Raw genomic sequence first — 72,089 nt, 5'->3', positions numbered from 1 at the left:
AAATTTTCTTATTTAGGCATACTATTGCCCAATTATTTCTTTACCATCTTATAACAGACTGGAAGTGGGTTTTGGGTCTATGAAGTGCTTTGATTATGGCCAAAGTGCTTGTCTACTAGCCATAACTCCAAAAGCAATCCCCCAAATGCTTTATCCATTTCCTTTTCTCTTTTTTCATACATGTAATTTCGCCATTTTAGTCATGTATAATATATTATACATTGAATTAAAGTCCAAGTACTCGTTGATGAGTCACTATTTCCTCTATTATTCTACCTTTTTTGTGCTTATCTCGATGGATGTTTAGTGTTTAATTGTCTATCTTTAGTGCATTTTCATCTATTGGGCTTTGTTGGACCATTATTCCAAATTTTGATTAATTTGAGATTATTTGGTATAATTTTCGTTTGTAATTATTTTTAGGTATTTTTTGTGAAGTATCTTTGGAGCTTAGACACTATTCTTAAGATGAAGAGAGAGTTGTCACTTCATTCCCACATCATTTCCACGTCTACGCCATGTCAATTAGCTTGTTCACGTCATTGGGTAAACATTTTGGGCCTAGAATGGCATTTTTGTAATTCTGCTAACCAGAATAACATTTTTGTAAATATGCACATGTGTAGTGATGTGACCATGAGGTTTAAGGGTTTTAGGTTTTAGAACTTGGGGATTCTTGTTTTGGGACTTGGATTTTACGTTTTTAGAGCCTTTATTGGAGATCCATAGAAGGGAACCACCATTGTTCACGTTTTTCTTCATTGCGGAGCATTACCTAGCTTAGGGTTTGATTTTCTAGTTTCAATATTCTCATTTATAACTTTGTTTGTTACTTTCCATGGAGCCTTTTCGTTTTTCATTGTTTTGTAACTCCATTTCTATGCCTTGCTAATTTATGAGTATTGACTTCTTGAGGATTTTGTTTTGTAATAGCTAATTTCATTTCTATTCTATATTCATCACTAAATTTGTTTATTGTTGATACGTTTGTGTTATTTATGCTTAATAATCAAATTGGGTGTATGTGTTCTAGTTGTGTTGATGCTTAATGAATGTAGCTGGGTTGTCACAAATTAATTTATGTATGCATTACTAAATTGCATATTGAAACTGGTTGTAATCTTTGCTTAGTGGGTAATGTTCGAGTGGATTAAGATTGGAATAGATTGAATTATTTTTGTGACCTATGATAAGTGGATTGTATTTGATTCAAGAAGTAAATGCATTTTGATATATTGAGTTTCTAAATTTGATGAGAGCCTAACCAATAGAAAGGTGGTGCCGAGTGAGAGCGACACGTCTTGAAAACTTCACATATGTTATTTTGTGTTTTCTTTAATTAAGGGTTTCATTTAGAAGTTAATTCATGTTTACTTTGACATATTTTTAGGGTAACTTACTCTTAGACTATAAATAGAGTTGCCTTCATTGTAAATACAAATTTGATGAATTGAGAGTTTCTCTATCTTGGGTGCTCCACCCAAGTGGTGACAATGGTCTTATCATGGTTTGACAAAAAAATGTGAACACAAGGGAGTGATTGTATGCATCGATGAACAAAAAAAGAAAATAACAAAGATATTAAAATGCAAAATTGATTCGGTCTGAGGCAAGGCAATTGTGTTCATTCTTTGTAGACCAGTTTCCTTTCAGCTTTACAAGTTCCTATTTGATTGTTCACATTTAATTTGAGTAAGCCTTCCATAGAGAGTCTTCAATGTGCTTTACTTGTCTTGTTGAAACTATTTGGTCCAAAACTAAAGCCAAATCTATTCTTGGCGTAGCTTTCTTCATTTAGATCTTTTATTGCTTGTCTTTTGAAACTTCTGTTGGTTTGGTTAACCAATAGATTGGAGTGGGAGTTGCTCCTCCTTCATTTGAGTTGTTAGCTCAAGAAATGGACCAAGTTGAGAAATGACATTTTGGTTTAAAAGAAAATTGCGTGAACCCACGTATATTTCAGTTGTGGATCGTGATTGATGTTTTGGGCATTCCATTCTACCTCTGTGCTTAATTTTCAATCAGTAAATGGTACGTGAGCTTGAGTCGTTGTTCAGAAATTTGAGTTTCTATTATGAGGTTCCATTCGTGTTCACGTGATTGTCATTTTCCTTATTTGGTTAGTTTTACCCATTGTGTGATTTTGTTCAATGTTGCTTTATTTGTCCCATTGTGTGATTTTGTTATGTGTGGTTCCACATGTGTTTTGTATTTTCATTATGTGTGTTTAATTTGTAAATAAATTTGTAGTTTTCATGCAATAATAATTTATTATAGAAAATTACTTTAGGATCTTAAGATTCATGATTCCCACACATTCACGCCATATAAAACATAATCAGATACTAACCTTGATCCATGAGAGATCCAACAAGAGTGTTCTTCAACATCCTTTTTCCAATCTATCTCTTTGCCTTCGTTTCTCCTCTCACACTTTCTCTCTTTGATGACTTATTGTGAGAGAACCTTATGACCAGAGACAAAACCCTAATACCTTTTATAAGTCAACATCTACCAAGTTGGATCGAAGTTTATTTTATCTTTATTTTATTTTATTACTACTTCCCATAATAATAATCAATAAGTCCTTATATTTTATTAAATTACAAGAACTCATTATAATATTTTAAAAAAGTCACATAATAGAATTAATTTGTCAATTAATTCTAACATTCCTATCATGTGTGTTCAATTGCATATTTGTGTGATTGTGTTCAATATGATTCTTCTCAATATGATTCTTCTCAATGTGATTCTGCTCAGTATGATTCTTCTCATCGTGATTCTGCTCAGTATGATTCTTCTCATTGTGATTCTGCTAACCATTATTCTGGATTCCGGTTAATTTGTGCAGATGAAGTGTTTGCGTATTTGTGTCACAGTGTCACACGTGCAGTAGTTCTAGGATAGGTGTTGTCTTGCGGCTTGCTACAACTTAAAGTGAATGCTCTAAACGGAAAATGCTAAATTGGGAGTTGATTCAGGTTTCAACAATAGAATGCAAGCATTCATGTTTAAGATTGAATCAAATTTAGGAGAAAAGTTTTTAAGTTTGCCATCATGGTTTGAAAAAAATGTGAACACGAGGATGTGATTGTATGTATCGATAAACAACAATAGAAAATAAAAATAATATTAAATGCAGAATTGACTCTGTCTGTGGCAAGGAAAATTGTGTTCATTCTTTTTAGACTTTTTAGACCAGTTTTCTTTCAGCTTTACAAGTTCCTATTTGATTGTTCACATTTAATTTGAGCAAGCCTTCCATAGAGAGTCTTCAATATGCTTTACTTGTCATGTTGAAAATGTTTGGTTCAGAACTAAACCCAAATCTGTTCATGACGTAGCTTTCTTCATTTAGATATTTTATTGCTTGTCTTCTAAAGCTTCCGTGGTTTGGTTAACCAAGAGATTGGAGTGGGAGTTGCTACTCCTTCATTTAAGTTGTTATAGCAGCAGTAGCTGGGACGATTTTTGCGTGAACATGTTGATCATTGGTGGCAGTAGCTGGGACGATTTTTGGTTCATGCTATGGCAGCAGCCAACTCATCTTTGTTGCAACAACTTCATTGGTGCAGGACGTCTTCAGTGGTTGTGATTCGGTGGTGAGGACTTCCGTTCAGCTTGAAGATGTGCCAAGAGGAAATGGCAGCAGGCAGGCCTTTTCCTTTTGATAGCAAGTGTCCTGGTCCAAGCAGTGGACAAGTCTTGCCACTTTATTTTAGTGAATTTGGTGCATCAGATTTTTTAGTTCCTGCGGTGGCATCATTCTAGTTTCTTTGGGTCAGTATGGTAGTCAGCAAGGTAATTGGAATTTAAGCGGTGCAGAATTAATGAGTAGGAGTCATTTCTGGACTAGTTGAACAAGTAGGACCGTAACCAGTTTTTGATTCGTTTTGTGGCAGCAGACTTCCTGATCCATTCTGAGCACAATTCAGATTGAATTCAAGGGGTGCAGATTTTCAGCTTTATTCCAATAGTAGTGAGCAAATTAGTGGAAGCTCTACTGCAGAATTGATTAGGCCACCTTGAGTACACGCTTTGTGGGGTCTGCAAGTAGTTTGGTTCGACCAATCAAACCACACCTACATATCCAGTTGAAGTGGTGGCTAGCGGTGCAGTAGTCATCTATTGTGGCCTTGTTTAATGTGAAGGGGTGCAGCAGTTTGGGTACATTCATGGTTCGTTAGTGGTGTGAGCTGAAGCGGTGCGGTGCTGGTGGATAATTTTTAATTTTCTAGATAATCTTTAGATTATGAAATTGCTTTTATTTAGTAAAGTGATAAGGTATTTTATGTTTGATGAATTACATTTAAGTTAGTTGTTAATTTAGTCGGTTAGAGTATCTAAGATTTAGTTTATTAATATGATCTATTAGATTAGACTAAGATTTAGTTTGATTTGTGTATATAATAGCACATTCTCCATCAATAAAAAACACCACATTGAGTTACATTACATATCTTTTTAGTGTGTGAGTTTTTTCCAACAAAGTGGTATCTGAGCTTTATGCTTTGGGTATCGATTGGAAAAAAGAGAGAAAGTGAAACAGTGTGAGAAAGGAAGAAAGGAGTGTACCTGAGTGAGAGATGACTAAAGTTATGAATGGTATGACGGTACCGCAATTGACGAAGAAAACCAATTATGATAATTGGTGTCTGCAAATGAAGACCCTTCTAGGATCCCAAGATATTTGGGGATATAGTGGAGACCAAGTACGAAGAACCCGTAGAGGACGCAAATCAGACAGTGGCCTAGATTACCACGTTGAAGAAGACGCAATTGAAAGACAAGTCAGCTTTGTATTTTTTTGTATAATGTTGTAGACGAGTTAGGCTTCAAGAATATTACAAACGTTGTATCTTCAAAGGAAGCAGTGATATTCTAGAGGTTGCATACAGAGGGAACAATCAGGTCAGACAAGTTCGTCTTCAAGCTCTCGCAGGAGAGTTTGAAGGGCTGAAGATGGAAGACAAGGAGCAGGTAACCGAGTACATAACTAGAGTAGAGAAGGTGGCCAACCAACTCGGCAGGAATGGAGAGCCAATGCCAACAAGCCAAATTGTGGAGAAAATCTTGAGATCACGAACAAATGGTTTCGAGAGCATCGTATGCGCTATCGAGGAGTCGAAGGACATATTATTTTTCTCAATGGAGGAACTTGTCGGGTCATTGGAGGCCCAGGAACAAAGGAGAGGGAAGAAGCACGAACCGTGCAATCAAGTACTACAGGAACAACTTGATTTGAATGAAACTCGGAATACTCAGAGTCGAGGTCATAGAACTAGAGGATGAGGTGGTTGAGGTCGAGGTAGACAAGGTCGAGGTGGACGTGACAAAGATCATTTTGAAGAGAGCACAGATCAAACCAGGCAGTAGAATTGGCATGGTCGAGGTCAAGTAAGGGGCCAAGGATATTGGTCCAAGTCAGAAGTGGAATTCTTTAGTTGTGGCAAGTACGACCACTATGCAACAGATCAGTAAGTTGTTACAACTATGGCAAGGTTGGTCATATAGCGAAGTTTTGTCGAACTGCAAAAAAAGAGGAGAAAAATCTTCTCATAGAGGAAGACGACGGGGAGGAGATGGGGATTTTAATGATAATGCAAAACTCAGATGCCGAACTTAAGAGCGGTAAATCAGAAGCTGAATGGCGTTCGGGCTCTATGAAGGAAAGGAGATCAGGTGACGATGTTAGTCCATGCTGTTTAAACAGCTTGGTATCGTATTTGGACACTGGAGCGAGCAATCATATGTGTGGAGATGAGAGTTTCTTCAACGAACTCACCAGGATGGAGGCCAGATTAGTGTCATGTGGAGATGATTCCAAGATGGTGATAAAAAGGTGTGGAACAATTCAACACATGTAGAAGGATGGACGGGTTGGAGAAATCAAAAATGTCTACTATGTTCTAGAGCTGAAGAGTAATATTTTAAGCATAGGTCAAATAACGGAGAAAAAGGAAACTTGATTTTAATAAATAATCGGGTATTGTACTTGAAGGACAAACATAGTCGGCTAGCAACCCAGGTAGAAAAGAAGAAAAATTGGATGTACAAATTGGAGTTAAGTATCTTGTAGAAAAGGTGTTTGAAATGTGTGGACAGCGAAGGCGGTGCAAGATCCGTTTAGAACGGCGTGGTGAAGAAAGAGACCAATAAGCAAATTAAAGTAGTGCAATCTGAAAGAGGAAAAACAACTAATCTTGCCGAAGAAGTTGAAGAAGAATCAGTGTTGTTGATGATGAGATGTAGCTCGAAAGACGAGCACAAACAAATGGATAAGTCGACAAGAAGGTTGAGTGTCATAAATCAGTCCAATAACACAGAGAGGTCATCAAGACGTGTGGATAATTCGGAAAGCTTGGCAGAGAATGTGGAAATCTCAGGCAGCCCGAAAAGGGAGGTAGAAAGCTCGGTAGAGCATGTGGAGAGCTCGGTGGAGCATGAAGCCATCTTAGTTTGCTTGGTGGGAAGTCTGAATTGCTTGATTAAGACGGTGGAGCAAGTGGAGTGGCTAGATTGTTCGGGGGAGTAAGTGAACATCTAAGAAATCTTAGCAGGGAACCTTGGTAGCTTAGATAGCTCGTGGAGTGTGGATAGCTCAGATCTTGAACAAGAAGTGTTAAGTTTGCAAGAGCATTTGTGTGCTGAGAAGGATCTGAAAGTTGTACTAGAGGTGCAAGGTGAGAAGTGGCGACTCGAAATGGATGATGAGTTTGGTGTGAAGAAGGCATGGAAATTGTTCGATCTCTTAAATAGTGCTCGACCTATTCAAAGGAACCCAGTTAACAAGTCGGCCACAAAGAGAATAAAGAACCCGGTAAGTCAGCCAAGGTTAAGATGAAGTGGGTCAAATGGAAGATGAAGTCATTCAAAGAGAAGATCAAGTCGGGAAAAGAGAAGATCAACTCGGTCAAAGAGAAAAGCAAATCGGCTATGGAGATAGAAGATTGTTCAGAATGAGAAAAGGAAAATTTTAAAGCTTCTGGGGGAGTTTGGTTGGATAATCTTTAATTTTTTTAGATAATCTTTAGATTATGTTTTAGATTACGAAGTAGTTTTTATTTAGTAAAGTGATAGAGTATTTTATATTTGATGAATTAGATTTAAGGGTTAAATATGTTATTAGTTTAATCAGTTGGAGTATCTAAGATTTATTTAGTTTATTAATATGTCATATTAGATTAAGATTTAGTTTGATTTGTTAATATTTGATTTGTAAGTGGCTATATAATAGCTCATTCTCTATCAATGAAAAACACCATAGTGAGTTACATTACATATCTTTTTAGTGTGTGTGAGTTTTTTCCAACACAGGATAACAGCATCCCTCGCTCAAGCGATCAAAATCAAGTGCAAACTGGTTTCCAGTAGGGTCTTCAAGCGGACAACAAAGTGAACTTATCATAAGCCTCTTTTTGGTGAAAAAATCTCCTCGCTTAAGCGGTGTAGTCTTAACACATTCATTGAAGTGGAATTCAGATACAAAGGGGGGCATATAATTTTGTTCAAGCAGTGCGAGGAGTTATTATTGATCCATTAGGTGGCTTGGATAATTACCAATTCTAGTTGCGTCATGCACTACAAGAAAACTGGTTATTACCGATAGATAATTTTGGACGGATATAAATTCGTTGGTAATTTCTGCTTTCCAACGAATTTATCGATGAATATTCATTGAAAACATTACTGACAGATTATTCATCGGTAACTTTCCCATATAGTGTTAACTAATTTACCGATGGAACTTACTTCTTTACCCACGGATTATGTCCTTCAGTAATTTCCTCGATGAAATCAAAATCGAATTTCACTGATTTTCTTCCCCCAAATCAGTTTCGGTGCAAAATCGAAAAAGAAGGCAGAATGTTGTGGTGCAGAGCGGTGGTGCGACAACAACCAATCCAACCCCGTTTCTGATTCGACGGTTTTGTTTGCCTACGTGACACTGCCACCATGAGAGTGTTATGGCCTTGCCGTGACGTTGGTGGGTGCGGCAAAATAAAAACCAGGGAGCTCCTTCTGCATTCTCCGTCGAAGTCAACGGCGTAGTGAAGTGGTGTGGTGCAGGGCAGTGGTATGATAACCAATCCAACCCCCTTTCCAATTCGACGGTTTTGCTGTGTCGGCGCAACGTTGCCACTGTGAGTATGCCCTACCCGTCCGTGACGTTCGTTGGTGCAAAGAAATCGAATTCAGTGATCTCCGTCAACGTTCTCCATCAAAGTCACCGACGTAGTGGTAATTGGCACTCTGCATTTGATTTCTTTATCCCTCTGCCTATTCTCACTTTCATTTTGTAATTGGTAAGGATATTTTAGGGCAACCACTATCGTTGAAGTGTTGAATTGGGGAGCCAGTAGTTGTCAATTTTTTGGGGCGCTTACACGAGTCTAAGCCATTGCTAAGTATGAGCTTTTTCCCTTTCTCTCTGAAGCGATAATTGATTGATGTTCTATTTTGTTTGTAAGTTGGTTTGATTACGTGTTTGAGCTGGTAGGTAGAGACGTGGTGGGGAGAAGAGTGTAAAATCACAATCACTCTACACCAAAAATTGTTAAGTGTGATACGTGCAATGAATATGCGTTGATTGTTTATGATTGTTTAAATAAGTTGTAATGCATATGTTTATGATTGTTTAAATAAGAATGTAATGCATATGTGTATGTTTATTCATTGAAATGAAGAATTCGAGTGAAAGGTTAAATGTGCGTTTGGATTTTGGAATTTGGTTTAGGGTGCCCCCTCCCTATGGAATTGTTTTTGTTTGCAACATCTTGCAAGTAGGCTTTGGCCTCATGAGTGTAGTATATTTGGTGTTGTTTTACTAAAAATTCCCCTCCATCACTCGATGCTCCTTATTTGCTATTTTATTATGTTGGTTTGCTCTTGATGGGATGATTCTTGGACAACAGTTTTTGGCACGTTGCAGTCCATTTTCTTGGTGCATCTGCCACTTTCCAGATTGGCAAAAGCTTCATTTGATTTAGTGTAGAAAAGTGTTATGGTGCAATTTTTCAAGCAACTACTCGCGTGTCTCAAAATTAAATATTCTAAGTTGTTGCCTCAAGAGGTAAAGTGCCTGAAACGATGGACATTGGTGCAAACTAGAAGCTTCATCTTGAAGAGTTGTTGCTTGGAGTGGTGGAACAAGTCTTCACAACAACGGTTCGAATAGCGGTGCAATAATTTTTTGTTTAAATCTGTGGCTTTAGGATAAGTAATTCAATGCTTGGATTCATTCCAAAGGTTGGTCCAAGAAAAAGAAAGCTTGAAGGTGTTGTGAATAAGGCGGCTGGTGGAGTTTGGAAAAGGCACAAAAGTGGTTGTTCTCCTTTATTGCAAGTTGTTGGTAGGGTGAAATTGATGGAATAGGTGCAAAATTGTGATTCATTCGGTCTACACTAGGAGCTCTAAGCATGAGTTTGGTGCAGTTATGTTAGTTACCACCTTATTTTAGTCCTTTCAGTGCAAAATTGGTGCAGCAGATTTCTTCAGTGGTTATGGTTTGGTGTTGTGACTTAAGTGCATGTGCTATGTGGTAGAGCCCATTTTTTTGTTCTAGCGATGGTAGGTTTCTATTTTCTTTAGTGAAGTAAAATCAGTGCAACCAACCTTGTTTCAAAAACGTGACATAAGCCTTGTCTAATCCAAGTGGTGTGAAGTGTAAACTTGCACCTGCATCAAATGTTGCTGCACAAAGGGCTATAGATGGTGACAACATCAATTCTCTCTGGTCTAAATTCTTCATCAAGGTAATCAAACACTAAAATTTGTGGTCAAATTCTCTTCAAGAAGGGAAGGGAGGATGATGAGAGCCTAACTAATGGAAGAGTGGTGTCCAGCAAGAGCGACACGTCTTGAAAACTTCACATATGTTATTTTGTATTTTCTTTAATTAGGGGTTGTATTTAGGTATTAAGTCATGTTTAGTTTGACCTACTTTTATGGCAACTTATTTTAGACTATAAATAGAGAGTTGCCTTCATTGTAAAGACATATTTGATAAATTGATAGTTTCTCTACACCTTTGAGTCTGTCAAATCTCATTGTCTTATCTTGGGTGCTCCACCCATGTGGCGACAATGGTCTTATCTTGAGTTTCTGACTCAAGTGGTGACCCTCCCTTCACTTATCTTGGCGTTATCCCTAAGTGGCGTGACCTCCTCCATTCGCTTTGCCCTTCAACTAATTCGTATTGCGACATCACCCCACTCCATCCCACTTGTGTTTTGGTGTATTTCGTTTTTCCGCTTTGATTTTGTTTTCATAAGTGTTTGTGATTGCGTATTTCATTTTTTTGTTGGATTTTGTGTTTGTAAGTGTTGTGGTTCCAACCCTACCTCCCCTTTTCGGTTTTGCTTCCATTCACGTTCAAATTTGCAAGTAATTTTCTGTTTGCATCCAATCACGAATCCTAGCAAGTTTTTTCCCCCCAATTTCGAATCTCGTCCAACATCAAAATTTGAAGTTGTTTTCAAAATCTACCAAACCCCCCTGTGTTGCATTGAGAATCTTTGATTGATAATATTGGTCACTGCGAGACGACTTTAGGATCACTTTCTAAGTACTACACTTACACTATTTTATTTGGTCGGCTACGACCTCGACCACTCGCACTTTTCTATTTTGTCCATTAGTACCATTACCATCTTCATATTGATGAGGTAATCATAAAAATACATGAACATTATTAGCATAGTAAACTCACTTAGGACCTGATTACTCTAAGAATGTATGAGATTTTAGGTAGACCATGAAGCTTTCATGAGACCAATAAAATGTTATCATTTTTTGATATTATTAAATATATAACAAGCAATTAAATAATTTGATTATGTTTATTTTTGCTTATTAAACAGGATTAATTATACAAGATGTTATTAGTGGACTTGCGCATCAACTCAAACTTTGAGCACTTTGATTCCTTTAAGGTATATATTATCTTTTATGAAGTCTCTCACTATTTAAATCTTTTTAATTAGAGATGTTAATTTAAGTGTTATGTTTACTGCCACATGTAACTTCCTTACTGGAAATTACTTAATTAAAATAAATAAATAAGAATGAAAATTAAAATGTCGTAAATTATTATTCCCAAAACGTGGGAAAATTTAAAATATTTTTCAACGTGCCATAATGTAAACATTACTACAATAATAGTGTTATTACAAGTTCCAAATTTCGATAAAACAAAGGAAAAACATAGTAAAAATTCGTAGCTCATGGTCTCCCAAGCTATCCCTCTCTCCGCATCTACGCATCAACAGCATCACCTGGATTATCATCTGCTCCCGTATGATAAATCACACGATCATCGCCAAACACATATAGAAAGGGTGAGCTCATAAGAATTTGACACATAAATAAATGCAATCATAAAACACCTAACTATTTGATTATAAACATTTCTTGGCCAAGACCTCAATACCCCAAGGCTTTTCAACCTTCCAATCACACAAATAGTTAGCCTTGGACTCAAGATTTATGATGCTCACACGAACCTGCCCGCTCATGGTCCTGCCTTTACGAACCTCCCCGCTCGTAGTCCTACTCTACGAAACTCCCTGCTCGTAGTCCTGCTCTACAGACCTGCCCGTACGTAGTCCAACATACGTGATCTACCAGCTACGTACCTCCTCGAACGCAACATCTCTCAAGTGTGAGCATGAAACATATGAACCTACCTCGCTCGTATCCCTATATGAGAGTAACAGGATATGAACCTCCCCGCTCATATCATCACGTGTTCACCACCATCCATGAACCTACCTGCTCATGGCATAACATCTCCTAATCCAAGTCTGTATCAATGCGTATAAACAACGCACGCAAGTCAATACCTGCAGCACTATTTCTTGGCATAGCCTAAGCGCCACCAGGCGAAATTACGGTGCAGACCGCTTTACGGTACAAGCCTCGTCCCCAGACCCCAAGCCCACGAACAGAACCCTGCTTCACCACTATGGCGGGTCAGCATTCATCGCCAGGCGCCAGGCTCTCACTAACCCACTGTTGCAGGGTCTATTGCATGGCGGAGCACACCTTGCCGCCAGGCACCACGCGGTGCAGGCATATCCCTATTGCTCGTATCGCTTGGCAGCCACACCTGTGTCGCCAAGCGATATATCAGTAGCGAAATTCTACTATTTTCAGCACCCAACACAGATTGGCTTACTGCCCCAAGCCATCCCAGTAGTCCATAAATACACTAGTCAAATCAAGGTTACACCCTTGATAATCTATAGCCCTCACATGGTTCAAGTGTCTTTTATTCATAGTTGTCAAGTCCCTTAATCAAGACCTATGCCTTTACCAAGTACTTTAACATTGCATAATGTCCCAATCAAACCTATGGAAAAGACCACCAATCCAATACCTTACAATTAGACAATTTATTACTACTGCTCTACATTGATATTACCACTTTTCCCTGAATTACCTTCAATTTAAGTTACACAATTCTTGTGAATTCCTTAATCTGCCATATTAAATCTTCCAAGGGTTTCAATCTATAGCTCAATGAAATCTTACTTTCCCAGCTCCTACAATCTCAATTACCATTATCCTTTAGTCTGTTTTAGATTCTAGGTCCATATTGCCTATCACATACACCTAATATGACCATAAATTCTTACAATTTACATTTCTATATTCTAGTTTATTACAACTTAAGCATACTATTCTCGTTCCTCCAAATTTCCCATCACAGACCAATACCCGAATCACAATTCCACGTACCAACAATTGCTAGGCTGAAAAATTCCAGTTATCGCCTAGCGGCAGATCCTACGCCGCTAGGTGGCGTATGAGAACTGGAGAAAATTCCCAGTTTCTTCGTAATGCGGAATCCCTTACTCCTCGTTGTCTCGTCTCACCGCACAATAGGTTGAAATCGTTTGCAATCCTAGAATTAAGAATGTATAAAATAATGTCAAGACTAAATGCCAATTACCCATAGGAAATTAATTTCCTAATTGTCCTCTTTCATCCCTTCTCATAAATTCATAATCACCCACTCGCCCTTGCCATACAATTATTACACCGCATAATTCCATTCAATTAATAACATTCATCATCACATACAAGGATTCAACCAAAATTTCCAAAAGCCGTAAGGACTCTCGCATCAAATAACATCAAACAGTCACAAACAGTGTCACGACGCCTGGCAGATATTCATCGCCGCTAGGCGATTCATGCCAGAACCAAGGACACAGTAAAAAATGTGATGTGTCGCCTGGTGCCAAGGGTTGGGCCGCCAGGCGGTTTCTGGGAAAAACCCAGAAACCTACGAAAAACAGTCTAGAAAGGAGTGGAAATCATGCAATGTTACATGGCAACACACAATTATTCGAACACGAAATAAAAACACCAATGATACTCCTCTTACCTAGAAATTCATGCTCCAATTGGTATTCTAACCCTTTCTTGATGATGCCCAAAAACCTTCCTTCCTTGCTCTACAAATTTCAGCTTTCACTCTTTTTTTTCACTTGCAAGGACCACTTCCTCACTCACTCTCAATTCCCTCTACTCAATGATTATTCAAGAATCCTTCTAACCAAACTTTTTCCAGTTTAATTTCATGGGTTTAAATGAAAAAAATGAAATTATCAATAATGGGAGTTTATGAGCATCAATTCTCATTATCATGGTGGTTTCTCAACCCTTTTGATTTCCCTTGCTGACGGCTAGGGTTTTCTCACCCTTCTCATTCATGCCAAAGGAAAATTGGGCAAAAAAAAAGTTTAATTTGGTTCTTACCAAGGTTTGAACTCATAATCATGCCAATGTTCAATTCAATACACAACCATTTAACCAATTAATATTTTGTGATAATTCCTATAATTTTAGAATTACATTATCACTAAGCACATTAGATATAACATTAAAGTAAAAAACATATTAAAATAACATACAATCGGCATACATAGGACTTGAACCGAAGTCCTCTCACACAATCATGTAATCTCAATTATTTGAGCTAGTACTTTTCAAGATCATAACAATCAATCTGCATTAAATGCCATAAAGGCTCCTACTACCCACATTTATTAAATAATTATTTATTTAATTATTTAAATTTCTCTGGTCTTACACCACACATAATTGTTATATTTACTATTGTATAATAAAGAATAAATAATGATTTTGTTATGGTTGAAAACAAGTTTAGCTTTACGATTTGTGATGCTTTTAGTTGGGTAATGACATGTTTGTACGTAAGTGGTAAACATAAGATTGGATTTGAATGTAGTGTTAGGTGCTTAGGCCTTAATTTGCTGTTACTATTACGAGGGTCCATCAATTCCTCTTTTTTTCCACAATTTTACTCATTTTTCTTCTATTTTCTTCTTCCTTTTTTTACTATTATCCCATGTCATGTTTTATGCTCTAAACAACAATTATTTTTATCCTCTTTTCTTTCTTCTATTAGGTTAGGTCACAATATTTTAAGAATATGTATGGATGTATAAGGGATTCATTATAAACACATAAATGATACATAAAACATGCGTGCGAGAATGTGCATGCACGCATTTATTAAAAGGATTTTAACACCAAAATTTTAGCTCCATTGCTAGTTTAGTTAACTAATTAACTTTTAATAAAATTTGTTATTACGCTCTCCAATTTTTAAAATATAAGCTCTCATTAGTGTTTTTCTTATTCATGACTATTATTGTTCTCATATTTCAAATTTTCTAATCACCGCTCTAATTAACCTATCAATTCCTAAGGAGAGAAAATCCACATGTTTACATGATGAATACTAGAAATGTTATTTTTGAAGCAAATATTGTTTTGAAAACTAGGTGTCAAAATTGAGTTTGGGTATATTATTAACAAATTTATAAGTCACAAGGTAGTATGCTTTTAAATTCTAATTATCCTTTCATGAGTCCACTAACATCCAATTTTCTTAGAAAAGCTTTCAAAAACTATTAAAGAGAAGATGCAAAGAACTATCTAAACTAAAAGAGGCGGAGAGATATGGCTTATGGTGAAGCTGGAATCTTGTTGCAGTATTTCCAACAACAACTAATAGATAAAACTTCATTTTTCCATGACTACCAAATGGATTTGGAAGAAAAAATAATAAACTATTTTGGGCTGATGCAAGAATGTTATTTGACTATAATTGTTTTGGAGATTTCATTTCGTTCGATACAAACATGTTGCACAAATGGAGATCATATGCCCCTTGTAATTTTTTCGAGATTTAATCATTATAGAGGATGGGTGATATTTTGGGTAGCTTTATTGTATGACGAGACCATTGAGTCCTTCAAATGGTTATTTCAAACATTTTTACAAGCACATAATAAAAAAAATCTAAAAATTGTTTTTACTTATCAAGATCAAGCCATGGAAATTGCATTAGAGGAGATTATATTATTGGCAAAGCATGATTTGTGCACATGGCATATAATGAGGAATGGAGTAAAGCATCTTGGAAATTTAATAAAGGATGACTCACATTTCTTACGAGATTTCGAGAAGTGTATGTACGATTATAAAGTAGAAATAGATTTTGAAAACCCATGGAGAGATTTATTGGTGAAATGAAAAATGTTTTTATGCTTGGCATGAGGAGCACACAACTAAGTGAAAGCATTAATTTAGATAATAAGCAGTTGCACTAGACCTAATTTGAATATCAACCAAGATTTTAAGGAATTTGAACGAATCATTCAATAAAAAAGATACAATGAGTTACAACATGATTATGAGATGTGCCAAAACATATAAAAAATGATAGTACAAAAGTTCACATTTAATTCTACAACTTTCACAAGTATACACTCCTCCTATGTTTAACTTGTTCCAACAGGAATGGGATCTAGTAACTACAACAAAAATAATTCAAAGGAAAGAAACAGATGTATGTCATAACAATGGTGGATGAAAAAGGAGAATGTAATGTTTCATATGAGTCATACTTAGAGAATGGAGAGTGGGCAATTACTTGTCGTTGTAGAAAATTGGAAAAGTGGGGAATATTGTGTAGTCATAAGATATGTATTCGGTTCTTCATGAAAACCATAATTATCTGTGGAGACTCAAATCAAGTAGCCATAAGTTTGGAGCAATACATTTCAAGTAGCATAGGTCTTTTGAAGGTCGAAGACATGCAATAGCTATTGCATAAGAAGAGTTTTAGATAGTAGTAAACCCTCATAATGAATTCAAATCTCAATAGTAGTCTTTTGGCCAACATATTATGTTGTCTAAATAAATTATATGAAAACTTAGACCAAAACACAATCACAACTTTTCATTACTTATACATCACACCTCAATTCCTGCTTACACAACCAAAAAACAATAACTATAACAATATCCTCAATGTCACGCATGAATATTTTATCTTCCATATCTAGATTGCTCACATCCACAACAATTTTTGAAGGAATGTGCTCAAATGGGCCAAGATATTTTAGACTAGGTTTGATTTGTTTAAAATTCTTCCTGTAATTGCATAAAAGTGTCAACCCATGTTAGCATTTTGACATTAGAACCACAACAGTTCGTACTGATATTAAATTGGAAAAAATTTGCAATCGCCCCTTGCCACCATCCAAACATAATGATATACAAAGCATTTGGATTGAATTAAGAAATTTGATGGAAGAAATAAGACAATGACTTATTTTAACAAACCGTGGAATGTAAGTCAATTGACCAAATATAACAACATTCTTCCCAAGGCATAACGAACAAACCAAATAGGCATATAATGGTTTGACTCTTTGAGGTGCCATTGTAGTCAACACACTTGCAACAAACAACCAAGACAATAGATAATTGGCAAGAGGAAAAAAAGATTTAGTGTTCCCAATCAAAAACACCTCCATTTACGAGTACGACGACATGGTGGATGTTCGACAGAAAGAGAAACCAATTAGACAGAGAACAAACCTTGCACAATGGTAACAACAATAATGGCACTGACCTGGCCATCCGATGGTCCTTTTGGTTGCATCGTAGAGGCGTTGGTGGCGGAGATGAGATACAACAGTCAGACCTGTGAAGACAAAGACCATGGTTATAAAAACCATCATTTGTTGGTTTTTCTCACTTCATAGTTTCCTAAATTACACATAACCTAAAACATAATAAATACTCAAATTAAACTCAAATGTTTCAATTATCTATTAAAAATAAACATATCTTTTATTAAATTAAGAAAGTGCAAATGGTTCATTTTACTTAGTCTAGTAGAGTCTCAATACCTTTTGTACAATAGAGAAACCAAACTCTATTTTTACGCTCTTAGAAAAAATTACTCTCATACGACTCACTTTAATAATATAATATATATATATATATATATATATATATATATATATATATATATTAAGATTTTAAATTGAAAACTAAAACTAAACATAGTTAAAATATTATTATTTAAGATTGTGAAGTGAATGTTTTTTATTTGATGACCGAAAACTAAGAGGTCTTCTTGTGATTTTGATAGGCTACGTTTATCATATTGGACTTTCAATTTGACTTTATGTTAGGTGTGTGTAGAAATGGATGATGATATAGATGTTACTACAGTTCATGTGCTTTGCATAATACAAAGTACATACATATTGTTAGGATGTGAAAGGGGTAGAAAGTACAAGAAATATAAAGTTGACCTTCAACATAGTATAACTGGCACAAGAAAATGTGATTGTCCTTTTAAATTAAGAGGTAAACTAGTTGGTAGTGGAAAGGGTTGGGTATTGAAGTAATATGTGGGTCTCATAATCGTGATCACTCAAAGACTTTAGTTGGTCATCCTTATGCCGGAGGATTAAAACCAAATAAACATTCATTGCTTGTTGACGTGACTAAAAGTCCAATTAAACCTACAAACATTTTGCTTAACCTAAACTGAAATAATGAAGATAATGTGACAACAATAAATAAATTGTCACTACAAGAAAGTTATGCATTAATGAGGGAATAATCTCTAGCGAAGGATTAACGAGAAATTAGCGAAGACATTATGGCGTAGCTAAAATATAGGTAGCTAAGTAGCTAGAGAACCACTTTGTCGCTAATCCCTAGCTAATCCTTAGCTAATCCCTAACAAACTCGTTGTAGCAAATCCCTAACTAATCCCTAGCAAACTAATTATAGCTAATCCCTAACAAAGGTATTGTAGCTAATCCCTAGCAATGCAACATGTCTTATTTCCAAAAGCAAACTAATCGGTACATATCTGATATATATGCTCAAGTTTGTGGGGAGGATTTAATGACATAAATTTTGATGTGTGAGAGTAAATTGTACATTATATGATACATTATTGTCTACAGACCTAGTGCTATATATTTTTGGCTCGCCTTCCCTCATATTAAAAATTCTTAGAGTTCCTAATGTTTTCTATTTTTGTACCTATAGATGCAAGCAAAGTTGTTTTCCTTAGTCGAATACTAAATAAATTATTTGCCAAGCTTAGAGGTAGACCATTGGAATCAACTCCATCCCCTTCATCATCATCATCATCCTCCTCCTTTATTAGTCCAAAATTGATTCTCAGAGTATTATTGGTTGCAGGAATTGCAATTGCATGGCAATACTACTCACAATGATAACTTCCAACCCAGTAGTTTTCCGTGTACTATAGTCTGATTGCATATATTTTATGTACAATACAAACCTTACTTCCACTTTCCTGTGTACTTTCATTCATACCTGTTTTTAGTCGACCAAAACAATGTACACGACCAAATTGATTGATTATAAAACAAAATTGTCCCTCTGATTTTCCATAGGTTTTAAGTAATAAAATGTGCAATACCCTTTCACACTAGAGGGCACTTGTAACTCGATGATTGGTAGTCATTGTGGTAGACAACTTGAGTTTTATGATGGGAGTAAGCATTCACATTAGTGGACATTGCGTTCGGAGGAGTCTTAAACCCAAAGGAATTTAAGAAACCTTAGTATCATAACTATTTACACGAGTACTAGTGTATCTTTTAAAAGTGTCCTAGCATGATAACAGTAACTGTCTTACACAGTGTTACATGTACCTATATAGTGGAGCTTGCATACACAGCATGTTAAGAGGTGGTGTACTGTCCATGGCTACTGTGAACATATACGTCACTGACATAAAATAGTTCTAGGGATTATGGGAAAATGGTCGAATCCTCTAGTTCATTCCGGATTAAGGTTTGTCCACAAAGGGATTCAATCTTTGTTTAGTATATCTCGATTGGTTTCACTGACTGAGAAGATAACTATCCTTCAAGCACACTTGTTTTAGCCGGCATTAATGGTAGGATAATCCATCATTTGTCATAATTTCCCACTAAAACAACTTGAATAAAGCATTGTTGTCTTTCATCGTACATTAAACATATATTTTATAACTATATCTCACGATTGTCATTTGCAGCAATAAATCAAGCATGTTTTTCCTGGTGAAAATAACCAAGTGACAAATTATAAGCAACTCCAGTTTCAAAAGTTTAGACTCAAATTTAAGAAAACTTTCGAATTAAATTTGAATAATAAGAAAATAGAATTGCAATAATAATGACAACAGTAACACTAAAATCATCACAACTGTCGCGGTTTATATCAAGCACACATGAGTTTTTATTGATGTCAATCACCGCTGTTGCAGTTTATATCTATTTACTTCTCAAAATTGAACCTTAAAACAAAATTTCACTACCTAGACCAAGACTAATAATTAAAACATCTAGGATAAGTAAAATCTAAACCATACTAACCTATTATCGCTGCAATCTATACTACCGATGAAACTGAATTTGAACTTGATAATATTGCTGCAACTTCCCAAACTTGGTTCTCTTCAAAATAGTTAATAGATTAGAAAACTTTGTTCTCCCAACCAAATTTGAAGAAGATGAACGAGAAATGACAGAGGCCGAAATAATTAACCTGATTTAGGAACCGAACTCAACGTTATTGGAACCTCTTCAAGTTCTCTTCCACGCTGAAATCAAAACCCTAATGTTCGCACTTCTTCACTATACGAAATCCGACAGTCTTTGATGCCTTCAGTGCGAGCTTCCGAAATCCGACATCCTTCAATGCTTTCGGTGCGAGCTTCTAGTGTCTGCGAGGCTTCGACGATTCAACCAGAAGCAAAATGATCTAAAAGCAAAGAGTTTTGTTCGAACAGTGACATGAATGTCTCCAACAGACAACTTTTTGAACTTTCATATGAATAAAATTAAGTTTTAACTTTTATGTTTGATGTTTTTAATTCGTTTTTAAAATTTCATACGAATAGGATTAGGTTATAAGTTTTTTGTTTTTAATTGGTTGACTTTCATTTTATATTTTGTATCATTTCCATTTATTTATAGTACTTATATTATATATATATATATATATATATATATATATATATATAATAATTATATACTAATATCAATGATTAGTTTCAAAATAATTAATTCTTTAAATATTAATATTTAAATATTAAATGAATTTTAAGTGCTTAATTAAATTAAATTAAATATTCATATTTTATAAATAAAATACATATATACAATTTATTTTTATTTATAATATATCATAAATAATTTATTTCATATTCAAAAGTTTTTAAAAAATAAAACAATATAATATGTGACAATATAAATTAATTATTAATTTAATAATTCTTTTTTTCCAATAAATTAATATAAAATATAAAAAAATAGCGTCATAGATAATAAATAATTATCAAAATAATAACTAATAATTTCATTTTCAATATAATTAATAAGAATTGTTTTAATACCTTTTATAATAATATTTAAATGGAAAAAATATTGTGTTATTTAAATGGTAGTTATTATTTTAAAAAAATATATATAAAAATTAATTTACAAATAAGGATTAATTTATATAATAATAAAATATATTTTTTGTATTACACCTAGCCGGTCACGACTAGTACATCAGCATATATTATCCTTCACCAACATATTATATCGACAAAGACTGGGGGACTGGTGTACCGTACCTGGCCAACTTAACCATATAAATAACAACAAACAACCCGCACATATATGCCGGAAACAACTAAAGTACACGCCTCGGGCCGACATAGACCTAAACCAGCCTAAGCTCATAACAAAGGTTGCTAATGGAGCGACCAACCTAGGATAGTGCACGGAGAAAGACGCCATAAGCCAACCTAGGACAGTGCACGAACAAAGACGCCATAAGCCAACCTGGGACAGTGCACGGACAAAGACGACATAAGCCAACTAGAGAAGTAACCAGATCGGACCATTCCAAAAGACTTAGCGAAATCAAAAACCCCTAATATCCAATGAGCCCACAATAATCGAACCAAGGGCCTGGGCCAGGGTCCAAGCCCACCTAATGCCCAAACTAGGGCCCAGCCCATGACGTGGCCAAACGTAATTAATACTCTATAAATACGCGTGGACCCCGGTAATTAAAGGTACGCATTCATTACTCCATTAATCACCTGATTTGACTTTTAGAGAGCTTTGGCTGACTTGAGCTTCGGAGTACCTTGTGCAGGTAACCCCTCCCGGGTCCAAACAAACATGTGCAAACCGGGAAGAGGCCAACTGAGGAGATAGCGGACTACATGGGTATAGTGACACTTGTGCCTAACTTACCTTATTTGTTCTGTGCAGGAACAATTGGCACCCACCGTGGGGCACGAGACAACACCTTAGCACCCGCTTTTCTCCGAAGATGGTTTCAACCCGTAGTAGAGCTGGAGTTAACAAGCAGGCAAATACTGGTCCCTCAGGACCTGCTAACATCACCCCTGACCTGGCCGCCATCCTAGACGGCCAAGCCAAAATGCAACAGGAGTTGGCAGATCTGAAGAAATGCAACGCTGATGAGATGGAGGCGCTACGAAAGATCGAAGTCGATCCCACCCAGAAAGGAAAAGCCAAGGAGGCGTCTGAGGCCGCAAGGTCCCCGGCCTTCCAGCCCACAGAAGAAGAAAGCGAATACAACCCCACCCCTCACACCTTCACCACCACCCAACAAACACCCATTCCCTCCACCCATCCCACTCACTTCCCCTCTACCCAACCGGGTCACACCGCAGCCCCCACCCCTGCTGCTACCCTCCCCACCACCCAAGTCCCCTACAATATACCCACCACCCTACACACTACCCATGTCCCACCTTACAACATACACTACCTCCCTACGACTCACATCCCCCCTTACAACTTTACCTCCACCTTTCCCACTCTTGTCCACCATCCCATTCTCCCCATCCACTACCACCACACCAACCCAGACGTCGCCACCCCTTCACCGACTTCATCGCCAACACCCCCTTCCCGCCCAATGGGAACCCTTCACATTGGATTGCTACACCGGTGAAACTGACCCTGACAAACATCTTAAAGTCTACATCACCCATGACGCAGTCTTTTACAAAGCGTTCCCCACCACCCTCTAAGGCCCTACTCTAGAATGGTTCACAACCATTCCACCCTACTCCATTGACAGCTTCGACGCTCTCTCCCATATGTTCTCAACTCATTTCACTCGCAGTCGCCCACACCAAACCACTATAATCTCCCTCCTGGGCATCAGGCAAGAACAGGGTGAACCACTCAGAGCATTCATCGATCACTTTAGTAAGGCAGCCCTTCGTACCCCACACCTCAACCAGGAAATGATCCTTCAATGTATGGCACTCACCCTCCAACCCGGCCCCTTCGCCAACAATGTTTACCTCCACCCGCCTGCCTCTATGCACGAGCTCAAGTTGCGTACGGCCGACTACGTTCGCATGGAAGAAATGCAGACCCTCGACACCAAATTCTGCAATGACTATGCAGCCACCTCCGCCAACCCAACCCCGCAGGCCCCCTACCCCGATACCCGCCCACACGAGCCACGCCAACCCTGTTTTACAAGATATGCCCCCCTCACTGTAGACCGATCCCGCCTCCTTAATGAGGCCCTACAAGCTGACCTCATTCCGCCACCACGCAAGACAACCACTCCCCCTAATGCTGATATGACCAAATACTGCTGCTACCACCGCAACCACGACCACACTACGGAAGACTACAAAGCACTCCAAGATAAAATATAAGAACTGGTCTATGCTGGTCACTTTCACCGCTTCATCCGTAAAAATGATCATCCCTTTCAATCCCGCCACCCCCCCTCGATCTGACCACAGACGCCCTCCACACAACTCTCGCCACGACATACGCCCCGCCCAACCCGCTAACTAGGATCCCCAACCGGCTCACACCGACATCACCCTCGCTGATCCTCCCCTACGTGGCATTATCAACACCATCTCTGGCGGCTTCGCTAGTGGAGGATCCACTTCTTCTGCCAGAAAGAAACACCTCTACCATATTCAATCCATCAACCATATTACCCATTCGCATCACACACGCCGCATGCCTCCCATCATCTTCACAGACGACGACTTTCACGGCCTCGACCACCAACAAGACGACCCCATGGTCATCATTGTTGAAATCAAAAACTACGTCGTTAAGAAAGTCCTTGTTGACCAGGGCAGCTCTGTCGAGATCCTCTACTAGGCCACCTATCAAAAAATCCAGCTCCCAGCCACTGCCATGGTTCCATATGACGAACCAATCTATGGCTTTTCTAGCGAACAAGTTTCCACCCGCGGCTACATTGACCTTCACACCGTGTTTCGCGATGGAACCCAAACTAAAACCATTCCCATTAGCTTCCTTATCTTTGACACGCCCACATCCTTCCATGTCCTCCTTGGCCGTCATTCGCTTAACACCCTCGGCGCTGTCGTCTCTACCCCCCATCTGGCCATGAAGTTCCCCTCCCCTTCCGGTGACATCCTCACCGTCCATTGCGACCAACGCCTGGCCCGCGAATGCTACATGGCCAGCCTACGCCCACTACTCCCAATCCAGCAAACCAACCACATTGAGCGACCATCCGGCTTCGGCATCGCTCTATCGGGCGAAGATCTAGACCCTAGAGTGGGCCGAGATGTTCGTCTCAAACCTGTTGAAGAAACCTCCCCTCTAGAACTTCCAAATGGCCACTCCATCAACTTAGGCACCGGTTTGAACTCTAACGAGCGTGTCATCATCACGCCTATCCTGATCCGCCGCTGACTTACCTGGGGTAGACCCTCTAGTAGCATCCCACAAGTTATCCATCTACAAAGAAGCCCGCTACATCTTCCAGAAAAAACGCAAACTCGGCGAACAACGACACCTAGCAGCTAAGGTTGAGGCCGACAAGTTACTGAGCACAGGATTCATTGAAGAAGCTCAATACACCACTTGGCTTTCCAATATAGTCTTGGTGAAGAAAGCCAATGGAAAATGGCGGATGTGTGTAGACTACACGGATCTAAACAAAGCCTGTCCTCGAGATGCCTACCCCTTACCCAATATCGACCAACTTGTCGAGGGCGCGGCAGGGAATAAAGTACTTAGTTTCTTGGATGCATACTCTGGATACAACCAAATCCCTATGGCCGCATTTGACATGAACAAGACCGCCTCCATCACCGACAATGCCAATTACTTTTATAGAGTTATGCCCTTTGGTCTTAAAAACGCTGGAGCAACCTACCAACGGCTAATGGACAAAGTTTTCAGCCATCTGATGGGACAATGTGTCGAAGTGTACGTCGACGACATGGTTGTCAAATCCCCAAGCCATCACCAACACGCCCAGGACCTCTCCGCAGTCTTCTCCGCATTACGCTAATACAACCTTCGCCTCAACCCTGACAAGTGTGTATTCGGTGTCGACCGCGGCAAGTTCCTTGGATTTATGTTAACCCAACGCGACATAGAGGCCAATATTGAGAAGTGCAAGGCAATTATCGAAATGCGTAGCTCCACCATCATCAAAGAGGTCCAACGCCTCATAGGCCGCCTTACAACCATTTCCTGCTTCCTGCCCAAACTGGCTGAACAAACCCAACCCATAGTTCAACTCCTCAAAATATCCGCCCGGTTCATGTGGACGGACGACTGCGAACAAATTTTTCAGAAACTTAAAACCACCCTCACCTCACCACCTATCCTCCACAAGCCGGACACTCGCCAACCCCTGCTAGTTTACATCATAGCCACCGACCACACCGTCAGCGCTGTGCTTGTCCAAGACATAGAGGGCATCAGCATCCTATCTACTTCGTTAGCAGAACGCTACAGGATCCTAAAACCAGATATCAAATGGTGGAAAAGTTAGCCCTGTCCTTGGTCCACGCAGCTCGCCGCCTACGCCCATACTTCCAAAACCATAGCATCACCGACAAAACCGACTACCCGATCTAGAAGATATTGCAAAAACAAGACCTGGCATGACGGATGTCATCCTGGGCCGTTGAATTGTCAGAGTTTAACATTCGTTATGAACCTCACGGCCTCATTAAAGCCCAATGCCTCATAGACTTCGTCAATGACCTCCAACAAACACCCATGGAGGACTAGTGGACACTTCATGTAGATGGTTCTTCAAATCTGAAAGGTGCCGGTGCCGGTATCGTGTTAGAAAGGCCCAACGATATTCTCATTGAGAAATCCCTCCACTTTGCCTTCAAAACATCCAATAATCAAGCCGAGTATGAAGCCATCCTCGTTGGCCTCTCTCTTGCCCGCGAAGTTGGCGTCAAAACGTTAACGTGCAAAACCGACTCCAAGCTTACTGTGGGCCACCTGAATGACGAATTTCATATTAAAGACCCCATTCTTTTACAATAATACCACCTGGTCTACGCAGTCATTCAATTTGCCTTTGAACAAGTCCGCATCAAACACATCCCCAAGACCGACAACATCAGAGCCGACATCCTCTCCAAATTAGCCAGCACCAACCAAAAAGCCGCCACCGATCTTTATTGCAGCAAACTTTATCTACACCTTCCATCACAAATACTTACTACAACCTAACCCATGCCCCAGCCAACAATACCACCCCTCCCCAAACCCACAACTGGACCACCTCCTATATGCAATATCTCCAAACCGGCAACTCCCCACAAGATGCTGACAAAACTTGGTTGGCTAAGGCCGCCAGATATACCATGATAAGCGATGACCTCTACAAACACGGCAACTGCTTCTCAAATGTATCACTGCAGAACAGGCGTAGTATATCATTAAAGAGTTACATGAAGGCATTTGCGGTTACCACTCCGGCGCACGTACTATGGTCACCAGAATTCTTCGAGCCGGTTACTTTTGGCCGACTATAGAAGCAAACTACCAGGACTACGTCAGAAAATGCAAACCATCCCAAAAACATGGCAACCTCATCCACCAGAAACAAGAACAACTCCATTCCATACTATCCTCATGGCCCTTTGCTAAATGGGGAATGGATATCCTCGGCCCCTTCTCCCCCGACAAGGGCCAGGTGAAATTCTTGATAGTAGTCGTTGATTATTTCACCAAATAGATAGAAGCCAAACCATTGACCACTATCACGGCCCAACAAGTTCAGCAGTTTGTCTGGAAAGATATTATATGTAGATATGGTGTTCCACATACTATCATTACCGATAATGGTCGACAATTTATAGATAAGGAACTAGCCAAGTTCTACACTGGTTGGGCATCAAACACATAACAAGTTCTGTAGAGCACCCACAAATAAATGGACAGGCAGAGGCGGCCAACAAAGTTATCCTAGTAGAATTGCGCAAAAGATTAGATAGCGCCAAAGGCCGATGACCCAAAGAACTGGTAGAAGTACTATGGGCTTACAGGTGCACCCCTCAATCATCAACAAACGAATCCCCATTCAGCCTAGTTTACGGCGTAGAAGCCATGATACCGGTCGAAATTGGCGAACCATCCTTGCGCCGAGGACTATACGACCCAACTCGCAACCATCAAAACATGGCCACTCATCTCGACCTCCTACCCGAACTCAGAGAAATAGGCCAGATACACAACTTAGCCGCCAAATAAAGAGCTGCCAGGAAGTATAATGCAAACCCATGCCCACGATCGTTAGTTAGCGGAGACTTAGTATGGAGAATGGCCAGCAGTGCAAGAAAGAAGGATGACAAGTTCTCCGCCAGCTGGGACGGCCCATACCGCATACGTGAAGACGCAGGAGGAGGAGCATATCACCTAGAACACTTATCTTGGGAAGAAATACCCTACACGTGGAATGTCTCCCATCTCAAGTGTTACTTTAGTTAAATGTATATTGTATTACATCGAAACACTAGTAACCATGCGTGTACTCTTTTTCCTCACCTAGTCTTTTTTCCCTAAGGAGGGTTTTGGCCAGGGAGGTTTTAACGAGACACCCCCCAGATTCAATGAATAATACAAAGGGTTCCCAACTTTGCGACCATTCTTTACTTCTCTACTCGTTGGTTAATTCGTTTAAGTTCCCCACCATTCCCACAAGTAAGCGACCTAAGTCGAACACTCTTAACTCGTTGGTTAATTCGTTTAAGTTCCCCACCCTTACCATAAGTAAGCGGCCTGGGTCGAACACCCTTAACTTGATGTTAATTTGTTTAAGTTCCCTACCCTTACCACAAGTAATCGGCCCGGGTCGAACACCCTTAACTTGATGTTAATTCGTTTAAGTTCCCCATCCTTACCACAAATAAGCAGCCTGGGTCGAACACCCTTGACTTCATGTTAATTCGTTTAAGTTCCCCACCCTTACCACAAGTAAGCGACCTAGGTCGAACACCCTAAACTTGATGTTAATTCGTTTAAGTTCCCCACCCTTACCACAAGTAAGCGGCTTGGGTTGAACACCCTTAACTCGTTGGTTAATTTGTTTAAGTTCCCCACCCTTACCACAAGTAAGCGACCTAGGTCGAACACCCTTAACTTGATGTTAATTCGTTTAAGTTCCCTACCCTTACCACAAGTAATCGGCCCGGGTCGAACACCCTTAACTTGATGTTAATTCGTTTAAGTTCCTCATCCTTACCACAAATAAGCAGCCTGGGTCGAACACCTTTAACTTGATGCTAATTCGTTTAAGTTCCCCACCCTTACCACAAGTAAGCGGCGTGGGTCGAACACCCTTAACTTGATGTTAATTCGTTTAAGTTCCCCACCATTCCCACAACTAAGGGGCTTGGGTCGAACACCTTTAACTTGATGTTAATTCGTTTAAGTTCCCCACCCTTCCCACAAGTAAGTGGCCTGGGTCGAACACCCTTAACAAATAATGGCGTTCGCAAACATTCCATACATCAAACACCCACTCACAAAGATAAAAAGCAATTAACCCACAAGTAACCAGCCTCAAATAAACAGAATATAAACATAAACGGGCATTCATATCAAGCACGAAAGTAAACAATGTATGGGTTATTACAGACTTAGAATCATTAAGAAATTGTAAATATTAAAACCAAATTCCTAAGCCGCCCCCTGACCAGCAACCTCCGTCACCATTTCACCTCCACCTGCATCGACATCAACCGCTTCCTTCTCCTCATTCCCTTCTGGGCTAGATTCCGCCTCATCTACAAGCACCCCATCAACAACATCCTTATTCACATCAAACCTAACATCATTAACATCAACATTCTGACAACCATTGATATGTTCTTATATTATGCAGCTCTTCAAATCCTCTAGTTCACCCTCTAGCCCATCATGTTTTTCCTTAATGTCATCGTAGTCGACCTCGAGATCTGCAATTTGCCCTTTCAGCTTTTCTTCAGAATCAAGGCAGCGCACCTTCCACGTAGCAAGTCTCTTCCTCTCCGCTTCCCACTCCTCTTTTTCCTTCTTCCAAGCCTATTTTTCTTCAGCGTGCTTGTCCACCTTATCCTGCAACTCCTCCACCTTAGTCTGGTTTCCTTCCTTCAACTCCCTCTCATATAAAGATCCCACACGTTGACTAAGTAGCAAGGTCTTACTGCTAAACTCCACCATAGCCTTCATCAACGCTTTCGGCTCCATATTATCAATGGAATCCATCAGGGACTTCGGCACGTTAATCTCGATATCCTTTCGAATGGTAGTCTCCGGAAGCTCAATCAACCCAGCTTCCGGCCCCTTCACCCCACTTGCCGAGCCTGCTCCCATCACAACAACTCGCACTTGCTTTATGTCTATACCTTTGCCTGGCCTAGTCAACAACTCTGCTTTCCTTTTAGTACCACCATGCACGTGGACATGTACCAGTGAATCTTGCAGATTGGGGACCTCAGTGTTCCCCGCAGCTCTAGCCTTCACTGCCTTTTCCTTGCGCAAGGTTTGAAAAAGTGTCAAGTTTTTCTTGCCCAGTTGCGCCATATGCCCTGAAGTACATAACACACAAATCGTCAAAATACTCGAACGTATAACAATGCTCAAAGTTACAAAAAATACCTTCAATATCTATAATTGGGTGAACCGAATTATACACCCTAACTAAGCCCTTAGTGGGCATCTTATCGCTAAACTACATCAAAGTATCCACCACATCCTTCTCCACCACCGAAAAATCCTCCCTCGATATCACCTTATATCTCCAAGGGTTGCCGGTCCAGAAGAATGGAAATTTAGTGTTACCATCAGTTGTGTAGAAGTGTGACCGACCAGCCGGTTTCACCACAACCTTGAAGAATCCATCTTTAAAATGCTTGAACGATTAAGTGAAAGCATCTAATCTGTTGAGACCAGGCCGGCTGATTAGAGACAACCATGTTATCGGACTCTTCGACCTCGTAACAAAAATGTATAAGAACGCTCGAGGAGACAGTTCCAAGTACAGTGCCATGCACAATAATCGGAAAGCTTGTAAGTACGCCCAGCTGTTCGGGTGAAGCTGAGTAGGGGCGACGTTCAATAATCAAAGCACTCCCATGGTGAATTCGTCAAACGATAGCCGGATGTGCAGCTGCAAGAAATGGCACATATACATATAAAAGAATTCTTCGGCTGATCCTTCTCGGTCGTGGCACACACATTTCACAACAGTAACCCGCTCTGGAGCAACTATGTCCCTCTGTGCCCCCTTTTCAAAAATAGGCGTGCAATTCAACCACGACCTTAACAAACGCGACCACCGGAACAACGATCGCTGTGTCTGCACGTCTGCCACCACCCATTCGTATCCGGTCTTCACCGGCCAATTGCTCTCTGCCAACTCCTTGGGTGGATCTTCCCTGACTTCAACCACCATCTCCATTGGAATTCTCCCTATACTACCCATCTCTTCCCTATCTCTAGTATCATCTCGACTACTTCCATTATCCCTAGACCGCTTACTACCCGAATCTGACAACGAAACCCTATCGCTACTACTAGACACACCTGATTCTTTTAGAAAAGATGACGGAGGAGGAAAGAAAGATATCGGACAGCTCTAAAACGCACACGAACAGATTTTTTGCAAATGAGACAACGTGAATGCGCTGCCAACATTATCTTCATTTATACACACGAATCTCAAACACCATAACCCTATCCCGCCAAAAACATAACTCATTTCAATCATCACAAAGTATCAAAATGGCGGTGCCAAACCTCCCTAAATCAGACTTTTGACACCCTTTCACCTGCCACAAACCCCTTCACCTACCTGAAACTCCTTCATATCTTTTAGCCTTAACACTGTTCATCACATTTAAAGGCTGGGGGACTGGTGTATCACACCTAGCCGGTCACGACTAGTACATCAGCACATATCATCCTTCACCAACATACTATATCGGCAAAGGTTGGGGGACTGGTGTACCGTACCTGGCCAACTTAACCATATAAATAACAATAAACAACCCCCACATATATGCCAGAACCAACTAAAGTACACGCCTCGGGCCGGCATAGACGTAAACCAGCCTAAACTCATAACAAAGGTTGCTAATGGAGCGGCCAACCTAGTATAGTGCACGGACAAAGACGCCATAAGCCAACCTAGGAAAGTGCACGGACAAAGACGCCATAAGCCAACCTAGGACAGTGCACGGACAAAGACGCCATAAGCCAACCTAGGACAGTGCACGAACAAAGACCACATAAGCCAACTAGAGAAGTAACCAGATCAGACCATTCCAAAAGACTTAGCTAAATCAAAACCCCCTGATATCCAATGAGCCCACAATAATCGAACCAAGGGCCTGGGCCAGGGTCCAGGCCCACCTACAGCCCAAACTAGGGCCCAGCCCATGACGTGGCCAAACATAATTAATACTCTATAAATACATGTGGACCTCGGTAATTAAAGGTACGCATTCATTACTCCATTAATCACCTAATTTGACTTTTAGAGAGCTTTGGCTGACTTGATCTTCGGAGTCCCTTGTGCAGGTAGCCCCTCCCAGGTCCAAACAGACATGTGCAAACCGGGAAGAGGCCAACTGAGGAGATAGCGGACTGCATGCCTAACTTACCTTATTTGTTCTGTGCAGGAACATTTTTGATGATTTTTTAATATATTGATAGTTTTTTAAAATTTCTTTAATAAATTCATTTTTTATAGTATAATTTGTATATTATTTTTTTAATTAGAAATTCTATTTATTAGTTTTGGATTAGCAATAAAATCATTTTATAGGTAAAATCATAACTAATTAGCTTCATCTTAGTTATCATATTATGTTGTATCTAATCTCTAACTAATTAGCACCAATTTAGCTACTATATTATGTTGTGTCTAATCCCTAACTAATTAGCTTCAATTTAGCTACCATATTATGTTGTGTCTAATCTCTAACTAAGTAGCTACAACTTAGCTACAATATCTATGTTGTGTATAATCTATAACTAATTAGTTACAACTTAGCTACCATATTTATGTTGTGTTTAATCCCTAACTAGTTAGCTACAACTTAGTTACCATATCTATGTTATGTCTAATCCTTAACTAATTAGCTACAACTTAGCTACCATATTTATGTTGTGTTTAATCCCTAACCAATTAGCTACAACTTAGCTACCATATTATGTTGTATATAGTCCATCACTAATTAGCTACAACTTTGCTACAATATTTTTTTGTTGCTAATTTGTCTCTAATTAGTCAGTAAAATTTTCCCTCGCTAATTTTCCTCGCAAATTAGAAAATTTCTTGTAGTGTGTATAACACAAGATATAATTACAAACGATCTATAAGATAGTGTAGAGCTGAATTACAAGAGTTGGTGATGTTATTATAGTGTGATAAATATATTCATTGGTGTAGATGCATAGAGGATTCTGATGTTGTAAGTGATCTTTTTTGGACACATCATCATGCAATCAAATTGTTGAATGCATTTAGCATTGTTTTGTTGACGAATAACACCTACAAGACCATCTGATATAGGTTGCCTTTACTTAAGATTACATGACAAGGTTGACTTTCTCTACAACTTTTGTATTCATATCAAGTGAATGACAAAATAACTTCATCTAAGGTCTTAAAAGATTAAGAGGGTTGTTTCTTATATCAGTTGATGGTGTCCCTAAAGTTTTTATTAGTGACAGAGGAGACCTTTCTTTGTGGTTGCATGTTGAGGCAAACAAATGGTTTACCCTGCACTTGTGATCTACCTAGATATGACCTTGGGGTGATACCTCAAGGTATAATAGACATCATGTGGACTAGATTGAGCTTTTCTGATATTTCATCAATTGAATCCAAAGTAGAGTTGTGCATTCAACTAGAAATTGACCTCATTGTCAATTGATTAAAAGAGGTTAACATTGCAGGGAAAGTCACAATCAAACAAAAGTTATGAGAAATAGCTTGTCTTGATCTTACAATTATGCTTGCATCATTGCATAAATTTAAAATTAAGGGTACACAAAAGACTCGAGCTGCTAAAATTAAGGGTACATCCTAAACTTTAATTACCCTTTGTGTGACATTTTATTTTTATAACACTTTGCTTAATTATATACAAGCTAGTATGGACAAATGGATGACTATACCTGACATGGGATATGAAATTGCTAATCGATGTAATGTCATATTAGTGTGTTTGTCATTTGTGCAAAATATCATAATCTTTCCACTACGTTCTACTTCACCTTTTGATATAAGGCAACATCAACTTATCAATATAGGACATGTTCACTTTTAATCCAAGCATGGTCAATATTTTCATGTTGATTACAATTAATTTTTCAAAATCAAATTACAAATACTTGATCATTTTTAGGTTAAACTACAAGATGGTTGTCTCATACCACTACTAAACATAATTTGCTCAAGTTATTGTTATCTCAAGGCTAGGGCATGATAATCCTTCTTTGTCAGTTAGCTTCAAAATTTTGTGGAGTTGATGGGTATTAATTCCAACTATATAGACTTGCATTGTGAATAATATATTATGTATGCGCGATGAAACATTTATGTGTAATACTATTGACTTATAACATAAATTACATAGCTTTATAAAGAGTTTACATCGAATGAGGTTTAAACAATCATATTACAATGTCAACATGAAATAACATGATGAAATCCTATAATCTAAACAAATGTACATGAGTGTCGGCCATAAACGTTATTCTCCTCTACTACTCCCTACACATTCTTCAGACGCTTCACAAGCTATATTGTAATGTTGTTTGAGTCCTATTCTATGCTATAGTACCCTCATTAACATCACCCCAATCAACCACTCTCATTACCAAAGGAACATGTACATTATAAATTAGTGACAAATATAAACATTAATTTCTTTGGTAGCCAAAATCTTGGTAGCTAATTTTAGTGACCAATTTAGAGTCTAATTCACAAATTAATTATAGCTTTTTATTCAAAATAGTGACTATTTTAGAGACCAATGTAATGACTATTATAAATTAGTATTTAAATTAGTCACTATAGTGACCAATTACTTTTTGTCTTTAAAATTGGTTGCTTTATATTTAATGATTTTCTTGTAGTGAAAGCAAGGAACTGAGGCCAAGATTATGTGAAAAGGATATGTGAATGGAATATATAGAGCAATATCTATATGTGTATCTAGAAAGCTAGTTAAGTTGTGGTATTAAGGCTTGAGAAACAATTGTTAGTAGCATTGAGGCATGGACATGAGAAGCTAAATTTAGTGAAAGGCATTGAGGCCTAGAATCACTTAAGTTATCTATATATATAGGTAATTTGTGTACGTTTAGTATATTGCATGAAGTGATTCCAACGAGGAATTCCTTATGTATGTACTTGGTTGATTTATTGAATTCATGGTCTTGCTACGAAGATCATCCAAACTCTAGTAGTTATTGGACCACATAGAAGGATATAGTTGATGTTGAAAAACGATAAAAGTTTCTTGGAGAAGGGCATGGTATTAAAAGGGATCATATATCCATGTTACGTCAGTTGTGTTACTCATCACACATCTTGCAGCAGTTATCATAGGCTAACTTTTCCTCCGGTCCAATGGTTAGTCCTATCCCGATTCTGTATAGTAAACAATTTTCTCAATGTTATCTTCTTTGATGTCTTCACCTTATTTCAATCTTCCTTTTTTTTATTTCTTGCATTTTGATACATGTCCATGTCCCTCTTACATTTTATGATTTCCTTCAATATCTTTATCTCAATACTCTTCTTCGATATCTCGATTTTTGATACTCTTAACAATAATGTTCAACTAAAATCATTCTAGTTTTGTAAAAGAAATCATGTCTGTAACACTTATGCATTGATTTGATATAGAACAAAGTCCATAAAAAAGATTGGGCATTTATTGACTAAACTTTCTTGAAATAGTTTGATACAATTTCTTATATCAACAAGGTCTTTAATGTATAATTATTATTACTTAAAAGAAGCATGATAATCTCAGATTAATGAAATTTTGGACAATTCATTTACATTGTGTTTCATGAAATTAAAATTAATGGATATGTTCTCAAATTAATGAAATTTTGGACAATTCATTTACATTGTGTTTTCATGAAATTAAAATTAATGGGTACATGGTTGATTAACTTTAGGTTCAAACAAAAATCGAGTCAAAAATTAAGTAAATAATCTTTGTAAATGGATTATATTTTCATTAGAAAATTATGTTGTCCACAGTAAAAGAATTATAAGTCTCACATAGATATAGTGTAACGCCCCATTTAATTTAAAGCGCAAAATTAAAGGAAAACGTCACACAGAGATAACAAAGTAGCGTAGTCTTGGGGTCTTTAACACAATCCCTACAAACCGAGCACACCACGATGCCAAGGGAACACCAAATAAAAGTCTGACAAAAGAGAAAAGGGTAGCAAGGCGTAACAATACATGGGCTGTAGCCCTAACGAAAAACATGAAGAAAAGAAATATAAAATCCAGCCCCGATGGCTAAGCAGCGGAATCGCCATTTCTTTGTTGACCGCGGGAACCTCGTCCATCTGCTCCCATCAATTAAATTGATGATCATCGCAAGGAAGAACAGCCACATACAATACAACCACACAACAAAACAGGTAAGCTAGAGCCAATAACATATTCATCATACAATCAATTATATTTTCACCATCCCATACCCATACAACAACCAAGCATGTCATGACTCTTCATTCAATACACTACGACTCGACTTGACTCATTCAGATACGTATAACCTGGTCGGATTCAGCGGATGCTTGCACTTGTGGTGGATACCCCTGCTCACCCCCGAGCTATGTGTTACAAGTGTTACGATGGATCAATTTTCCCTCACCACAAAGTTAGCCCTTAGTGAATTTCAGGCCTCCTGCTACTCTCACCACAAGAGTCAGTCCGCTCTAGGTGAGACTAACTGACCCCTTAGAGTGTAAGGATGCAACCTTACCTTTAATCCTTACCTAGTTATACAGATGGGGCACCATCATGGACACCCACTACCAGGGGCCATGGGATTACGTCCCGACCACTGAAGCGCAACCCCGAAGGTCTCACCTAGAGACCCCAAGGAATTTACACGCTGACATGGACCAACATTCATAAATCAGAAATAAAAGAACATTAAATCATATTTACAATTCCATACCAACCCCTGAGGTTAATTCCTCATGCGTATCACATTTCGAATCCATACCTCTGATCATCACCACCCCACGAGTCTAGGGCCTCATCTCATATCAATACCATGTTCCTTTAGTTCCAAACCACACATTCATTTCACATGCCAAGTTCCCCCAACACCCATCATTCATCATTTATGAATCATGTCACGCATATATAGCAAACCATTAGGCATATATCCATACATATGTACATGCATCTCATCATGGCAGTCATACCCAAACAATTCCAATCATAAGTGAGTAAATACACAACCCAACACCACACTGTCTCGCCCAATCCCTCACTCAGGCTGAAGGGTCTCGCTCAGGCGAGTCCCCTTCGCCTAAGCGAAGACTCGAAAAGAGCATCAGGAAGCAATGCGGGATCTCGCTTAGGCGAGACCCCTCTCGCCTGGGCGAGATGCTCGCTCGCTCAAAAATTTGAGCGGGTCGCCTGGGCGACCTCTCGCGCAAATTGGTTTGGGCGAACCCTCGTTTGTCTCGCCTAGGCGAGACTGGCTCGCTTGGGCGAGATTAACAGGTCTCGCCACTGTTTCACCTACAACAGCCATGTTTTTCAAACCAACCAAACATACAAAGTAATCTCACGCATCAAATTGAAGGATTAAACCATACAATCGACAACCAACTCAACACAGACCAAAATGACTGGAACTAGAAACCCTAACTTCTCGTACCTGAAAAAAGGCTAACAGAACTTCGACGCGGAACCTCGGAGCACAATAGCTCGAGTGATGGACTTGAAGAACTGGCGAAACAGTGGAACAGTGGAAGAAAACGAGATTAGTTCGAACTCTAAATGGTGAAATGCGAAGAACAGCTCAGGAAGTAAATACAGTAGGGTCAGAATCACTTACGTGGAGTGGGAATCACTACTTGAGCTTTTAGGCGGACTGGTTCGAGGTGAGAGACAAACCCTAACAGAGCTCTAGCGGTACAGTGGAGAGGAAATGGCTGAAGGTTCTGTGAATGCAAGGAAAAGTGGAACGTTAGGGTAACTCTAGGCCCAAGCACAAGGGGTAGCCCTTTACTCTAGGGCAGAAAAAAAATAGTAAGCCAAAATTAATGGGCCTTACATATAGTAATCGAGTGAGTGGATGTAGGTTTGAATAATTTCATTCCTATTTTTATATTTAAAAGAGAATTTTCATTTTCAAAGTAAAAATTCAATCTCTACCATTATTCACACATATATGAAATTCTCGTCCCATCTTCACCATCATCAAGAAAAAAAATATAATTAAATAATTTCTAACAAGAAATAAAAATATAATGATAAAAATTCATATTATCAATTATTCAATGTGGAAATAATAAATATTTTCTTCTTCTCGACATAAAATATCAAGAAAGAAAAACATAAAACATCAAGAAATTAGGATTGTTAATATAAGTTTTTAGACTATCTTAAAAGTTAAAATAATATTGACATAAATGAGAATATGAGCAGAAATAAAGACAGACGAAACGAAACAAATATGTACATGTTAGTATTTATATCCATCAATGCATGCATTTAAAATAAAATGGATCAAAGGATACCGATAAATATATGATTTCATTTGTCAGCGTGTATAAAATTGTGAGTTTGCTTCGTACTTTCTCCACACGCTTTAGTTCAAATTAATGTATATTCTTCTTAAAGGTTTATTTTGTATGAAAACTGTTTTTTTATTTCGCTTTCATGATTTCCTTTTGACAAACAAAATAGAATATAAACCATACTCAATTTAAATTTGAACTGTTCTAAGATGAGACAGCATTTTAAAATACTACTGATGATGGTGGCATATTTATGTCATTTCATTCTTTTACATAACTTTTTTTCTATTTTATTTGCCAAAAGAATAGACACGAAAGGAATAATCTGCCATTTTGTAATTCTTCCACTCAATATACGACATCATTTCTATTTTGTTTCAAATGCACAAGTCTAAATTTATATATCTATGTTCTACTCATTTTAATTTGATTTTTTAACCTATCATATTTTCTAGTCATATTTTACGCATATCATTAAAAAGACTTAAAAGTCAATAAAAATGAACACATCATACGTATTAATGCATTCCTATTCCTATCTAGCTGAAAGTAATATAATAGATAACTCAAAAATAAAAGGATATATATGAAAAACGTTTGTGTAGTTTAAAGATTAGACTTGATCCTATGATTTGTTTTTCAACAAAGTATAATTAATTTCTTTTATTATGCATATTTCCATAACTTTATAAAGAACATTTCTACAATGGTGTGTTCTTAATAGCACTAGAAAATATCACTAATTGGTGATGGTTGCCACACTTGGCACATAGCTTCTAAGGGGAACTTTTTTCCTACAGTGACTCCTTTTCCTTCAATCAGATCAATTTCTTCATCAGTGCTTCGTTTCCACTCAAAACATTGAATCAATAAAGCCAAAGTTAGGCTCAATGTGCGTTGAGCCAAATTTGATCCAGGACAAGCCCTTCTCCCTAACCCGAAAGGAAGCAACTTGTTAACTTCATTTTTATTTTCAAATCTTTCAGGCTTAAAATGTGTTGGGTCACTCCACAAATTGGAGTCTCTATGAATAGCCCAAGCATTCACTAACAAAATTGTGTTTTGTGGAAGATTGTATTCTCCAATGGGGCAATCTTTCGAAGAGAAATGGGGTGCCAGCATTGGAGCCGCAGGATGCAAATGAAGTGTCTCATAAACAATATTTTGAATGTAAGGAAGTTTAGGAATGTCAACTTCATCTACTAGACGGTTTTGACCTATGTGAGTGTCTATTTCCCTTTTTGCCTTCTTTAGTATTTCTGGATGGTTTAATAAATTACTCATTGCCCATTCTAAAGTTACAGCCGATGTGTCTGTTCCTGCCAATAATATAACCTACAATGCAACAAATAAAAAAAATCAAATAAAAAAAATCTTGTAAATAATAAAACTAAAAAACACAATTTCCATCTTCTGAAAAATAAAATAACACTTTAAATAATACCCTTCTCTCTAATGTTTTTGCATATTTCTTCCAAAACATAAATATAAAGGAAAACAGACTATTTCAATTTAATCAAGAATATTAAGTAAGTTTGTTTTAATCACGTTTCTTTTTGAACCAGCTGACAGTTCATTTCACAAATTATGAAAGGAGGTAAGAACATGGGTGTAACAATTTTTCCCCAAGTATTGGTTTCCACCGTTTCCTAGACCAATGCATATGCTCACAAGAGTCGACAAACAGGTCTGTTATGACCACATGCACAACTGTCATCTGTAATGCTCCATGTATTATTTTCCCTTCCAATTTTTGTTTCATGCATTTCATTCACAAATTATCCAATCCCGATCTCAAATACGTGTGGCACCTACCTACATCACCTTAATTATTCAAGAAAGCTAGAAAAGACTGACTTATCCAGATGCCAATAATCAACGCAATATTGAATATACTAGTTACGCATTTACTTTACTTCTTTTCACTCTTTTAAACAACCTCAAATGATATAAGGAGATAATATAGTAATTACCAGGACAAGTCCTTTAATGATTTCATCCGTGTAGTATTCAGGTTGTGATTGTTGTTGTGTTAAAAGATGATCTATCATAGTATTGACGCTTTGTTTTCTGTTACGATGTTCATCAGTGAATCCTTGTAAAAAAGCATCGGTTATCTTACTGGTTCTATTCAGGTTCTTCTCCAAATCATCAAAATTAAACCATCTCAGCAAAGGCAAGAAGTCTCCAGGATTATTTGCCCCTCCCACAGCCACCAACTCTTTAATAATCCCTCGAAATTGCCTTGCTTCTTCCACATCACACACATCACAATCTTCACCGTAATATCTCTTCCCAGACACCATCCTCATTATAATGTTAACAGTCATTTCCGAAAAGCTTCAATAAATTATACAAACAGTACAAAATTAAGAAAATTATGGAGTATAATCAAAACTTTGCTATCTACTCTTTCAACAATTTGTACCTAACTTAATTCTACGGCCAAATTTACCTGGATTTGAGTTCCACTTTGGCAAAGCCGCTGCGCGAGTCGTGAGCGAGCTTTCGCACGAGCCTCGTGACCTCGTCCCTTCGGATTTCCGAGAAGCAGTTCAAACGGTGCGTTGAGTGAACCTCGAGCGACACGATGCGGCTGAGGTTGCGCCAGTGGTCGCCGTAGGGCGACACCGCGACGGTGGTGTAGTTGTAGCCGATGTATTTTCCGGTGAGGAGGCGAGGACGGTTCGCCAAGACGATGTCGTTTTTGGTGAAGCACTCCTGCACTGCCTCGGGCGACGAAACGACAACGACGAAGCGCGAACCGAACCAGAGAGAGAAGACTTTGCCGTGTTTCTGAGAAAGGGCGTGGAAGGTGCGGTGGAGCGGTTGTCTCATCTGGTGGAGGTTTCCGATTATGGGGAAGGAGAAGGGCCCTGGAGGAAGGTTCCAGAAGCTTCTTGTTTTGAAGAAGAAGCTCCAAGAGAAGAGAAGAACGATGCATGTGAGAAAGAAGTAAAAAAAAGGGACCATGGTTGTTGAAGGTGTGGCTTGATAGTGTTGAGTTAAGGGAGTGTTTGGCCGAATCTTTTGTGTGAGTCCATATAAAAGGCGTGAGAAGGGTGTGAAGACAAATCCACGTGGGAGTTTGCGCTGGATAGTTAGGCTGGGAAAGAGCTTACGTAATAGATAATTTCATACAACGGTGACACTTAAGACTCTTGCTCTACGTGACAACACCACCGCAAGACACCACACAAAATGACTTAGAAAGAATGAGATACTTAGATATCGAGAAAAGATGGAATCTGTTTTATTAAGTAGTATGACTTGGCATTTATATAGAGTACCAAGTAAACCAAAACAGGTCTATGGGTGATTTGTTATCAACACGTAACACAATAGAGTTGGTACTATGAACCTTCAATTCAGTGAGAAGAGAAAGCAGGCACAAGGCTTTACAAGCATTGAATCACACAAACTAACAAATTTAAATTTCTGACATGTGGGTATTACGATCATAAGAAACAATTGTTTCAATTTCATCAAGAAATCTTTCTATACATATATTGTCTGAGTTTTATTAGATAACGTCAATATTGACATTATTCAAATTTAAAATAATAATTTACGAGTTTTCTTATATGGTGTTTATTATTTAATGGAAAATTAAACTCATATTTGAATTTTTCAATAGTTTTATAATTTTTTGAATATAATTGTCTCAATATGACAAACCTTCTTTGACCTTTAACCAATTAGAGGTTACGTTGTACACTTCTTTATAATTTTTGTAAGCATTACCACTTCCTTTTTAATCGGTGTAGTTGATAAATTAGATTGTATATTACTAAGGTAAATCGAATATTGTATTTTTTTTTAATTAGGCAGTTCGATCATTGATGAAAATAAGAGATTTATGCATATGTATATGTAATTATGTTAGAAGAATAAGAATTATAAGGATCTTTTATATATATATATATATATATATATATATATATTACTATGTTGATATATGAATAAAAGTATATCAAAATTATTCTTTGAAATTTTTCTCTGCGGTAGCAAGAGTCAACGTCGACTTCTTCTATAATATAGAAATTAATACATTGTTGGTTTTTTTGAGTAAATTCTGACAGCTTGTACCGATCAAATTAAATCGGAGAAATCTAACTCTATAACTTTCGCTGCGATTTATATGATTGAGAAATTTATCCCGGAACAACTTGACGGCAGCAACTATGTCAAGTGATCATTGAATGCACAAAGACTGGTCCTAATACCTGTCATGAAAAATTGCTTAATGCCTTTCATTATTATTATTATTTCTGCTATAAATAATACTAGAATCGTTACTACTCATAATTACAAAATATCTTATAATCTGAAATTAGGGAGAACAATTAATCTATGATTGCCTAACTTATTTTAAGGAAATCATATAAAAATATACTCATAATTACAAAATAACCTATAATATGAAATTAGAGAGAACAAATCAATCTATAATTGTCTAGCTTATTCTTAAGAAATTATATAAAAATATTTAAAGAGAAAAATTAATTATTGATTGATATCCCCCTCTCCCCAAATTGGTGGGGCTTGGTCAAGAAACAAAAATTTGCTAACAAGAAATTGATGAAGCAGACAAGGAACATCCTTCATAAAAATATCAACAACTTGAAGTTGAATAGTGACATGAGGGAGTGAAATAACACGATCATCATAAGTTTCACAAATTGAGTGATAGTCTACTTTAATATGTTTGGTGCGTTCATGGAACACTAGACTTGCAATAATTGGAATGACACTTGTATTGTCAACATAGAGAGACGTTGGATTGTGTTGAGGAAACCCAAGTTCAGCCAAAAGACCACGAAGTCAAATTAATTCAAAATAAGTAGTAGGCATGGCACGGTACTCAAATTTAATAGACATTTAAGTATGCATGGTTGCTTCTTAATTTTCCATTAGATCAATGAAGAACCTAGAAACAAGCACCAACCAATGACTGATCGACGATTGTCAAGACAACCAACCCAATCAGCATCACTATAAAAAAATTAATTTAGGAGGTGTGCCAATGGGAAAAAATAAACCTTGCTAGAGGTACCTTTTAAATATCTAATTATGCGACTAATTGTGGCCAAGTGGAGATGGCAAGAAGAGTGCATGATTGACTCACTTATTGAATAACAAATGGGATGTTAAGGCGTTGGTAGACAGCTTTTGTCGCCTAAATTGTCTTAAACAAACTAAATTAATCACCTTTTAGTAATGCAGTATAAAGATCAACTCAGGTCAGTCTAAGGACGGTGCCAATGCATTGAGTGGATTGAATCCAAAATACATGTTTTTGAGGGACTTTTAAAAGCGTGAAAGATAGACAATGAAATTAAAATGAAGGCAATTGTAAAGTGATGAACTAATGAAACTAACTCGTAAGAAAACTGTTGGACACTTAAAAGGAGAATAATGAGAATGTATGCAACCATGAAATTGACCAATGCAAGGATAATCAAGGAAAAGGAAGGATAACATTTGAAACAGATAAGAAAACTAGCCTAGCTAGTGTCTAAAACACAATAACAAAGTGACCACTAACAAAAAGGAAAACAAGACTAAATTGATGTCTACGTACTCCACTAGCCAGTGCCCTTTTAATTTAGAATTTGATTTAGCATAACACAAGTGCATGAAACCAATAAAACAATGACTGACCTAAGCCATGGAACCCAAAAAAAACTACAATGTATATCATGGAAAGCTTAAACATTAATTGTAAATTAAACCTAATAAATATGCAAAGTCGCTTTGAACTAGGATGGGTTCAACCAAGATGGATGCTCAATGGACAGTAGCAAATGAAGTGCAGGAAAAAATGGAAATATAAATAAGAAGTTAAGTGTAAATTGCAAGCTAGAAATATTCATTGAAGGCATAAATTCTCAGCAAATTAAATTGGCTAGAATATTCATCATGGGTTTCAATTTACATGGTCTTAGAATCAAAATAAAAACTGAATAACAAAATAAAATAAAACTCATAATCCATATCACAATGCAAAGTTGCTCAACACTTAATCTTGAACGAAGTGGAAAAGAAAAACTTTAGAGCTCTTGACACCACCATCCATTCCCTATTCTCTCGTAACAACTCTCTATATTCTCGAAAATAATTGCCAACCAAAATCACCCCCCGTTCTCTCTAACCCCTTCCAAAAATTCCAGCCCCACTGTCCCACCAATTGCCTCTCAAAATTGCAAACAATATCCTACCAAAAGTTGATTCTCCTTTTTCTATGTGTGTGTATTGTCAGCCCTCACAAAATTTGTTTATGTTTTGTCTGCTGATGTGACAGTTATGGCTCACCTCCCTTTTTGGGTCATTCCGTGTGGAAAAGAAGCCCATTAGGTGAAGAAAGGGTCTGCTCCAAGGCTTTGCTAAATGCACCAAATTTGCAACAAAAACATGAGGTAGTTTTTGCCTTTGTAACTACTCCCATCTTCCAAATTATACTGCATCTCGTACAGAGGTCCAAAAATTGTGTTCTACCACTTCAATTAAAGCTCTTCGAATTTAGAATCCAAAGCTACAAGAACAACTAATTTGGACACCTGTAGAGAAAGTTATGATCCAAACAATCAACAAAGGTCAGTGTTGAAAAATCAGCGTTTTTCCGCTAGAGCCTGACAACAACGAGGTAGCGCCGGACGACAACGTGACAGGGGAAAATTCTCCTTTAAGATGCGCCAGGTGGCAATAAATACTGTTGGGTGGCAATAAATGTTGTCAGGTGATATTAAAATAGGGAGTAGTGCAATAAGCTTCAATATGAAGGTATAGAAATTGAGTTATCAGGCGTGTAATGGTCAAGTAAATAAGACTACATATTAGATGTTGGTATAATAAAGGGTCAGGCAAAATGTGACCCTCAGCACGGTGATATTTAACATTAACTTCAAGAGGAGTATCAATCAAAGGTAGACATGTCAATGTGAGTCGGAACCCGTGAGTCAACCCGGCTCACCACGGGTTCGAGCCGGGTCGGGTTGGAAAAATAAATTGTTTTGCGATTATGGGTCAAAACGGGTTGAGCTCACTTAACCCGCGGGTTATGCGGGTTCGAGCCGGGTTATGGTGAGTTGACCTACCAACCCACCTATATTAAAAAAATCTAATTTAATAAAATTAATTATTTTAAAGTTAATTATTTTAAAGTTAATCTTTAATGCTTTGCTGTTTAATGTAGGGGAAGCTTTTATTTTCAGTCCGTTCATATGGAACACCCCTGCACATACAATTGATGTTGGTGTTGGCAAACAGAGTTAAAACAATTGGAGGATGAAAAAAATTGCCTAGCTTGTTATCATTTCTGATGGCAAACATATGTAGTATTTTCATTTATGTTTTGTTCAATACCATGATAGGAACTGCCTAGCCTTGTTATCTTGGACATGATGAAATATTTGTACTTAATTTTACTGTAATTGTCATATTATAGATTACTTAAAAAAATATTTAAATATTGCAATACTTAAAAATTAAAAATTAAATAAATTTTTAATTTTTTACGTAGGTTAGTGAGTCAACCCACTTAATCAACCAACTCGTGGTGGGTTGAGCTGGGTTGCAAAAAATATGACTCACCATAAAGTGAGTCAGGTTGGACTCACTCTTTTTTTGACCCGGCCCGTGGTGAGCCAACCCGTGTGAGCCGGGTTAGCTCACTTTGACATGTCTAATCGAAGGTAGTAAATAAGTAAAGAGCAAGTGCAAGAGTGAAATTGTAAAGCAAGAACTTAGTAGAGTCATGTAAAAATAGTAAAAGACAATGGAAGAAATGTAAATCGGTGCAAAAATAGTAAAGAAAGCAATAAAGGGCATTTGTTATCAGTAAGAACACTAAAATCAATACAAAAACAATAAAGGGTGCAATGGAAAGTAAAATTGCAAGAACAATAAATTGTTGGAAAAATGAAGTGTAATGAAGAAAGAATTGAAAACTTATATTGATTTCAAAGGGAAATACAACTGGTTCCACTCCCCCTAGAGGCTACTTTGCTCTCCCAAAGAATCAAGCCGAACTTGGATCGTATAACAAACTTAACTCCTCTCCCTTGTGGACAATTAAAATTGCAAGAACAATAAATTGCTAGAAAAATAAAGTGTAATGAAGAAAGAATTGAAAACTTCTATTGATTTCAAAGGGAATTACAACTGGTTCCACTCCTCCCTAGAGGCTACTTTTCACTCCCAAAGTATCAAGCCGAACTTGGACCGTATAATAGACTTAACTCCTCTCCCTTGTGGAAAATTAAAATTGCGAGAACAATAAATTTCTAGAAAAGTAAAGTTTAATGAAGAAAGAATTGAAAAGTTGTATTGATTTCAAAGGGAAATACAATTGGTTTCACTCCCCCTAGAGGCTACTTTGCACTTCCAAAGAATCAAGCCAAACTTGGACCTATAGCAGACTTAACTTCTCTCCCTTATGGTTACTTTTCACTCACAAGGGTTTAAGGTTGCATTTTGTCTCACAAAATGGAAATCTACACGAACGATGTTGAAAAGTAAAGTGTAATCTCATGTGTTTCTAGCTAATGTGTTGCACTTCCTACTCTACTAAGGTAAGTTTCTTTTACAAAGTTTTTACACATGGGAATAGAAAAATTAAACCATCGTAAAGCTAATACACAAGACTAATGGTTTGTACCAAGCACATAGCAAGGTTAGACTAAATAAGCCCTCGGCATACTAAGGTTTGTACCAAACACAAAATGAGATCAGACCGAATAATCCCTCAACGTATTGAGGTTTGTACCAAGCACATAGCGAGGTCAGATCGAATAAGCCCTCAGCGTACTAAGTTTTGTACCAAGCACATAGCGAGGTCAGATCGAATAAGCCCTCAGCGTACTGAGTTTTGTACCAAGCACATAGCGAGGTCGGACCAAATAAGCCCTCAACGTACAAAGGTTTGTACCAAGCACATAGCAAGGTCAGATCGAATAAGTGCTCAACGTACTGAGGTTTATACCAAGCACATAGTGAGGTCGGACTGATTTAACCCTCAATGTACTGAGGTTTGTACCAAGCACATAGCGAGGTCAGACCGAATAAGCCTTCAGCGTACTAAGGTTTGTACCTAGCACATAACAAGGTCGAATGAAACGTGATAGCAACCAAAAAATCGTGGATAACCCACCTCATTAAAAACGCCTCTGATTGGTTCAGAGGGAAAAAGAGTGTGGGATTTTATTAAACATAAATGGAAAAAATAGCGAGATTGGCCGAAAAAGTGAGAATAAAGGTATTATTAACTAAAGTAGAACCATAGGTTTGCTGCATTCCATTTCCTTGGGATGGTCGTTCTGTCCAAAATCTTTGACTTGTATGGTCCTCCTAAGAGGACCTCCTTGACCCGAAATGGGCCTACCCACTTTGGTGAGAGTTTATCCTCCAACTCTACCGCATGACCATTCCTCGGTCTCGATGTAGATCATCACTCGACCCCTTTACTTCAGCCAATGTTGTAGCGGGTGACTTGATCAAAGATTCGTTGAAAAGGTTTGTGCACAGGCCTTTGACTCTTTTGATCTAGACTTTAAGGATCCAGATCTAGAACAAAATCCTCTCTGAACTCTTCAGAATTGATAAGTATGGTCGTCGCAATATTCCTCCGTTTATTTCAATCAATTCTGGGATGGGAAAAAGAGTGCCGAAAAAAAGTCCCCTGTACCTTTGTTAGTCCTCGCATATATAGAGGTCTCCTTCCGCCTCTATCTTATTCGAGTTTCAAGCCAACCAACTCCTTACTCCTTTGCTCCTTCCTAATATCTTGGATGTTATCTCCTAATATCAAGGATGGTATCCTGAGGATTTTATATTTGATTTTTTTCCCTTTTGGTCGCGTTTCTCCTTTGGGTCGCATTTCTCCTTCGAGCCACATATGATCTTGCCACATCGGTGGGCCATAGTCCATTGCGTTTGGATTTAATCCAACCTAAACACATGAACAATTCCAATTTTTGCGGGGCATCCAATAACATTGAGAATATACAGAGAATATACGCTGGTCAGATACCGACCTCAGTCCTTAGAAGTACATTAACATTCTAGATTATATAGTCTGTAATGCAAATTTACATTCCGGTTTGTATAATTCTGTAATGCAAATTTGGAAGCCAATTCGAAATGTAAATTTTAGATTCCATAATCCAGAATGTAATCCATAATTTATAATTACATTTCATATTGTACAATCCGCAGTGTAAATTACATTTCAGATTGTACAATCTGTAATGCAAAAATAATTTTAGAATTGTACAATCTGTAATGCAAAATTACATTCCACACTGTATAATCCGTAATGCAAAACTATATTATAGATTGTACAATCCGAAATGCACATGAATTGTTTGGAACTTACATTGTTAATTCTCATCTTCTTCCTTCTGCTTTATATTCTTTTTATTTTTCCATTTGTTTTAATGGACACTTGTGAATGTTTTTTAGGGTGAAAAATGAAGATGGGGTGGAGGTGGAGGGAAGTACGGATGGTAGGAAAGGAAGAGGGAAGAAGATGAGGACAACTTTAAATTTTTAAATTGCTTATGGGTTGTAGGAAGAAAATATGGGGATGTAGGAAGAAATTCAATTCTTTTTTTTGTACCATTTGTGCAAATGATTTTGAATTTTTTAAATAGCCAAACAACCCAAACTCTGTTTCATTTACCCTCTCTAATGAATCCACCCGGAGGCCCAATCCATGGCCCATATGTACCTCAAGGCCAAGCCCGATCAAAGGCCCAATAATAAGAGAATACATGATTGGAGCATTAGAATAAATTTTATTTTTTAGGCCAAATGTTAGGTCATGCTTTATAGAATAAAATTCCAAAGTACTTTGTAATTAGCCTTCAAAATTGGGCTAATCCAAGCCCAATTTGAAGCTTGGCCGAGAATGCTTGAAGGAAGCTAGATTGGTGCGCATGTTTCACATGAAGCAAGGCATGGTGAGTGTGAGTGGGCACATGGCTCTTGATCCCTCACTCCTTTACATCTCATAGCCACAAATTAAGCTTCTTCTCCAAGATGCATTTCCATTACATTTAATGTTGCATTTCATTTCATTTAGGCCAACCACACATTCTATAAATGAGGCCTTCTTACTCTTGTATTTGGTTACTTTTGAATGGTAATATGCTAGTTATTGAGATCACTCCACCCTTATCACCTCAAGAGTCACTTGCTAGACTAGTTTCTACTCTAAACTCCTCTAGCCTCCTTCCCTAGAATGGACCTCTATTCTAGACTTCATCTCCACTTCATCTCCATTGCTTCAAGGGCCTTCAAAGCTTGACTCCGCTCCTTCATTTCCGCTGCAACCATGGACCTTCTCCTATTCACTTTCGTGTTTCAAGGTCAATCACTCTCAATTTGTTTTTCTCTTTAAACTCCTCACATGCTCTCCACTCACAATCTCACACGTGGATTTGCAATGATCTCAATTATGTTATCAAGGTACAAGGAAGTACCAACATCAGAGGATTGTTAATGCCTAGAAACTATTAAAGGACATTACCAAAAAATTCGAATAAAGAATTTAACTCTACATAGGATGATTTTGAAAAAAAGAGAATGTCAGTTTGATATCAATTTTCTTTTTTTACCTTTGATGCTATACTTCATTTCCTTTTACTTTTATTTTTTTATAAATACAAAAATTCTTTTTTATTAAAACCATTTTACTCTATAAAAGATTATGAAATAATTGGTGTCAAATTACTATTTTTTTTAGGAAAAAAAAATCAAGCAAAGGAAAAATTTTTGGAGAGAGAATAGTCGAGAGGAAGGTTTTTCATCTTCTTCTGGACACCTTTCAGCTTTGTTCATCCTCCATCAACAATCCATCAATTTCATTTTTTCCTTGAAGAGAAGCTCCATTCATTATTTAAATTTTTGTACCATGCGATTTTTATTTTCACCCATCCCCTTTATTTCATTTTTAGCTTACTCTTACTGCACCCACCCACATGATTATTCATGCTCCACATTTTTTTTATATTTTTATATTTGTTTGGCCTTTATTTTAATTTTCAAACACATTTACTTTTTGGCGCACCATTTTTTTTGCACACACTGTCTACTATAAATATAAGAACCCAAACTAGTAGGGATATTACCCTCATACCCATATTTAAATTGTCGACAAATGTCCATTGGGCGGGTTTTTTTTACCTTTTATAGTTGCATCTTGAATTTTTTTTCTCACATAGCACTACACTGGCGCCAAATACTGCAGCTGATTGAAAGCTTTCTTTTCAAAGTCAGATAAGCTTTTCAGGAAGTTTCTACTACACTCCACTGAATTGATACATTTTCGTTTGTGTTTGTTATATCTAGTTCATATTTTCACTGCATTCTCTCATGATCTTCTTTCCCAAACTCTCTCACGACCGTCTTTCTCAAACTCTAACACTGAATTTTATCGTTCTCATTTGGTTGTTTGGGTTTTGTCTGCTTCATTAGGTGATTTCTTTGTTTTCATCTTCCTTTGGCCATTGTTTTGGTTTTGTTGATGGTCTGTTTTTTGTTAAAATTTATGAAATTCCAACTTTAGCTTTTTTGTTTTGGCTTTTCATGTTAAAGTTCTCTTCTTTCTTGATCATTCTCCTTCATTAGGTGGTTTCTTTGTTTTCTTCTTCCTTTGGTCGTTGTTTTGGTTTGGTTGATTGTCTGTTTTTTCTTTTAATTTCTATAAGTCCAACTTTAGTTTTTTTTTTTTTTGTTTTAGCTTTTCATGTTAAAGTTCTCTTCTTTCTTGACCATTCTTTGATCATATTTTTTAAAGTCTAGGTTTTTATCCTTACCAGTTAGGTTTTTGTTATAAGTTTTTTTTTTTTTTGCTTATGAAACTCATTTCTTTGTTTTCATTTTTCCTCTACCCTTTTTCGTATTTGGATATGTTTTCGTAATGGTTTTGTTGTTAAGGTTTTATTTTGTATTTGTATTTTCCATTGTTGGTATTTTTGTTTGTTGCTTTTTTTGTTTAAGTTTTGTATCGTTGATCATGTAATCGTTTGATGGTATTGGGATGTTAAAATGTTTTTCTGGTACCGTATTTCATTTATGGTTTGGTTTAATATTTTTTTATATGTTATTATATTGCATTAATGGATCGTGTATTTTATAATTTTGTGATTTTCCCAAGGTTGTGATGGCAAAGAAATTCGATATGATTAAAGATATTGATGGCAAGAGGAAGATCCTAAAACTTGGTGTAAGAGTAGTTGATTTGTGATATATTCATAATCACGATTCCAATGTGCAATTTGAGATGGTTTTGATTTATTGATGTGATCCCAACAAGGCTTATAGCTTGGGTCAACGCCTAGGCCCAAATCATGCTTAAGGCCCAATACATGGCCCACATGCATCTCAAGCCCAAGCCCATCAAGAGGCCCAATAACAAGAGGCATGTTCAAAAAGATCCAATTGGGCTTCATTCAAGATGATCACAAAATCAATGGGCTTCTCACATTCTTTACATGGGCCAAAGAGATCACAAAGACTTGAAGAAGTGCATGTAAATCTAGTAGTGTAGATTTAAATTGGGCCATTGTTTGGGCTTTGCTTTCCAATAATACATAAGACATGAAAGGAACATAGGATGGGTTAAAATTGGGCTCGGCCCAATTCTCTTCATACATGGCCAAGATTTTCAAGACAAGGAGGCTCCTTTGCTTCATAATTTGACTAAAGTTGGTCATCACATCTAAAGGCTAAGAATCCTTCTTGTTCTTCAAGCCAAGATCCAAGGGGCATGATCTTATCTCCTTCTCCTAGCTTGATCTAAGGGCCAAGATCAAGGCACACTCCATCCAATGGCTCTCCTTTCTCATGTGTAAATGGCTTCATATAAAAGCCAAAATTTCACTCATTTGTAGACACTCTTGAAATTTTATGCAATAGATGCAACTTGAGTTGAGAGCACTCCTCCCTCTATTGCCTTTGAGAGTCACCACTTTCTAGAGATTTCCTCTCTCTACCTCTAGCCACCTTCCTTAGGCTAGCATAGATTAGGAAATCCTATCACCTCTTTCACCTTCCATTGCTTGCAAGTGCCTTCCAACTTGCCTCCATTCCTTCATCCATTTCCGCTGCACATGGAGCTCTTCATGCACCTTTGGAGCTCCACCATTTATCAAAAGGTAAAGAATTAAAAATTTGTGTATTATCCTTTATTCTTTATCACAATTGTGTATTTATGATTTGTTGGATATCCAATATCCTTTATTAGGAGGACAAGATACATGACATAGTTAAAAAAGAAGAATTTGATATGTGGGATGGGAAGTTGAAGGAAGGTGATACAAATATCTTGCACAATTTAAAAATTGTGAAAAATGATGGCCAGTACAGAGTATGTGAACATCCATTTAAGTTATTGTTCATTGGAGCCACTTCGTTCGTCCCCAACCTATTGCAAATGTCCCTAATAAATTTTATCATTTCCAAAGTATAAAAGAAATAATAGCTGGTAAGTTCTGTCCGGATTTGTTGATTGGTATGTACAATATAGAATATTTTTATTTCATTGATTAACTAACACATATTAATCATTCCTGCATTTAATATTTGTATTTTATGATTTCATATTTGATTAGTTAGGTAGAGAACATCAAAACTAAGGTGCAATCTAAAAATGTTTTTTAGCTTAATGGACATCAGGTAATATAAATTAATTGTATTATTTTGGTTCAGACCACATATGATTCATTTAAAAAAAGTTGTTGATATGCATTGGTGGTATAGTTTTTTGTACATTATGGGATGAATATTGCAAGAAATTTTTGGAAAGCTATAATGAGAATCCAAATTCAGAGAAGTTGGTGCTCATTCTTACTCAAGCCAAGGTTAAAGCAACGATAGGTTGGTAATATTTTTTTTTTAATTTTGTCTAAAAATAGTTTAATTATGTTCCTAATTAATTTTTTTAATAGGAGAATGGCCAGTGTCTGTGTCAAATACATGGAATGGTACCAAATTAATTATGGATGATGATAATCCTGAAATAATCAAATTGAAACAATGTTTAAATGAGTAATTTTATTTTTCAATTTATATGAATTGTTTGGTATTTGACTAATTTTGTTTAATATAGGAAATTATATGTGTAACTGTTGCGACAACAGTGAAGTTTACTCTTGATAACGATGGGTGGTACTACTTGTTTTGTAATCATTGCAACAAAAAAAGTTATGAAACTGGTCCTTTCAAAATGCACCTATTGCGATCAGGAAAATAACATTCCCATTTTCAAGTCAGTATATTACTTTATTTATGTTGAATTATTCAAACTTTTTCTATTTGCATTCTTATAATGTGTGAAATTGTTATAGGTATAGACTTCAATGACATGTTTATGATGATGTGTGTAATTATGCTAACTTTATGGTGTGGGATCAAGAATGTAGAAACATTATTGGTATCTCTGCTGAAGATTTGCAAAAGAAAATGATTAAGGTTAATATTTTGAACATCAATCCCATTATTGACTTCGTTATTGCAGATTAAATTATGTTTTTTTTTTCATTGGTAATAGGTGGGTGAAGATGATCCAAATTTCTTTCTTGATGACTTGGATGTAATGTTAGGATGTACTTTTGCATTCAAAGTTTGAACCCAACCAAGGAATATATATGCCTTTGTGATTAAACTGTTTGACGTTCCTGAAATAATCAATAACGTTAAAAGCTTTATACAACCCGTAGAAGTAATAATTTTATTAATATTTTTAGTGGACTAAATATCTGTTTTAAAATACACAATTTATTGAATGTGATTTTATTTCAATTTTTTCTATGACATAGATTGCTAAGTCTAGTGATAATAACATGATTGATTTAGGAGGTGAGAGTTCTAGTGGTAAGTAAGTCATGTTTAATGTAGATTGTATTTCTTACATTAGTTGATTGATTTTTAAATTTTTGAGTTCAATAAACTATAATTTAATACAATTTTCTCCTCATGTTATTTGGTTAGATTGCTGCATTTCGTGGCAAAGGTGTTTGTAACTTAGTAGCAGACATTGATAATGACTTAGTAAGTGTTTTTGTATTTATTGCATTATGTATTTCGAATTTGTTTTGAATTTATAATTAATGTAATTATTTATAAATTGATGCAGATGAGTTTGAGTGGAAAAACTGATAATGATCCTAATAATCCTTATTTTGGTACTCTAGCTAAGAGAATTTTGCCAAGTAGTGTTGCTTTTGTGGATTCCTCCCGGGACATAGACTCTGCCCAATTATCATCGACCAAAGGGGTGAAAACTCTCTAGAAGGAGAAGAATTGACTGAACTATGTTGTTTTGATGTTTTAAAATTATGATGAATTATTAATTTCATCCATTTTGTTAATGTATGTTAATTAATTTGATGACTGATAGACTTGTTGACTATTTTATCAAACATAGTAGGTGTCCAAACTTTTGTTGTTTTTAATTGTCTTTCCAATATAATGATATTATCATTTTAGTCATATTATTATTTCACCATCATAATTTAATTACTAACAGTAACGAAAACTTTTATTATGATGTATACATTGTGCATATAATAGTATTTACATGATTACTACTTATTTAATTAATTTAGTCATGATAGGAGGAGTTGATATAATCAATAAGCTTGAAATTAAAACAAAATAACTTATAAGTTATCCATTCATACTAAATTCCAAAAGCATGGAGGAAAAAATACTTTAAAAAGATATCAAGACTCAAAATGTAATTACATATTATTTCCAATTTAAGCTTTCTTAATATTAATAGTTGTGGATCGTAGTTTATCCACCCCAAAAGTTATGACATCTCCAACTTTGAGTCAATTTTTAACATAGAAGCACTTACATCCACAACTTAAAAAACACTCATATGTCGTTCTTTTGGTCCATCTTATAGTGTATGACCGTGAACAACCATTACTATTGCGAAGGTAATGATGTTTTCTTTTCTTTACCAAGGCTCTTGCATCAAACTGGACATCCAAATACTGAAAAAATCATTTGTAATGTGTTAAAAAATGTTTATAAATAGGATAAAGCAGAATAAAAGTTAGTTAATAAACCATACCAGGGAAGAAGACTGAACATCATAGTCAATTAAAGTCTTCACCATTGTGTAGTAAAATTTACTTTGTAAATGATCCTCCTCATCTATGGTAGATTCATTTTCAATCAATGGTTTACAATAAGTTATTTCATTCCTTGTCAAAGAGAATATCCTAAACTTTAATTTGTGATCCTTGATTCTCCATTGTGAGATACGTAGGAGTAAGGCCGTAGGAGTAAGGCCAGTCCGTGTCAGGTTCACCTTTAAAAAAAATCAAATGATTTTCTTTGTTTTCCATATATATTTTAAAGAACTACCTAACCCTGATTTTTCACTTTAAATGAGAATACGTAGGACCAAGGTCAATCCTTGTAGGGCCCAAAAATAAAAAAAAATAATTTTTTTCCTTTTAGTATTATTTGTCTCATTTTTTTAGGAAAAATTAACATCTTGAAAACCACATGAACTTTGCATTTTTAATTACAGGTACTGCCCTTGGGTGGGCGCGGTAGGGTGGTAACACCTTCCCTACACGTAACCGACTCTCGGATTCAAAATTTGGTATTTCATAGATTTGTCTTATTTTCATGGTTTTCCATAATTTTCCAGAATAACTATGGTGGCGACTCAAAATCTCTTTTTAAAACCGTTTTCCTTTTTGGTTCGTCATTCTATCGCGATTTCGGTTGCGACAACTGGCTACTCCACAGGGAGCTAGAGAGTCAAGCCATTTAATTAGATATGCAAACTTGATGTGTTTTGCCTGATCTTTTCTTTCCCCCTTCTTTTTATTCGTATATTTTTGTCTTTATATGTGTTTATATATATTTGCTTCTTAGATTAATTGTGTATGAACCACTTTGCTCATTTTGATACATATTTTGAAATTGCTCTATTTGCCTAGGAAATTTTCTGGCTATTGTGCAAGTGGGGTTTGGGTATGCATCATCCTCCCTTCATACACACATTGTGCATATCATGAGTGGGGCTCTACACCCGGGTTTGTGTAACTTAGAATTAGAGGGGATTGTGTAGTAGTGTCACAGTGGATGAACTTCCCAAGTGATCATTGTGAGAACCCCAACTAGAGTTTGTTTGCTTCATTAGTACTCTCACTCCTTGTTGTATACCAATTGTTGTGGGAAGTATCATGAAGTGGGCCATAACTCTAGTGACTATTGATCCTTAAGTTAGGAAACCACCTTGGTGAGCGCATGTACTTCACTTTAGACCTTAAGTGCCAAACCTCTGTTAAGTATAAAGGGAGATTGCTTGCTTTAATCATCATCTTTCTGTGTGCATAATGTACATGTGAATAAGTGCCTATTTAGGCACAATCATGCATAGCATTTTTATATCATACATCACATCTCATGAAAATAAGCGTCTCTTGAAGCGTAAACATGCATTTCATTATGTCACTCTATATATCATGCATGGTGTTTTCAAATAAATGTATAACATTTCATCATCATATCATGGGAATAAATGCCTCTTAAGGCACCTGCATTACGCCTCATGTAGTTTTTTTTTCAATTATTTGCATATCATGCGTGGTGCTCTTTGATCACATCGGCATACAAGTGAGTAAGTGTATCTTGGGCACAAACTTGTGTTGCATTCAATTGTTGTCTTTATTCATAGTGGTGTGTATGTAGTTTCTTAATCCATATCATGCATCTCACCTCATATGAATAAAGAGTGTCTCCAAAAATGAACAGAAAGAAATAAAACAAGACTGTCACATTTTGAGTCACTTGTTTTTCTTGCAAATCATCAAATTCACTTCTTTTTTTAAAGAAAAAAAGAATAATGGGGTGTCACGCTTTTCTGAGGTCAAATGTTTAATCAAGAACAATGACTTAACTTTTGAGACATTTCTATGCGCACGACTTGAAAACATCCATCTTCGGCTTTCCCAAAATGAAGGATTTACCCTATCAACACAGCCATTACCCAAATTGATAAACACACTTTTACATTGGGTAGATTTGCCAAGTTTATCATTGCCTACACTAGTTGGGTGGTCCTTGAATCTGTCGAGATAAAAAAAATTCAAAAAAAAAATGAACAAAATAAAATCAAGCGACAAACTATAATATGAACCATTTTTTTGTTTCCTGGGTTAAAATTTACTGAAAGAGAAAATAATCATGTTTTGAAAATGATGTGTGACTAGGGATGTCAACGGTGCGGGTAGTAGTTCCCCCGTACCCTACCCGCTAAATAAATATTTGCCCCGTACCCGTACCCATATCCGTCGGGTATCCGTTATGCGGGTACCCGTCTATTTTTTTCATATCCGCGGGTATCCACGGGTACCCGCGGGTATTTACAAAAATATTTAAAAAAATAATTATTTAACCATAATTATTGTTTGGATCAACAAGTTCCCTTTCTCCAATTGATTCTTAAAAAATAAACAAATAAAAAATCACTACCAATTTATATTGTAGTTTATTTTTGAATAAAATATTAAAGAAATTACTAACTTCATCAATATCCACCTTTTGCAACATTGTATAAAGTTTCATGTTGTCCAATTTTAATCTAGAAGAGCCTTAAAACATAAGGAGTTCAGTAAAAATTTATAACAATCACTTAATTAAAATATCTAAGTAAAAATGTTAATTTCATTACCTTCCATATTGGTCCATAACCAGTCATAGAGACACATCAATGCCTCCACAGTATATGGAAGTAATTTACTCATTTGTGGGGTAAGAATCTAACCACCATTATTGAATGAAGACTCATAATGTATTTACTATTATATATATATATATATATATATATATATATATATATATATATATATATATATACACACACACTTTTTCTGAATTAAAGTTTTTACTAATATAATGAAGACTCATAATGTTTTGACTCATTTGTGGGGTAATAATTTTTCTGAATTAAAGTTTAGCGGGTACGGGTATCCACGGGTACGGATACTATGATATCCGTACCCGCCCCGTTAACATGCGGGTATCAAAAATGCCCATACCCACGGGTAGCGGGTATCCATTTTTAATATCCATTTTCTATCTGTTGCGGGTTTTATCCGCGGATACCCGCGGGTACGGATTTTTTTGACATCCCTATGTGTGACCGTGTTTCTTTATCATAAAACAAAATATATCATCCTTTATTACCCCTTTGAGCTTTAAAGAAGCAAATAAAAATATTTTTCTTTCAAATTACCTTGAACAAGGGTCACCCTCACAATGAAGGTTGACATCATGTTCGCATTTTTGTTTGACAGACGATTCACCAATAAAAAAAAGAGGGAAAAAAACAAAGAAATGGTGAACACAGAAGAGTCAAATAAATTTTGGATGCAACATTATTCAAAGATCTTTGTTCCAAAATACCATTACATCTTTTTGGGTTTTTTACTATCCACATTTGCTTTCATACCCTTAGCTTTGGCCACGATACAAGCCTAATAAAGCCCACACAAATCCAAGATTCATTGTCATTACCTTTCAAAAAAATTAATTCAAGGAAATCATTTTGACGTGCTGAAAGGTTTGTCCAAAATTAAAAAAGAGGAAAAAATAAAGGGAAAAATGAAAATTGAAAAATGTGTTTTGAGATTTTCTTTCAATGACTCAAGACAATTCTTTTTTGATTCGCATGTGCCAAAAACTTCTTAAAATAAGCATGGTTAATCAATTAGATAAGGGGCATCCTCTTTCGTTGGTCATTCATCTTCATTTCCTACCATATCTTCTACTATCAACCTAAACCTTGTCCAACCTTTGCATACAATTGTCGAACTGTTTTTCTCCAAAATCCAAACTGGGGCAGTTGTGTCATTTTACCATTTGTATGACCATTCATTTATCCAAAGAAAGGGCAATTTCACCTTAATTATCATGGTTACACTAGGGGCAACGTCTAGAGTCTCCACCACATTTCAACCTCTTAATGCCTTACCATAATTGGGGCAGACCAAACATTGTGCCTGAATCCAGGTCCTCAAATCAGGAAAACTTTTGAAGTCCTTGTCATTTTTTTCAACCTCTTCATAAATGCGGCAGTATGTCAATTCAAATCCTCAAATAAGGGAAACTTTTTAAGTTCCCATCATTTTTTAACTTCTTCATTCCTTCTCAACTGAGGCAATGTGTCAATCCAGATCCTCAAATTAGAGAAACCTTTGATGTTCCTTCCTTTTTTTCTAATCCTTTCTTCAATAACTAGGGCAAGTCAAACACATTTTGTTCCCTTATGCCAATCCATACTCTCACACTAGACCAACTTTTAAAGTCCTTATCATTTTCTTCATATCATCAATAGATAGGGCAAGCCTAAACATATGGTGCTTTGAGACCAAATCAAACTGGGTCAACTCTTTAGTCGGTCATCGCCATCTCATCCAACCCCTTCTAAGCCATGGGAAATTTTATGCATGTTGTTTAGATGGTGTTTCAAAGGAAATGATACAAAATTAGAGTTTCTCAATAAACCGATCAAACCAAAGAATTGTTTTATTTTTAAAAAAGAGAAAAATATTGTCTCGGGAAGAGGGGAACTCCCTATTATCTTACCAAAACCAAGGGAAAGGAAAATAAACCAGTTGGGCAATTCTTTTAATCGAGTCCCTTCCATATTCACTATCTTTTATGACACAAAACTCATACTTCATTCAAATTCTTCTCGATACCCCAAAATTGGGGCAACTTTGTGTGTCTCATGAGTTTCTTGCCCTAACATTCACATATCCATATTCTCAAAAACTTGTTCCAAAAACACCAAAACACCAAAATTGGGCAAATTTTTGGGGACTCGTGTTTTTCGCCTTGACATTCACAAATTACTTCTCCTTTGAGGGGTGTGTGAGGAACAACATACCCACATGACTACCTTAGTCTCTTACAAACTCTTTCTAAAAATTCATGACCTTTCACTCACTTGTGAATTCAAGCATGCATGCACTAATGTTGCAAATTAGAAAATCAAAGATATAATCATTTCAAATGTTGGACCTCGAGATGTGTGACATCTCTCACTTTCATGGAACATTCAAAATCAATGATTTTGATGATTGCAAATAAAAGAATTGACTCAAGCATGCATAGAAAAATCAAAAGACAAGACACAACCAACCTTTTTCCATCACACATTCAGGTTTTCATGCATATTAGGGTTCGACACCCTAGTTCTGGCATTAAGGTTTTAAAACCTTGAGTAACAAGAAAATGAAAAAGGGTTTACATACATTCATCATTCATGAGTTGGCATAATGACATGCATCTTGCACGAACAACCATAACATATGTTGCCCTCGGTCCAAAAAAATATTTCGGATAGAAGCCGTTTTTCATTCATCTGAATGGTTATCGAATCCTTCCCCTTCAAAAACACAAAAAGATCAACATACACTCATGTTTCCTTTTCAAATTACAAAATCCTTATCAATCAAGTTTTTCTAGCATATTGGGGTTTCGATGCCCTAATCACTGCACCAAGGTTTTGACACTTTATTTTCTTCGGCATATCCGGGTTTCGACTCCCTAATCACTACACCAAGGTTTTGACACCTTGTTTTCTTCTGCATATCGGGGTTTCGACACCCTAATCATTGCACCAAGGTTTGGACACCTTATTTTCTCCTGCATATCGGGGTTTCGACACCCTAATCACTGCAGCAAGGTTTTGATACCTTATTCTTCCTGCACATTGGGATTACGACACCCAAATCCTTGCACCAAGGTTTCAACACCTTGTTTTCTCCTACATATTGGGGTCACGACACCCTGATCCCTGCACCATGATTTCTACACCTTGTTTTCTCCTACATATCAAGGTTACGACATCTTGATCCACGCACCATGATATGTACACCTTGTTTTCTTGTTTAAGTCAAGGTTTCTACACTCTGCTAAGATTTTTACACCTTGTTTTCTCCTCTTTAAGTAAAGGTTTCAACACCCTGCCAAGGTTTTGACACCTTGTTTCTCCTATTTAAAAACATGCTTACCAATGTTTGAACACCTTGTCACTTCTCTCTTGCAATCATTACTTTCTTTTCAAAAACTCCATTTCAAAATACTTTGAATTTCATCATACGTTCTCCATAACAATAAGTTTGATGACTGGAAAGAGGACATAGCGTGAAAAAAACAAAACTTTAAAAAGGCAGAGTATAACAAGTTTTTCATCATGCATTCATGCATTTCAGGATCATGATCTCTACAATAATGTTTTGATTCCTTGTGCTTAAAAATAAGAAAACATGCTTTCTATCCTGCATAACCATTTGCAAGTCATATCATCGTGTCGTGTGTTGACACTTGATTCAAAAAGCAAAAGAATCTTGACATCATGATACTAGTGAGAATTTTCATGCATCATACTTCTTCAACCATTGTTTCTTCTGAAGGAATCAATTTACAAAAATCATCTTCTTGCCATTTCTCAAATTGATGGTCATCTTCATTCATATGAAAGACCTATATATCCTCCAATATTAGTTTCGTACTTGCCATAAAGCCAACTTTGACGAGCCTCCAAACTTTGTCGTGTGTTCACATTGGCCCATTGATGAGTCATTATTTTCTTCTATTCCACTAGCCTTTGTGCACCCATTAGACAGTTGATTAGTGCTTAATTGTTCATCATTAGAGTGTTTTTCATCTGTTGGGCTTTATTGGGCCACTATTCCGAATTTGGACTAATTTCACATTATTTGGCCTAATTTTTATTTTTAATTATTTTTAGGTATTTGGGTGAAGCAATTTTGGAGCTTGGACATTAATATTTAGTTGAAGAAACTTTCCACATCATTGCCACATCATTTCCATGTCATTTCCACATCAGCAAAGTCAATGGCTCAACATTTGAGGCCCAGAGTGGCATTTTTGTAATTTTGCGGCTCATAATGGCAGTTTTGTAATTCTGAGTGGCATGGGTGATATGACCACGAATTAGGTCTGCATGAGGGGGAGGCAGCCGCTCCATCATCTTCAACCTCTCTTCAAAACCTCCATTTTCGTTCTCCAAGCTTCCATGGACGTCCCCCTTGCGGTTTTTCACGTTTTTGGCTCATTTTTACCGTTTTTATGCATATTTGACAGCACCCATTGAGGGTTTTACGTTTGGAATTCATTTTCTTGCTTGGGCAGTTCGTTTTGTGAGTTTTATTTACTTGGAACAATACCCATTCATGGGGTTTTCGCATTTATATATGACAACACCGTTTTGCATTCCATTTAAGCTTTAAAATCTCTATTTTTGCTCTTGAATTGCGTTTTTCAGATTTCATAAAATAGGGTTCTTGGTTCTGTTTTGTTATTGTAGTTTTGAAGTGTTTGATTGTTCATTTTCCATGTATAGCTAAGTTTTTCGTATTGGTTCCTTGAAGAAACTGAATTGAAACCATGAGGTTGATGTTTTCCAATGCACTCCAATTCCCAATTTCTCTTCATCCTATTCAATTTCGTAGCTTTTGAAATGGAATTTGTGATGCTTAATCGTGGGTTCATATTTTGCACAATTTCAGAATCCTTGTCATGCTTAGTGAGTTCGGGTTTTGGTCACAGTTGCTTAATCTGTGTGTGTGTGTGAAATTGAAAGAAGGATGTGTGCTATGCTTAATGGCATAATGAAGCTGTGTTAATTTTCGCATAGTTGATTAATTCGGATTTCATGAGAGTAATTTGGATAAGAGACTTGATTTAGTAACCTGTGATTGGTTGATTTTCAGTGGAATCAAGGGACTAGTACGTTTTGAATTGTGTGTTTAATTCAGTTTTGATTAGAATTTAGCAAACTTGTGTGAATCTGCCAAAACCCCCCCCTCCCTGTGTTTTATTGTTGTGTTCATCTGGAAAATTCGCTTTGAATGAAAATATTGGTCGTTGGGAGACGACTTGGTTCAATTTCATGTACTGCATTTAATATGTTTTAATTTGGTGGGGTACGGCCTCTATCACCCATCAAGCCCAGTTTCGCACTGGCCCACTAAGCCCAGTTTAGACTAGCCCCAAGCCAAGTTTTATCTGGCCCACGAGCCTAGTTCTGTATTGGGCCCCCAAGCCTAGTTTTATCTAGCCCACGAGCCCAGTTTTGTATTGGCCCCCCAAACCCAATTTTATCTAGCTTAAGCCTAGCTTTGTCTAGCCCCCGAAGCCCAGTTTTATCTGGCCCACGAGTCATGTTTCGTACTGGTCCCCAAGCCTAGTTTTATCTGACCTAAGCCCAAGTTTGTCTAGCCCACGGATCCCAGATTAATCTAGCCCACAAAGCCCAAGTCGCCTGGCGTCCTAGGCCACTTATTCAGAAAAAAAATGCAAAAAATAAAAGTGCAAAAGATTCCCTTTGACATGTTTCGCCATTATCATTCACTTTCATCATATCACATCATCCATCATACATCATAAAAATAAATGAAATTCAATTAAAAAAAATAGTTCAAAAAGAAATTAAATTTGAAAAAATTCAATCGGAACAAGTGTTTTTTATAAATATCACCTTGTACGGTGTTTGCCAATGCATCAAATCAAACTCCTGTTGATCTTCTTTTAGACAAAGACCCTCTCTAATGGAATGATCATTTATTTCTTTGTTACAACAAGACCCTCTCCAATGGAATGGTCATTTATTTCTTTCTTCACATCAAGGTCCTCTCCAATGGAATGGTCATTTATTTCTTTATTACAGCAAGACCCTCTCCAATGGAATGGTCATTTATTTATTTCTTCACATCCAAGCCCTCTCCAATGGAATGGTCATTGATTTCTTTGTCACATTAAGACCCTCTCCAATGGAATGGTCATTTATTTATTTCTTCACATCAAGCTCCTCTCCCATGGAATGGTCATTGATTTATGTCACAGCAAATTCCTCTTCGATGGAATGGTCAATGTTTTCTTTCTTTACATCAAGGCCTTATCCGATGGAATGGTCATTTATTTCTTTGTCACATTAAGACCCTCTCAATGGAATGGTCATTGATTTCTTTGTCACATTAAGACCCTCTCCGATGGAATGGTCATTGATTATTTCTTTACATAAAGGCCCTCTCCAACGGAATGGTCATTGATATCCTTATGTTTACATCAAGGCCCTCTACAAGGCAATAGTCACTGATTTCTATGTGACATCAAGACCCTCTCCAATGGAATGGTCATTGATTTCTTTCTTTACATCAAAGCCCTCTACGAGGCTATAATCATTGATTTCTATGTTACATCAAGACCCTCTCTAATGGAATGGTCATTGATTTCTTTCTTTCCATCAACGCTCTCTGTGAGGCTATAATCATTAATTTCTTTGTCACATGAAGACCCTCTCAAATGGAATGGTCATTGATTTTCTTATGTTTACATCGGGGTCCTCTGCAAAGCAGTGATCATTGATTTATTTGTAGCATTGAGATCTTCTTCGTAGGAATGATCACCAAATCATTTTATATAAAGAGCCTCTTCTTAGGAATGGTCGAATTCACGTATAAATTTTATTTATTTATTTATTTATAAAGAAAATCTAAAAAAAAGGGAGCAAAATCTAAAAAAATATTTCTTTCTTTAAAAACAAAATCTAAAATAGAAAAAGTCAAAATTGAAAACAAAAAAGAATTTTGGAGTTTGGCATCACGACCCTCTTTAATAAAATGGTCAGTGAGTTCTTTCTTTCCTTTTGGATAAGACCTTTTTCTTGAGAATGATTGAGTTTGTTTTTACTTTCCAAATCATGACTCTCGTTATAGAATCGGTCTTTGCATCCCTTTGAATTGGTTTTTATTCACCCTCTTTCTCTTCCTCTTCCTCTTTAAAACTCTGACGAAATTGGTGTCTCATCTTTACTTATCTTTTATTATTATAATTTAAAAATATTATATTTTCATATTGTCTAGTAAAATCTAACTAAATAGGAGTAGTTATCCACGCCCAATCTCATCTTTTACTTATCTTTTTTTCTTTTCTTTTCTCTCTCTCACATCCGTAGGACCCACACTCTCTCACACACATCACTCATTCACTCTCTCACTCACTTTATTCACGTCACACACTCCTCACAATATCACTTTTTTATTCTTTTCGTTTCTTTTCTCTCTCTAACATCCGTGGGACCTACACTCTCTCACACACATCACTCATTCACTTTCTCACTCACTTTATTCACCTCACTCACTTTACACTCTCTCACTCGCCATTTTCATACACTTTTTGGTCTAATGGATACATATTACCTCACATTTGAATTTAAATTTTTCATTCTTCCGAGACAAAAGAAAAAGAAAGAAAGCCATCAACACACGCATCTACCAACAACATTAATCATCATTTTTCTCTCCATCAACATCATTGAACATGCTAAATTGACTCCTCGGGATTCTCAAAGGAAGCATGCTTCCACTCCATTTTTTCACCCGCACCTTCATCCTCACAAGTTAAATATCATATCACCTCCATTATCTTTGGGGGGATCGGGAGACAAAGGAAAAAACATACTTCCTTCACAGCCTCAATTGACCGAACCAACACCACCAACTCACGGCCAGTACAACAGAAATTCTTTTGGCAGCTAGAGGAAACCACTGTCCTCTTCATCTTACCATCACTCTCAGCTTGACAACACTATTGGTTATCAAAAATCTCTGCCCATTCTCCCTATTGGTTTTCACCCTTATCATCCAACACCAATCTTTCCTTCTTCATTTTTTTCACCATCCACTAAATCTCAATGACATTCACAAAGCCCAAGCTCACACACAAACATATCCATTATGCACTATCAACCAACACGATTTCCTTCGCCTCTCCCTCTCCCGGTTGTCATCCATTCACCATCGGGTCCCTCCAACACTAGCCACCGCTCCAACATTTCCGGAATACAATACAAACCAACACCACAAAGGAAAATAGAAAGAAAATAGACAATTGTCGGCACCAGCATCGCTGCTGGTGAGTCGGAGCTTCGGATGGAGATGCGCGACAGTGCCATGCGAAGAGTGAGAAGTTCGGGTGACGCCGGTGGAGGCTCCGACTGCGATGGACATTACCGACGATGGCTTTCGCCAATGCGGTTGTTGTGTTTCAAGCATTCCACTGGAGGGAAGGAGGATGATGCCACTACAGCACCGACGATGCCTTCTGTGATGGCTAGCGACGTTAACGGGCACTCCGGTGATGAACGGCTTTGTCGGTGGCGAACGTGGTACGTGCAGTGGCTGTAGTTTCTGTTTGCATTTGTGATAGTCTGCGGGGGTGCTTGGTGGGGAGACGTCCCACGCTGCATGAAGGAGGAGAATAATCCCTTTAATGGCTTTCTACAAAAGATAGAAGAAAGGGCTTCCTAAACCAATCATTTTTTCGTGCACCCCTGGTTTCATCTCTTACACCTCCTCATTTTGTATTGACTTGTTCTTGTGCACGCATATTTTGTTAATGCGCACCCATGTTGACTTTGTTTATTGTTCTGGGCCTGTTTTTGCTCGTTGTACCCTTACTTCCATTACACACACTTCACAATGCACTATTCTTTTGTTATTCCCACATTTCATGTTATTTTTCTTTTCTTTTCTTTTTTGTTATTCGGACCCATTCAGAAATTTTCAAACAGGCACAATCCAAAAAATAAATAAATAAAAATATGTTTTAAAAGTAATTATAAAAATAATAATTTTCTTTCTAAGATAATATAAAAAAATTATAAAATGAAAAATGAAAAAATAATTAAATGTGTCTTCAAAAGTATGAGTACTTGTGTGATCGTCTGCATCGTCCTAGTACTTAATATATTTCTTTTCAAAATAATTAAATTCGTTTTCAAAGGTATGAGTACGTGTGATCGTCCGCATTTGAGTACTTATTTTTTTCTTAAATAATTAAAATACGTTTTAAGGACCTGAGTACTTGTGTGATCGTCCGTATCCTTCTAGTACTTGATACCTCTTCCTTTTTTCAAAATAAAAAAAATATTTTATTCTTTTGTCTTTTGTTATCTGTCTGACCGATCGTGTCGTGTGATACTTATTTTCAAACAATTCAAAAATATTAAAAAATATGAAATTTTTCAAAATATAAAAATATCAACATTTTCAAAAAAAGAGTCTTTTTTAAGAACAATGTGATCCTTGATTCTCCATTATAAGATACATAGAAGCAAGGTCAGTTCTTGTCAAGTTCACCTCTAAAAAAAATCAAATCATTTTTTTTGTTTTCCAAAGATCTTGTAAAGAACTACGTAACCCTGATTTCTCACTTTAAATGAGAATATGTAGGACCAAGGTCAATCCTTGTCGGGCCCAAAAATAAAAAAAAATATTTTTGTTTATTTTTAGTATTATTTGTCTCATTTTTTGGGGAAAATTAAAAAAAAAACATTTTGTTTCTTTTTTGGTTCGTCATCCCGTCGCGATTTCAGTTGTGACACTATCAAAATTGGGTTTTAGAACCCTAAAAACAGAACATAGGAGAGTGTTAGAAGGCTGGAAGGAGTGCCCGAGGGTGTAGATCAAAAAGCACTTTTGGAGCTGGAATTCTAGGTTAGGGGAGCTTCCATTTCCTGTTTTAATGATATTATATGCAATTGCGTTATATATATTGATGCATGAAAGTCTTTCCCAAAACCAAATTCTTGTTTCGTTTAACTTCTTGATGTTTGTTGTATATGGTTTTAGAGAGAGTATACATGTGCTTGTGGTTTCCATTGTATTGAGTTGTCTTTCTGAACTCATCACTTCTATGATTATTATGATTCTTCTTTTTGCCTTGGCGTAATGTTTAGAGTTTTTCTTCTATATACGACACACTTATGATTATTATTTACTATTATTATTATTATTATTATTATTATATTACTATTATTATTATTATTATTATTTTATTATTATTTTATTTTACTATTATTTTATTGGTATTTTTATTATTATCCTTGTTTTATTTTAATGATTATTTTATTATTATTATTATTATTTTATTATTATTGTTTTATCTTATTAATATTACTATTTTATTTTTATTTTTCATTTTATATTTTTATTATTTTCATTATTTTTTTATAGTTTCATTTTATTGTTATTATTATTTATATTATTATTTATATTTTATTATTGTTATTATTATTATTATTAATTTCATTTCATTTTATTTTATTTTATAATTATTTTTATTAGTATTATTGTAAGGTCCACTTTTTTTGCTCCTAATGTTTAAAGGCCTAGCCTTAACTATTAGGCCTAAGGCTAGCCCAATGGGTACCCTAAAATCCCATTTCCAACCCTAACCCTCTCATTCTGTCGTTTTCTAGAAACTGTTCCTCTCCTTCCTCTAACAGCTGAAAAATAAAGCTCTACTAGGGTTTGAGTGAGCTCTTCCCTTCCTCCAAGCTTGGTGAGTGTTTCCCTCCATGTAAGTTGAGCTCCAACTTTAGCCTTTCTTTTTCCAGTCTTTTTGCTCTGGTTCAAAAATGGGTTCTTTCCAAAACCCCACCCTCGTGCTGGTGTTCATTTCTTTTTAGTTTTCTGGCGTTCTTGAAGCTGTGGTGCCCTTCTGCTGGTGTCTAAAACCTCCTCTTAGTAGCTTTTGTTAAAGTAAGGGAAGCTAGGGTTTTCTTATTTTTAAGTTATTTTGCCTATTGGGTTTGTTTTACATTATGGGTGTTTGATATATATTGTTGGTCGTGTGAGAATACATTGTTTGTGCTCATGGTGTTGTCTGAATCTGGTTTGGCATGCGTGAGAGCAGGTGGATTCTGCTGAACTTGCCAAGGCGAGCTGGGTGGTCGCTCAAAACGAAAATTGGTTGGATGCTTGTATGTTCCCAATAATTGGTTGGTCTATTGTTTTAAAAAGCTCAAGTATGATGCCTTGTATGTTTTATATGATATCATGGGATTGGAATTGATGAGTTTGGTATGAATAAAGTCATGAATCATGATTGGTTGGTTGGTTGGATATTGGCATGAGATTATTATGCCTAATAAACTTGTGGTTGGTTGGAGAGACATGACTGTGGTATAAGATGGACGTAATTCCATGAATCTCGTGGTGAGATTTCATGGTGGTGTCGTAGTGTATATAATTAGGTAAGGATTCAAGTAAGGATTACATCCTGAAACTCTAACGAGTCAGTTAGTCTTACTAGAGCAAACTGAATCAAGCGCAGGCATCCGGTGAATCCGACCGATTATATGTATCCGGATAAATTAAGTCTTAGAGTCATGTTGTTTTCTATTACATGCTTGGATGATTGATGTGTTCTTGATTTTAAATCACATGCCTAATTGTATGATAAAAATATGTTTACTCCAGCTTACCTTATTTGCTTGTGTTTATCTTCTTGTGTGGTTTTCCTTTTTACAATGATCACCAATTTCTTTGTGTGAGCAGATATAGGAACCCTTGGTAATCGTAGTGACGATGGGAATGCTGCAACGTAGTAGTCATGCGATGATGTTGGGCTCACTGTTGAGCTCACGTTTGAACTACTTTTGTAGTTTTGTAATCCCTTCCTTATGAGCAAGCTCTTTTTGATAATTGTTGAACTTTTAAATTTTGTTCATGGCATTGTGTTATGTCTTAGTCTTTCTTTTCGAGTATATTTTGAATAACTGTAATGGTTGATACATATATACTCCATGACATTGCTCTTTTATATTATATCATATCTGATGTTTCATTTATAAGATTTATTCTCTATTAAATGGGATGTTACAATTTTTATTTAATTTTATTTACTATTATTTTATTATTATTGTTATTATTATCATTGTTTTGTTTTATTGATGATTTTATTATCATTATTGTTGTTTTATTATTATTGATTTATTTTATCATTATTATTATTATTTTATTATTATTATTATTATTATTTTTAACATTATTGTTTTATTTTATTTAATAATTATCTTTATTAATATTATTATTTTATTATTATTGTTATTATTATCATTATTTTATTTTATTTATGATTTTATTATCATAATTATTGTTTATTATTATTGCTTTATTTATTATTATTATTATTATTATTATTATTTCATCTTATTAGTATTATTGTTTTATTATTATTATTTCATTATATTTTATTATTAATTTCATTATTATTATTATTATTATTATTATTATTATTATTATTGTTGTTGTTGTTGTTGTTGTTATTTTTTTATTATTATAATTATTACCATTTTATTGTCCTTGCGATATTTTGGGGCAACTGTATGTGTTCTTCTTTGTTTGTATATTGTTTGGTTGTCCAGAATTGTGTGTTGGGTATAACATTTTGTTTTAATGGTTTTATGTAGATTTATTGTGATTCTCTAGGATGTATAAAAGCAAGAATATGGTTTGATGTATGACTATGTGATATTGTGTAGTTAAGTTCAACTTAATGATATGAAAGTATATTTACCTGTCATGGATGCATGCTTTCCGTGAACTGAGTGTCTTGTGTAAATCATTTTATTGCCCGTGCGATATTTTGGGGCAACAGTTATGTGTTCTTCCTGGTTTGTATATTGTTTGGCTGTCCAAGATTATGTGTTGGGTATAACACTTTGTTTTGATGGTTTTATGTGGATTTATTGTGATTCTCCGGGATGTATAAAAGCAAGAATATGGTTGTGTTTGATGTATGACCATGTGATATTGTGTAGTTAAGTTCAACTTAATGATATGAAAGTGTATTTACATGTCATGGATGCATGTTTTCCGTGAACTGAGTTTCTTGTGTAAATAGGTTCATTAGAACCTATTCTAGAGTGTCAAATACTAGTAAATTATCAGTTATTGATGTGGCATCTGACATAACGGTGTAAACCGCCAAGAGATAGGCCACAAAGTGAACTCTAGAGTAAAACCCGAGAGTAGGTGCTTGGCGACAGAAGTGGTCTCGCCAGGTGGTGTGTTGTAGAATTGGGCTTGGACCAAAATGCAGTGGGTTAGCGCCAGCGGCGCCAAGTGTTTTACCAGGTGGTCTAGAGTGCGAGTTAACCTAGCGACGTGGATGTTGTGCTAGGCAGTTTTGGATGCAGTGGTGGATTATGTGAGGGATTCTACACAACTTTGGATGGAGGTCTTGATGTGATGCTTTGCTGGGGGCGTAGTTATGAGTGCAACTTGTATTGGGGTAACACATGGCCACTCGAGGTTGTAGCTTGGTGGTTTTGGAAGTCCAATGAAGTGTGCGAAATCGTGGCTTGTACGGATGGGTTCTGGAAGATTGCCCTCCTCGGTGTTATTAGACGAGTTTGGTAATTTTGGGACAAATACGGACTATGGTTCGTATTGGGGAATTCCACTTGGTGTCGCGGATCGTGACCGTGGTAAATTTATTCTCACGTGTGGACTATTAGGTGGTGGCCTATAGTCGGAGGGGCGAGTAGACACTCGTGGTAGCAAGGATCGATCAATGTAATCATCAAATGGTGTAGAATCAAGAAGCGTCCAGAGGAAGATTTGGAAGTCGGGGATTAAGGATTATGCCTTGTGAGTCTTAGGAAAAGCAACACTCTTATTGGGTTTTGGTGAACAGGTAAAGGTTGTGCTCTTGCTAGATTTTGGTGAGCAGGCAAGTGTGGTTGCTTGTAAGTCCTAAGGAAAGTAATACTCTTACCGAGTTTTGGTGAATAGGTAAGGGTTGTTGCTTGTTCTTCCGAAGAGGCGTTAGGGTGTAGGAAAGGAAACTGGTTGGTTATGAGAGAATATTATACTATGTGATAAGACTTGGGAGTATTAGAACTGTTGGAATATTGTATGGTTATTTATTATATTGTGTAGTGCAGTTTTATTCTATTGAGCTCACCCTATCTGCTTGTGTTTGGCGATGATCGTGTAATACGTTACATGAGAGTAGATGATGTTACAGGTGGTGTTGGTGAAGCATAGATTCGGAGAGGGGCTAGCTTGGGGAAAAACCTTTATGATGTTTTATTGTTTTATAGATTTTAAACATTTTGTAATCAGTTATCTTACTAGATTCATAGTTTGTAATCGACAATCATAGTTTGTGGATTTTGATTTATTGCGGTATAATAAATTGTAAATTTCCTTGCATTTTGGGAAAAGGAATTATTATAAATGCGATTTCATACTTTTCCCTATTCTAATTATTTAAATTAGTAATGTCCAACCAGAATGTTACATTTAAGAAGTAGCAGCCCTAATATAATCGAAAACAAAAATGGTAGGCTCCAAAGAATTAATGAGTTGCACACTAGTTACCTAGGATTTCAATATCCTTTACTATTTCCATATGGTGAAGATGGATATAGACATGATGTTAGTCACCGAGATATAACGATTGGGAATAATACAAAGAGAAATTGGCTAACAATTAGAGAATGGTTCTATTTTAGAATTCAGACAAGACAGAAAGAAGCATAAACAGTACTAAGATCAAAGAGATTGTTTCAACAATTTGTGGTTGACAGTTATACTATGATAAAGTCTAAAAGGTTGTCATTTATTAGGAATAACCGATCAAATCTTAGAGTGGATAAGTACAATAATCTTCGTCAACCAAGGTCCAATATGCAAGAAGAAGGATCAAATAAGGGGAAAAGGGTGGTGTTACCTTCGACTTTTGTTGGAAGCACAAGATTTA

General features: G+C 36.7%; 1 protein-coding gene across 2 annotated transcripts; it reads right to left on the bottom strand.

The window, feature by feature from the left end:
* Window positions 1-34,998: 34,998 nt before the first annotated feature.
* On the bottom strand, window positions 34,999-40,479 carry LOC114181477 (cytochrome P450 81E8-like). 2 transcript variants are annotated; one of them, XM_028067946.1, is made up of 5 exons: window positions 39,922-40,479; window positions 39,440-39,806; window positions 36,782-36,887; window positions 36,602-36,672; window positions 34,999-35,267 (listed from the first exon to the last, which is right to left on the bottom strand). In XM_028067946.1, exons 1-5 carry the CDS (start codon window positions 40,437-40,439, stop codon window positions 35,073-35,075), a joined length of 1,257 nt encoding a protein of 418 aa, XP_027923747.1. In that variant the 5' UTR covers window positions 40,440-40,479; the 3' UTR covers window positions 34,999-35,072. The 2 variants fall into 2 exon arrangements, with proteins under 2 accessions (XP_027923747.1, XP_027923746.1); XM_028067945.1 differs by lacking the exons at window positions 34,999-35,267; window positions 36,602-36,672; window positions 36,782-36,887 and adding an exon at window positions 38,120-38,801.
* Window positions 40,480-72,089: the final 31,610 nt, after the last annotated feature.

The sequence above is a fragment of the Vigna unguiculata genome, chromosome 4 (assembly GCF_004118075.2).
Source record: "Vigna unguiculata cultivar IT97K-499-35 chromosome 4, ASM411807v1, whole genome shotgun sequence".
NCBI lineage: Eukaryota > Viridiplantae > Streptophyta > Magnoliopsida > Fabales > Fabaceae > Vigna > Vigna unguiculata.
Note: the sequence above shows the minus strand (reverse complement) of the source record. Positions and strands in the feature narration are given on the sequence as shown.

Excerpts from the sequence above, each read along its gene's own strand:
- LOC114181477 (XM_028067945.1), bottom strand. The coding sequence starts at position 40,439 with ATGGTCCCTTTTTTTTACTTCTTTCTCACATGCATCGTTCTTCTCTTC. Across the intron at positions 39,807-39,921 it reads AAAGTGGAACTCAAATCCAG|CTTTTCGGAAATGACTGTTA; the intron begins GTAAATTTGGCC and ends AATTTATTGAAG. Across the intron at positions 38,802-39,439 it reads TCATTAAAGGACTTGTCCTG|GTTATATTATTGGCAGGAAC; the intron begins GTAATTACTATA and ends GTTGCATTGTAG.